Source organism: Amborella trichopoda, chromosome 12 (assembly GCF_054954075.1).
Source record: "Amborella trichopoda isolate Santa Cruz 75 chromosome 12, AtrichopodaSantaCruz75HAP2 v2.0, whole genome shotgun sequence".
Classification (NCBI taxonomy): Eukaryota; Viridiplantae; Streptophyta; class Magnoliopsida; order Amborellales; family Amborellaceae; genus Amborella; species Amborella trichopoda.
The window spans coordinates 47,678,034-47,739,695 of NC_142347.1; the positions used below are offsets into that span (position 1 = coordinate 47,678,034).

General features: G+C 35.5%; 6 protein-coding genes across 15 annotated transcripts; 2 read left to right on the forward strand and 4 right to left on the reverse strand.

Annotated features, from left to right (window-relative positions):
• Positions 1-730: 730 nt before the first annotated feature.
• LOC18435580 (uncharacterized) lies at positions 731-16,159 on the reverse strand. 4 transcript variants are annotated; one of them, XR_016045369.1, is made up of 13 exons: positions 15,837-16,159; positions 14,099-14,507; positions 12,838-13,084; positions 11,775-11,887; positions 9,677-9,756; positions 8,515-8,656; positions 7,658-7,738; positions 6,283-6,387; positions 4,659-4,841; positions 4,140-4,250; positions 1,591-1,730; positions 1,191-1,257; positions 731-1,072 (listed from the first exon to the last, which is right to left on the reverse strand). XR_016045369.1 is itself a non-coding variant. In XM_088852977.1 (13 exons), the coding sequence occupies exons 5-13, from the start codon at positions 9,711-9,713 to the stop codon at positions 956-958; spliced, it is 960 nt and encodes a 319-aa protein (XP_088709103.1). In that variant the 5' UTR covers positions 9,714-9,756; positions 11,775-11,887; positions 12,838-13,084; positions 14,099-14,507; positions 15,837-16,159; the 3' UTR covers positions 731-955. The 4 variants fall into 4 exon arrangements, 2 of the variants coding, with proteins under 2 accessions (XP_088709103.1, XP_011623847.1); XM_088852977.1 differs by having other exon boundaries at positions 4,140-4,232; positions 8,515-8,651; XM_011625545.3 differs by having other exon boundaries at positions 4,140-4,232.
• A 1,849-nt stretch (positions 16,160-18,008) lies between these two features.
• On the forward strand, positions 18,009-20,095 carry LOC18435581 (uncharacterized). Of its 2 annotated transcripts, none has more exons than XM_006845624.4 (3): positions 18,009-18,184; positions 18,276-18,455; positions 19,614-20,095. In XM_006845624.4, exons 1-3 carry the CDS (start codon positions 18,048-18,050, stop codon positions 19,849-19,851), a joined length of 555 nt encoding a protein of 184 aa, XP_006845687.1. In that variant the 5' UTR covers positions 18,009-18,047; the 3' UTR covers positions 19,852-20,095. The 2 variants fall into 2 exon arrangements, with proteins under 2 accessions (XP_006845687.1, XP_011623849.1); XM_011625547.3 differs by having other exon boundaries at positions 18,329-18,455.
• Positions 20,096-22,260: 2,165 nt separating this feature from the next.
• LOC18435582 (Tetratricopeptide repeat (TPR)-like superfamily protein) lies at positions 22,261-24,877 on the forward strand. The gene has a single exon (XM_006845625.4). It carries the CDS (start codon positions 22,261-22,263, stop codon positions 23,764-23,766), a length of 1,506 nt encoding a protein of 501 aa, XP_006845688.2. The 3' UTR covers positions 23,767-24,877.
• LOC18435583 (nifU-like protein 3, chloroplastic) lies at positions 24,025-27,490 on the reverse strand. Of its 2 annotated transcripts, none has more exons than XM_006845626.4 (4): positions 26,888-27,490; positions 26,661-26,778; positions 25,755-26,044; positions 24,025-24,476 (listed from the first exon to the last, which is right to left on the reverse strand). In XM_006845626.4, exons 1-4 carry the CDS (start codon positions 26,984-26,986, stop codon positions 24,282-24,284), a joined length of 702 nt encoding a protein of 233 aa, XP_006845689.1. In that variant the 5' UTR covers positions 26,987-27,490; the 3' UTR covers positions 24,025-24,281. The 2 variants fall into 2 exon arrangements, with proteins under 2 accessions (XP_006845689.1, XP_011623850.1); XM_011625548.3 differs by having other exon boundaries at positions 26,661-26,775; positions 26,888-27,207.
• A 2,988-nt stretch (positions 27,491-30,478) lies between these two features.
• LOC18435584 (putative protein-S-isoprenylcysteine O-methyltransferase) lies at positions 30,479-41,001 on the reverse strand. Of its 4 annotated transcripts, none has more exons than XR_016045370.1 (5): positions 40,640-41,001; positions 31,841-32,084; positions 31,471-31,582; positions 31,195-31,313; positions 30,479-30,926 (listed from the first exon to the last, which is right to left on the reverse strand). XR_016045370.1 is itself a non-coding variant. In XM_088852979.1 (5 exons), the coding sequence occupies exons 2-4, from the start codon at positions 32,050-32,052 to the stop codon at positions 31,223-31,225; spliced, it is 432 nt and encodes a 143-aa protein (XP_088709105.1). In that variant the 5' UTR covers positions 32,053-32,084; positions 40,647-41,001; the 3' UTR covers positions 30,479-30,926; positions 31,195-31,222. The 4 variants fall into 4 exon arrangements, 2 of the variants coding, with proteins under 2 accessions (XP_088709105.1, XP_006845690.2); XR_016045371.1 differs by having other exon boundaries at positions 31,471-31,613; XM_088852979.1 differs by having other exon boundaries at positions 31,471-31,599; positions 40,647-41,001.
• A 4,458-nt stretch (positions 41,002-45,459) lies between these two features.
• LOC110007362 (hypothetical protein) lies at positions 45,460-48,960 on the reverse strand. Of its 2 annotated transcripts, none has more exons than XM_020667867.2 (3): positions 48,581-48,960; positions 47,214-47,455; positions 45,460-46,187 (listed from the first exon to the last, which is right to left on the reverse strand). In XM_020667867.2, the coding sequence occupies exons 2-3, from the start codon at positions 47,451-47,453 to the stop codon at positions 45,522-45,524; spliced, it is 906 nt and encodes a 301-aa protein (XP_020523526.1). In that variant the 5' UTR covers positions 47,454-47,455; positions 48,581-48,960; the 3' UTR covers positions 45,460-45,521. The 2 variants fall into 2 exon arrangements, with proteins under 2 accessions (XP_020523526.1, XP_020523525.1); XM_020667866.2 differs by having other exon boundaries at positions 47,773-48,960.
• Positions 48,961-61,662: the final 12,702 nt, after the last annotated feature.

Here is a 61,662-nt window from a genome sequence, read left to right on the forward strand (position 1 = left end):
TTTTTTACGTGATCACTTATTTTATTTTTACGTGCAATGCACATAATCCCACTAGTAGAAGTACAATACACCTCAAAAATCCAATAAAAACGAATTTCTAAAGTTGGAAAACCTTCCAATTGATAGAGTAGAAGTACAATACACCTCAAAAATCCAATAAAAACGAATTTTTAAAGTTGGTAAACCTTCCAATTGATAGATCAATATGTATGTATATAAAAAAAAAAAAAATTCCACTCCTAATAATAAATCATGCAACAAGCTATCTTGATAGTCAATTTTCAAGATTCTCCAGTGCTCCATAGATCTACTTGATTTGCAAGGTCTTTGAATTTTAAAATTTATAATTAGGATTGAACATAGATTTTCAATACATGGTAAGATTTCCAGCACTGCAACTGTATCTTCCAACAAAATTTAGAGGTGCACCAGGTATAGGTGGGGACCCCATACAAACCACACCTATATATCAACAAAGATGGGCCTGAGTCCAACCCAGCACAATCTATCCAATTTTTGTGTTGTCCATTTGTGAAGGTCATTTTCGGGCCTGGGCCTAGCTAAAAGACTTTGAGCTGGTCTCAAGCCAAGGCTGACCCAGCTCAAACCTTGCATGTTGGCAGCCCTAGTCTCATCCTAATATGCGTATTAGAGAGAGAGAGACATTACCAGCCGATCCGTGGGCTCAAACCTCATTGCTACAATTTTGAAGATAGACAGAGAGGCATCATACCAACCAAACCGTGGCCTCACATCTCATTGCTACATATTTGAAGAACCTCCAAATAGGGATTTCACTCCAAAAGAACATAGAAGAAACAATTGTAATCAATGGAACAAAATTTTAAAAAACCTATGCCTGCCACAATAAAATTTCCTAGAGCTAAAAATTCCAACTGTTACAATATTCTTCTTCCTTTTTGCTTCTCCAATAGAGATACTTATGACACTCCATTTAAGAAAGCTTCACTTGTTCACAGACCTCAAGAGCCAAACCAGAGAAAAACCTCACATCCACATCTGGATCTTCATACAAATCAACCAAACAGGGGTGCACTCTTTGCTCCACCACCTAAATCCCATTACAAAAAAAACACCAAAAAATCCAAAAGCAAAAGCAAAAAATTAGAAAATAAAATCACAGCCAAAAAGAGAGAATTACAAGGTTCTTGATAGCGTTTATCACTCACAGATTGGTCGAGAATTGGAATGAGAGACCGCAACACCTTCGCTGCATTAAACTTAACATTGGGTACCCTGCAGAAATATATTTCTTTCTCCAAATTACTTAGCAAGCACAAAAAATAAAGGGAAAGCATACCATATGCCATCGATCTATGGTCTATGTACACCTTATGGGTGCCCAATGACCGTTCCCAAGTTTGGGCAATGGAGATTTACTGTACTCCAATGAATATAAATAATTAGGCAATACAACTGATACCAACATTATAGGCAACACAGCTGATACCAACCCTCCATTGGGGAACAGACAGTGGGATGCAACATGGTGCACCATGTATCATGCATTAAAGTTCCCACCCAAATAAAACAACAAATAAATTCTAAGAGGCAAGCCATGAAAAGCACCTGTCTTTTGTGGTATTAACAACCACTGGTAAGAGACTTTGGGATGTGATCTCTGATCCCAAGACAGGTGCTAGAAGATAAATAGTGTGAAGAATGGTAATACGCTGCAAATAATGAGTGCTGTTTATCTTCTCCAAAACCTATAAGGAAAAAATTGCAACTGTTAAAAGGGTTGAGTGAGAATCCCATATAAGAAACCGGTGCTTTAAAACTAGCCGGAGTACTTGGACTTGGGTCAGGTCCGTGTGAAAATACTTGGGAACTAGCCAAGTCACTTCCTTCCCAAGTTTCTTTGGGAAACTTTTTAAGACAGCTGAGTCAACCTGCTTGACTAGGACCCATGACCCTAGAGCATCCCGACCCGAGTCCAGAGTTTAAAACACCATAAGAAACCATCAGCCATTGCCATGTTGAATGATGGAAACTACCATTACCCAAGCATGGTCTGCTATATAGGTCTACTTTATTTATGGCGATGAAAATTTCAGTAGGATATCAAAATCCAGCATACTGTCGGAAGGTAGCAAATACTAATATTATAATAAGATATAGAGATAATCAGCAATGAACAAGTACATCTTACTCGAGTGTTTCTAAGAGAAACTTGTACAATTCTCAATAAATTTAGTTTTGAGAGTTGCACTAGCATGCTGGACGAATATTTAGGACAGAAGAACAATTACTAGTCCACAGCCTGTGCAATGCAATTTTGCCATCAATCAAATTAAAAAATAATTTTTAAAATATTATAAAATTTTGTGTACTAATCATTTTCAAAAGAATGTAAGTTCTTAATCAAAATATGAAAAAGAAAGTATGATATAGCTATTCCATGAAAACAAAAATTTGAGAAATTCAAGACAATTTTATGAATTCATTAGGACTCCATTGCATAGGATAAATTATTTATCATATCAAATATTTTTTATTGGCAAAATAATTAAACAATAAAAGTTTCTATTTCTCATTTTACAAAAAATTAATAAAAGTTCCTATTTCTCACTTTACAAAAAATTAATAAAAGTTCCTATTTCTCACTTTACAAAAAATTAATAATATATATATATATATATATATATGGGAAAAGATCTTGTTAGCCCACTTGCTAACAGCTAGTGTGTAAACCCAATGGCCTAAATTGAAGTTGCGCCGATCCGATGTTCACGATTGCATTTCATATTTGAATTTTAATATTTTTTCTACAAATCCAAATCACTTGAAATTTTAAGTGTCTATTCTTTAAAAATTGTAGAATCAAATAAAAATATCAAAAAATAAATTGATCAAAATACCCTTGAAACTTTTCAGGGGGGTATTTTGGTCAATTTATTTTTACGAATTATTTTTTAAATATTTTTATTAGGTGAGCCTTAATGAAAAGAGTGGATGCTTAAAATTTCATGTGATTTGGATTCTTAAAAAAAAAAATACTAAAATTATATTACAAAATGAGGTCGTAACAGTTAAATCGACCCAGATTGTTGGGCTAACACTCTAGCTATTAGCTAGTGGGCTAACCTCAAATTCTCCATATATATATATATATATATATATGATAGAGCAGAATGGTCGAATAGGATTTGTGTAGTCTAGCCCGAATAGTTGGGATAGGCTTAGATGATGATGATGATATATATTAAGCCTCACTAAGGATCTGCATGCCTTTCAGATCCCTTGTCTTAAATCAGTAATTATTTAATAATAAAAAATATACTTAATGAAAAGGACGAAGTTTATATAAGGGTGAGGTCCTAAACAATCAAATTAAGGCACACCTAAAAAGTTCACTAGATGAGGTTGTTACGATGCCCAAAAATCCTCAAATTGATCATCTCAACCTCAAGACATATGGACATCGGAAAAAATGGATTTCAAATCTTGGAAATAATGCATCTTGTAGACCGTTAATTTTCAAGATTTTCAAGTGTTCATAGATCTGCTTGATCTACACTATTTTCGAAGCTTTAAATTTTATAATTAAATATGAAAATAAATTTCCAGGCCATTTCAAAGATTTCCAGTACTCAAACAACATCTGTTGACACTATTAAAGGCCTTACTTTGATTGTTTAGGACCTCAACCTTGTACAAACTACACCCTAAAAAAAACCATTCCTTTTTTAAAGCAAAGCTAAAAAGTTTGATGCTTAACACTAAATCAATTGTAATGGAAGGCTATGAATCCATGATGATGATAGACATCACAAGAAATTTAATATATTACGCAGTATTGATGAAATTCAGAATATCAGGGACATAGAGAGGAAGCCTATTATAACTGTATCGATATAGATTAAAAGCCGATGAGAATCAAAATGCACTATCCCATCATAAATGTGAATACAGCGACACTAACCATCAGAAATCTTTATTTTTATCTTATTTTTTTTGTGTGCGCTAAGTCTAAACATCAGACATCACAAGCACATTTTGGACATAATATTCATAAATATCAATGAGCTCTTTCATCTCAAATGAAGTACTCGATAATTTCACAGATCGGGGGCATATAGATCAGTCTCACCAATCAGAATAAGTTCATGACGAACCTGTGGGATGATATGCTGCATGGCCCATTCAGGGCCAAATTCTTCAGCAAGACGCTTTAAGTTAGTTGCAGCAGCATCACGTATAGAGAACACCTGCTATAACTTCCTCAGCTTACATAAAAGAAAACCAAAACCATACTCAAAGAAAGCATATTATAATACTAACACTGACGTGCAAACCAGTATAATCAATGACTAGTAAGAAATGAAATAAGCAATCCTCAAAGGATGCTTAGTGGATGCTTACCATTCAGATAGACAAAAAAATAAAGAACATCATAAGAAAAACTGCATGGGCAGTCTAATCATCCGCAGAAAGGCAAAGGTTGCTCCCTTAAATTAGAAATCTCTGAGAATCCGTACGTGCACATTTTTGTTGCAATAACATGAGTTCATGCATGTATTTATGTATCTTTATGCATGGAAAAGTGATACTCATTTTACTTGTGGATAATTGATACATGTGTACATATAGAAATGTAATGTAATTCAGCAGGTGATGGAAAACATAATGAAAACCTGATCTTCCAGCCATTGCATGCAAAGAGCACCAAGCTTATCATCAAAGAACCCTACACCCAACTGACTTGCCAAAAGAGGAATATATTCAATTATTGCAAGGCGAACCCTCCAATGCCGATCCTCTGCAAGTTCAACAATGGCTGGCAAGAGCGACTGGGAAAGAAGATCAATTCCAATCACCTGAAATGAGGAGAATCATAACAAAATAGATAATCAAAATATCTCCAAATTGACAAACTTAAACGCACAGCTCTTTGAAAATATATAATTGTGCCCTTTGAGTAAATAGGGGGCTTATGAACCATGACATCAAAACAGATAATTCATCAAGGTAACCGGATATTCAGACAGCCTATTAAAGTTCATACACTCCAAGTATTTTATTATTTGCTGGGTTTCAGCAAAACCCTACTATTATTGATTTTTAGAATATAAGAAAGCCCAACTAGAATTTCCCAGTTCTACTTCAAGCTGAATATTCACCAGGCAGATATGCAATCACGAGATTATACGTTACATTTACAAAGAGGTGAAGTCCCATGTCTAAGAAGCAAGTGCCTATGATAATGATGTAGTAGGACATTTTTGTCTAGACTTTATTATGACATCAAATTAGGTTTACAAAACATGCGAGCAAATCTCATTGTGGCCCTTACTGATTATCAGTGTTTAAAAACTCATGGTGCGCCCTCAGGACTTGGGGCCCTGGTGAGTCCCGGACCAGTAACCCAGGACTCACTGAGTCTCGCCTTCCTTCTTTTGTTATTTTTTATAAACTCCGCCGATTCCTTTTGAAACTCAGCTGAATAGAACCGGCAGACTCCATCTCGGGCCCCACACATGTCGGGACCCGGATCCTAGCCTGGTCCGAGTGTTTAAACACATTGCTAATTGCAGAACTACTTGCAGAATGAAAGTTGAAATATGAATTACCCTTTTGAAGGAATTAACTTTGCCTGCCCTCATTCAGCTTCCTTCTATACGATATAATATTCTCATTAATTACTCAAAACTAAAAAAAAAATTAGCCTTTGAAACTCAACTATGCCAAGCCTAAATAACCGAGATGGAAGCAAGAAATGTCTCTTCTTTGCGGAACATGCATTTTGGAACAAGTTGGAGCCTCAAAGGAGAGAGAAGCACATTTTTAAGGGAGAAAGCCAAACCCAAGAGAAAGTTGTTGAATAATCAGATGAGGTGAGTGACTAATAATCAACCTCAATCCAATGTAAGGCATCAAAAAAGAAGATTTACATCACTAAAAGAGTCACTTCTAAAGATACAAGGTCAATGCTAAAGATTTCCTGGGGACGCCATCCCAAGGAAAAGCCTTAGGCCCAGGGCTCACCTCTGGCACCCAGATAATTTAAGCTCAGCTTCGAAGATAGTTTGAGAGGAAATTCAAATTCAGTCATTTTTTGGAGGGTTAATCAACAAACTATGGAAATAATACCTAAAGCCCCAACTTCACTATTAAACTAATTAATCAAGGAATGCACCAATATACAAGAGAGTAGTAAAAGATGAAAAGCTACTCAATATTCAAAAAACTGTATAAAAATCTCTAAGGAGAGAAGTGGTTGTGTAAAATATAAACCAAGCAAAATCATTCAAATCGAACCTGATTAACTTGATCAAGCTTGCTAATGATATTCAAGCGAACATCAGGGAATTCATCTTTTAGAAGAGAAAGAAATATTGGAAGAAGTAGCTCAATGGTTGCATCCTGTTTAAAATCAGCACAGATGAGTTAGCTGGACATAACAAGAAATTCAAATGTCACGCACAAAGTAAGCGAAAAAAAATAAGTTTTTCAGAAGAATTAGAAATTATGAATGAAGATTTATCTTTCATTATGTTTTCTTTTTTCATACCAGAACTCACTGAAGACCAAATTTTCAGAATAATTACCCATTGCAGAACAAAACAGCATAGGCAACAATACATATGATAAGACAAATATTTAATATACATATGACTAGCTTCATAGAAACTACTCTGAGAGGCATAGCAAAAGATGGAATTGTTTTGTTTAGGATGAGAGAGAACCTAGAATGTTCAATTCCTTGCAGATATGCGATGAATGAAAAGTTCAATTATGGAAAGTGCCATTGCAGATATTCCATGCTAATAAACTAGACAATCGGATTGGCATATTACTTACATTTTGTTTAAAAATTTACATCCAGTTCTATTAAAACTGGGAATTAAAGGACAAAAAGAACGTCATTTTATTTATTTTATTCTGTTTTGTTTTGAATGTTAACTTGGGAACTGGTAGGAATGGAACCCAAGACATCACATTGCAGCATCCCACCACCCTGACCACTTATTCCCTGGGCAGATCCTTGTTATAGTTAACTTTGAACATCATTTTTTATGGTTAACTTGTAATTCTTCTTCTCTCATCGTTTTATTTTGAAGCAGTTGACCTACACTTTCTCAAGATAAAAGTATAAAACATCTTTTTCTCCATTGGCCAAGCAAAGGAGAAATAGAAATAGTTATACCCTGATAACCTTTGCATGGAGGGTGGGGTAAAAGTTCAACTCCAAAAGGACCACTCTTCAGGTTGCCAATAAAGGAGCAGGTTATATACTATCTAAACTCCAAGATAAACATTAGTTGATACTCACTCATATGATATCCAATTCAAAAATGTCAAAAGTTGGAAAAAATACTAGAGACCTCCCCATTGTGCAAGTTTGCAGCCAAGGAAATAATAACAACGTGTACATGTCTTCATTAATTTTGTTGCCCACATTGAATAAAACCTGGGGAAAATGCATCACTTTGGTACCAAATGCAACCCATTTTCCAGTTCTGTGTTGTCAATCCAAGTCAAGGTTTCTTTTGATTTAAATGTCTAACAACATCTGTCAAACACTTCCAAGAAAATACACGCACACTTCCAGCATGGTAGCATAAGAATACCATCCAAAGTACATACCGGTATAAATGAAAACAAATAAACAGAATCACAAAATGAACCACACCTTTCCTAAAATAGGTGCCATTCCCATTATAACAGAAGCTAAAGCAGAACGGACATGCTGTGAGGAATCCGATGATAGTTCCTGCATGAAAAGCAACTTTGTTGGTCACAAGTAAACAAAGAACAATTTGACCAAGATAGCTAAAGAGAACTGCATTGGACCATAGATGCAAGAAATAAGTGAATGAACTAGTAAGTCTGCTAAAGGTCAAGTAGGTAACAAACTAAAGGCCAGGGAATAACCATTGTCCATCCATCACATTGATGGACAATCATGAGGCAAGAATGGGACCCACCAGAAGAGTACAGGACATGACCTAAATGGTGAGCACCGCTCCCTTTTCATCACCATCCATCATTCGATGGATGGTAACGACACAATGGACTCTGGTTTATTATGTTCCATTGGATTATATTGTATTACATTTTCCATTGTTCAACATAAAGAAAGGTTCAACAAGAAATGGTACATTAAAACAATATTGGCTGATATATTGGATGGGAATTGGGAAAATAGAAGGGGTGTTACATTTTTACGTATTGAATATAAATGTCCCATATATCGGCCTAACACATACATATTGGCCGATAAGTTTTAGAGAATATTAGATATTTGATCATATCACCACCCTATCTTGACCAAGCCGATCCCAAATAGTTGGGATGAGGCTCGGATGATGATGATCAACTTATCTTTACCAAGTACCCATAATGGCCATCCCATTATGATGGGCTAGGCCAGGACTTGATATATCCATTATGATCACAGTTTTGATCCTTGAAACTGATAAGTAACCCCACGGTTGGGGGAACAATTATGGCAAAGCATTTAGTAAATCAAATGTGAAGCAAACCAACCTTCACACAAGGAAGAATGTGCTGAATAGCGAGCTGGGGATTCAAAATCCTACAAAATTTGGTTACTTTTCCTGCAGCTGCAATGCGAACTTCTGCCTCGTTGTCTCGAAGTAACCGAACATAGGCCGGCACTAATTCTACCCTTTAACAAGCAAAAGCTAATCAAAATTGGTTTAACTCATGCATTGTAGTGTACTGGATTTAATCAAACCACTATATATTAAAGCATAGTTCTCCCAGGTAAAAACTGAACCTACATAAAAGGTTCACATAAGTTTAGACTTAGGCTCTGACTCTTTCTCTTTATAGTGATAAGCATGCTCCTTACTATTATCTTCCCACATTCTATTATCTCTGATTCCCTATTTTCTCTCCTCAAAACCTCCCATTTTTCTACTTATATTAAGCCTTTCCTAATTATCTCTTCTTTCTGCTTTCCTTAATCTCCATTTACCTTCCTATGATGTCTAATTCACTTTCTCTTTTGAGTGAAATACACACTATTGCATTCACATAGAAATTACTGCTTACAAAAATTTGTGTTTTCGTACAAAATTGGCACTGAAGTCATCTGTTTACACGTGGCAATAAACGGTAAAGGTCCTAGGGTTGAGCACCGCCCACAGTCGATGGGGTTTCAAATAGAGGGACTGTGAATCACTTGTCTTTTAAGAAGCCATTCCAATACCAAATGAGACCTCACAGCATCAACCTTCAAAATTCAGAAATTCGACTGGCCACAACAAGGAGAAACAAGAAACCTTATCAGGAAACATTTGGAAGGGAAAGAGGAAGGTAGGTCCACCAGGACCTTAAGCTGCAATCCAAAGGAATATTTGGGATCCCTTTCTCTTCCTAGATTTTACTTCATCTATATATTTAGTAAGGTTTGTAGTAGTGTATAGTGTTAACACTATATTTTAGCTCATCATTTACCCATAAAGATACTTTCTACATCATGTTTAGTGTTTATACCCATAGGTGCATGATACTAGTTAGAAGTAACTAGTAGCACACATGATTCTTCTCAGAAAGCTAGTACATCAACGATCATTAAACCCACATCATTTCATATTTTCAAGGAAAGCAACCACATTCACAGTGTGATACCAAAAGATAAGGAAACTTGCAACTTGCTTCACAAGAACACAAACACTACTACCTCGTGGACTCTGGGCCAACTGCTTCACAGAGCTCATATAATTGATTGGCAACCATGTAACGAACACGCCAAGACTTATCCTGCTCAAGGAAATCACATACATTAATCAGCAGATATTCTGTCAAACTACACTAGACCGCATGCTACGCTATTTTCTAAATCTTTGTTAGTTGTACAGTTCTACTACCTGAATATAAATTATAAATAATTCTTCATCATGAAGTGCAGTAGTAACAAACAACAAACCCAACTCTCGCCACTTTATGGCCATGAAATAGCCCTTTGCATATGATATATCTCACACCCAATGAATATAAAAGCAAAACTAGCAGAATTCGCAAACTGAGATCAGAAATTTTCCAAAGATACCCATTCAAACAACAACTCTCACTGTCATTGACACAATATTGCATATTGGACTGTTTCCAACTGATTACAAAGTGCCACATAAAAGCTTAGTATTACTCTAGTGACCTTCTCAGAAGTTATACAGAGAGCTAGAAATAAATATCACTTCACCATAGTTATCAGATGAAGCTGCATAACACATTTTGCAGCAGCACCAAAGTGTGGCAGCCATAAGCCGCTTATGTGGGCCAGCTAGATGTGCTCGCATAGGCGGCGCATCATCCACACATACAGCCCCTCATCTTGGGAGGAGATAGTGCTCATGAGCAGAGCCAAAACTGTAATCCCCCTTGGGTCCCTTAGAATCAATATTTGTCGGTTCTAAAGGGATTAAGATCTCGAACATTCGACAAACTAGATTAGATTCCTTAGGCAAAACCTTGAAATGTTTTTGCGTTATGCCTAGAAGGATTTCAAGCGAAGACCTATCGAGTAATCCTAGAATCAAAAGTTCTTGGAATTTTGGATATTCGACATCGGAACCAGAAACTAGTCATCTTTTTTTGTTTTTATGCCATGAACTTTTGGTCTTTGGATATCATGCACTTGCAAAGTACTTTTGACTCTTTGGCATTTGGCATTTTGACTCTATGCTACAGTGTGTTTAGTTCCTATATGCTAATTTTTTTTTAAGTGCTTGGTTGGTACGCTGCATATTCTTTTGTGCTTTCTTTAATTTAATTAATGGGTTGGATCAATTTATTTTAAGATCTAATTGTATTAGAGAATAGAGACAGGAAATATATAAGTTACTCTCTACCGAAGACTCAAACAGGGTATATATTAGAGAAAAATACTAAATTAAAATGCCTACTATCACATAAATCACATATCCATGTTATTATTTGCATTCTTATATTTTATATTATCTTAAAAATTCTATCAGCACTCAGCAATGACGTGGGTGTGGGTTGCAAGTCCCATAGCACATAGACCCCCTAACACATCAAGTCTGTATCCGCATTTGACAACCTTGTATATAACTAATGGTAGAAGCTAAAGGAAAACATTGAGATAACAGCAACATATTCTGCTATTCAGGCAAGTATAAAGTTCAGCTTAATTACATAGAAGAAAGTGCTAAAAATAAATTACCAAAAGACAACAACAAAATGCATGATTCAAGAAAACTAAAACACAAACCTATTAGCATTTAAAAGATAGTGTGTGAAACAATAGTTATTAATATACCAATTTTTTAACTGTCTGATTTGTAACTGTTGTTGTCCTTCAAAGGCCAGAGAAAGAAATAATATAGCAGTGGAAAGGAAAAGAAAAAGAAAAACTTAGAAGCACACATTCTCTGAAATGCATAGGCTTACTGCTGGAAATATCACCAGCATGAACATAATCAGGACAATGTACCCTAGGCACATTCAGCATGATAAAAACTCCCCCAATATATGTCCTATAAATAAGCATGCAGAGAATTTATAGAGCATTAGCAGTTTAACATATTAACACATTAAAAAATGAGATAAAAGAGTGATGCATTTTAAACCAAATACATGCAAATAAGCTGCCTGATATCTGGAAGAAACAAATAGCAGAGGAAACATCAGCGAGAAATCCATCTTTTTCTAATCCATGAAATGTTAAACAAAAGGCTTTAACAGAGAGAAGCAATAAGGATTTTGACGAAGTCCAAAGAGGTAAATAAAAGAGATATACACTCTCAAAACTATCATACTTGAGAGAAATTAACAATGACAGGGAGGATGTGTGCTATGCAGTCCAGTGGTTCCAACAGCTTTCCAAGGGCAGCACAACCTTCAACCGCTAACAATCTTACAGAATCTTGATCTGAAATGTCAGTGTTTTAAGAAGTTAGTCTATAGAAATATACTGAGGTCATAATAACTGAAAGAAGCGTGAGGAAGACACAGTGCAGTGATAAGAATAACATAATAATTAATACGACAAGAATATCAATCTAAATTTGCCCACTTGATATGAAAGATCATAAAATTAACTCAAAGGCAACCTCATAAAACGCATTTATATAAAATTGTAATGACTTAGAATGCCAGATCCAAGGTATAATTCACACATAAATCAGTAGAGGACTCTAAAATTGTTGGAATAGAAGAAGTTGACTAGAATACAGATCACATGGAACAATGTCCTTTTCTATGTCCACCATGATGACCATGGTTTATCTTAGACAACTGATGGCATTTGAAACTGACAATCAGAGGCATTTACATTTCGAACATATGCTCCAGGTAATTGAAATGTATTCAATAGAACATCCTTAGTTGTCATATTGAAAGGAAAACAGTGATTGACAATAAACAATACAATTTTAATTCTAGCACTTGGTTGCTTACATCACATGAACTGAGCCATTTTTGTGGCATAACAAAGAAAAGCAGAACTTCATGAGATACCAGTCTAGATGTACAGTTGAGAGAAAATATTCCTCCCACTCACCCAGAACAATTTCAGTAATAAAATTCTAGTCTAGATAAAGCAAGATAAAATATTACTCACCTTCATATCCAAAATAACTCATAAGCTAGTATAAGCACAGTCTCAGTGGAGAACGTTACTCTGCTCAGGATATAGAGTATAGCAAAATTCAAAAACAAGAAACCAATGTTTGTTCTTTCCGCAAAAACAGAAGGATAAAAGGGTGAGTTAAATGTCACTATAAGAATTACCAAGTAAAGCACCAAGGGAAACACATCTAAAGTATAAAACTTGAGTTCCATTATGGAAACTATCATGGGGCATACATAACGGATCCATACCATCATGTGTGAGATCTTCAAAAATTGTCATGATGTCTGTCTTCAGATAACTTGGTTCAACTGTAGGAGCAAACTTTGACAAGTTTGTAGCAGCAGCCCTTCTAACCATAGGCATATCATCTTGACATAATTGGGTATATATTGATCTTAGCTCTGCCTTCAACTGCTCTGGGGCACTTGGGTAAGCAATATGGAATAAACCACAAGCTGAAACACGCGCTGTGAACCATTCACCAGCTGCAAGTCTCTAAAGATAGGGAAGGAAAGGAGGTGAGGGCTACGAAAAATATTACCCTGAAGTGCAGATTAGGTATTATGGAAAGCACATGAAAATTATGAATTTATGTAACATATGAAGAAACAAGAAAACAAATCTAATGAGAGAAAAAATGTATCACAATAAAGAAAATAAAAAATATTACCGTGAAGTACAGATTAGGTATTATGGAAAGCACATGAAAATTATGAATTTATGTAACATATGAAGAAACAAGAAAACAAATCTAATGAGAGAAAAAATGTATCACAATAAAGAAAATAAAAAATATTACCCTGAAGTACAGATTAGGTATTATGGAAAGCACATGAAAATTATGAATTTATGTAACATATGAAGAAACAAGAAAACAAATCTAATGAGAGAAAAATGTATCAAAATAAAGAAAATCATCAAGATATCACACCTGAATCCAGCTGAAAAAACAAGAATAGCCTATGATTACAAATGCCTTTTCTGGCAGTTTTCACGCACAATCTAAAACATTAAACAATTTCCACTCCCTCTATCTATCTAAAAAGGTAGTTTCCTTTCTTTAAACCTTTTGAAATTATATGCAAGATAGCACTTTTCTTTGTTTTCTTTTTTTGACAGGCGCAAGATTTTAGCTCTTTGAGTTCAGATATTGTCTTTGAAGACACCTTCCACAATCAGGGGTCCTATTGCAGTGCAAAAATAAGAAAAATCAATTTTAAATCTTAGTTTTGGTCATGGAAATAATATCAACTCTATGCTCAAGGGATATAACAATCTAGGAAACAATTACACAGGTTTCTTATTAACTTAAGTAGATAAATTCTAAATGATATTTCATATCAATGTCATGTTTCCAACAGGGTGGATTCTAACATATCTCATGTCAAATTCTGCTTATGACCTACCCAAAAAACCTATAGTGGATCCTAAAGACCCACAAAGAATCATAGCAAAATCATTAAAATAAAATGTATATCAATATAAAGGGTATACACAAATATATCTTACCTTAACTAGAGGAATAAACCAGTCAACCTGATCGCTTTCCTTCATTTGAACCCCAATTCGACATAATGATTCAACAGATTTCTCCCTCACAAAAGTTTCCTCTACAGTGCACAGTGTTTCCAAAGGGGGAAGCAAAACATGAGCATGCTCCACCCCACCCACATAAGGAATAAACACCCCCAACTCTTCTGCCATTGCAACCAGTACCTCATCATCGTCATCATTGTTCTCACTCAAAAATGGGATCAATTCCTTTCTGGTTCTCTCCTCTCCAAGAGCCCGTGCAATTGTTGAAAGCCTACGGATGGAGTTCAACCGTAGTTGAAGATCTTCATTTTTCAGTTCATCGATCAAGATAGCAATTGGATATAGTGGCTCGTCAACCATGGCCATAAAGTTTTCCAACCTCCTGAAAGCATCAAAAAATAAAATAACTAAGCAGCAATAAGCATAAAGTCATTCCACAATTTGAGCATACAGCATATGTTTATCAATATAAATGTCAACGAATTTCATTTGTGCATCAATACCGGCATCAAGCACACTAAACAAAAATGAGTTAAAATATACACATGCTTATGCCATGAAATTCTAAATTCTTCTTGAACTGAAAATACTCACAGATGCGATGGAAATCCCAAAAAAAGTTCTCGAACTCAAAAAAACTGACTTCATAGTTCATATTACATACTCTAGATTGGGGAGACCAGAAAACAACTCTTCAACCATAACTCATATGACCCCCTTTGATCTTACCCTTAACTAGAAACTACAGGCAAATATAGTGGCGCATTGGGAGGTAACTTACAAATTCAGGACTAAACACAAGTTAGTATCACCAGTGAAATATCCAAAAAGAAAAAACAAGTTCAATTTTGCATATAAATTGCATCAAACACATTCTGAGTCCAAAATCAACTAGAGATGACTCCAATCCGCCATAAAGACACTAGATCCCAGATCCCAATTCCGCAAATAAAAAATGGTGTTCTCGGATTGATGAATAAACAAAGACAAAGACCATATGAAATTAATTCTCTGAACCATTTTAAGGTTTAATTGAATAGAAAATTTTAGGGGTTTATGACTGTCACGTTGATCAAATGTGTGCCAACGTTTTATATATTCATGCCTCAATTGACATTTCTCAAAATCTTGGCAATGGGCCAACTGAGACAAGAAAGCTTCTTATACTAACTTTTCACCTAAATTTTCTCAGAAAAAGAAGAAACACCAGAAAAACTTTGGATCAGTTCAAAATCAGGTAAAATTATGGCTTATGAAGGCAAAAATGGATACTGGCTGATTATAATTTCAAAAAGAAACAAAGAAAACCAGCAAATCTACCAAAGAAACTCATTAATCCCTGTATGAAACCAGAAATTATGCAATTCCCTCTTGAGATTGAACCGTAATGCACCAAGATCCCTTAACAATAACCCCAACCTGAAAATTGTCACGTATTAAACCAGATCTCAAACCCTAATCAACAAACCCATTCCAGTTAGGTGAAAAAACCAGATCAATAAATTACCCAAAAAGAAAAAACCAGATCAATAATGCACTCATGGTAACACACTTACAAAATGGAGCTCAATCTGGGAGTTCAGAGATTTAGAGAGAGAAAATTTTTCAGAAAAAAATAGAGAGAGAGAGCAAAAAAAAAATTTAGAGGGATAAAAGTAAATCTATTGCAAAATGGCGAGTAACATCTATTGCAAAATGGCGAGTACCATACCTTGTGATAATGTCGAAGGTGAGGTATGAGACTTGAGATCCCCAGCAATTTTAGAGAGAGAATGCCGAGACAATTTTTAGAGAGAGAGAGATTAGAAATTAAGTTGGAGCTTTTTAGAAGTGCGGCAACCAACTTTGCTCTAAGGTATTTTAGCGGGAAATTCGTGCTGTGCGGCCTCACGTATACGATGGACAGATTTTATGCAAGCCTGAGCGTTAGCAAAACTCTCTCTCTCTCTAAAATAGCGTAGCAACTCTCTGTCTCAATGGAAGTGTTTTTCTCTCTCTAAAATGAAGTGTTTGTCTCCCACTATCTCTCTCAACAAAATCTCACTAAAGTATCTATTTTGGATCCACGTACTGTGATAAACTGTTTGAAACAAAACTTGGCAACTCGCTTTCTCTCTCTAATAAAATAGTGTTTCTCTCTCTAAAAAAGTTCAAAGGGTTTGTATCTGTATTTTGAAAAAAGTTTATACAAGGTTCTAACCTTAAAATGTAGAACTGCAGCTCAAAAATAGATTGAAAAATATTTTTTTAATGTTGAAAACTCTAATTTATCATCACAACATCGAGATGTCGGAATATGAAAAACAAAGATTTTAAGCCTAAAAAATAGTTTATCTTTCCACACGGTATCTAAACTGTCTAGTTTAAAGATTTTCGTATATTTATAGAGTAATGATCTTATGAAACCTTTTCACACCCATGTGTATCGGATCCCAAAAAATCACCATTAAATTTGGTACAGATCTCTAAATAAAGTTGTGTGGAACTTGACTTTTTTAAAGATCTGTGTCAAATTTAATGATGATCATTTAAAGTCCTACACACTTAAGTGTAGGAGGGTCTCACGAGGTCATTTCCCATATTTATATATCAACTTGATTTTAATTATTTTTGAAGTTTAAAATTTTATAATTAGATATAAATATAGATTTTGAAATAATCTTAAAAAAAAATTTATAACAAAATTACATGTTATGATAAATTTTGGAGATATGCCTTAATTGGATTGTTTAAGGTTGCAACCTTTTAAAAACCACACCTCTTTATTTTTGTATGAAATAAATATAGCAATTTTGTATTTTTTATCTCATGTGCGTTCTGTCCCACTTTCCTAGGTCTCTCTCTCGGATCGAAGACCCACTCTCCAAGCACAGGCAAGGTCTAAATTTTTTGCATTCGGTTCTTAAGGAATTAGAATAACAATTAAAGGATTATATACCATACGACCATTGTTTGTGTGAATGTCCCCTTATGCACGCAATGTTTGATTGTCATCATGACTACACCGGACAAGGTAGTTTGATAGGTATGATCGACGACCGGTCGATTGAGTTGAAATTGGTCAGCTAGACCGATTAAAACTAGTCAAATATTGATGATGATCGATTTTTTACTTAAGCTGATTTTACTCTAGACAATACTGGCTAAGATATTACTAGGCAGTCCGACCAGTTGGATCGCTAGTCCAAGATGGTGTTGATAATTATGATTGAAAATAATGTCTAATTGGACTTCACATATGGATAAATTGGTTTTAATTGGTTGGATGGACTAAATAAAGTTGTTTCTCAACTACATTTTTATTGTCTTTATTTTTTAATTTACTCGATGAACAATGATTAGAGAATATCTCTCAATCAATTCGGTGTCCGGTTCAATAATATTAAGATCAATTATGTAAGGAACTTGGGGCAAGGTTGTAAATCAATGGGCATTTATTTGGCCATCTAGAGTTGTTGCATTAATGCCCAGATATCCTCTGGGATTGATTACCCAAATATGAAAAATTAATGAAATATCATTATACAGATCTCAATAAAAAATTAGCAAATTTTAAAACTGAAATTCCAAACTTATAAGTAAATTTTCACAAGCAATTAAAAAGAGAAAAATTGTAGAGAAAATTCCAATTGATTCCTTAAAATGGTAAAGGGCAAATTCTGGAAAATCTACTTTGAGCAGATTTTTATTTTGGGTCTCTAGGAGCCACAATAAAGAGCACAAAATTAATTTTGAGAAAAAAATCTCAGCTTCTTGAATTTTCTTAAAACCCACTAGATCCGTGCCACGTGGCCACTTCCCCATCTCAGGATAAGCCCTGAATCAAAATTAAAGGCCAATTTCAAGAACAATATACTTGGCAGCCCTTTTGCAATTCATTCTCGCTCTTAAAGCTTGCACCCATTTCACAAGGAGTAGAGCTATGGCTTTGCTTTCTCCACAACAAAGCTTCCTCACAAATTCTCTTAGAAAACCCATTTCCACAAACAAGAGCCTTCCATATGCATCATCTTTCTTCAGATCAAGAGCTTCATTAGACCAAGATGAAGTCCAAAAAAGGTCAGTCCTAAATGTTATACATGACTAGGCCTTTAAAATACCATAATATTAAATCAATCTAAGTACTTGCTGTGAATTTGTATACTTTTAGGGTGGAAGAGAGAGGAGAAAGATTGGTGAAATTGGCTGTTGTTACATTTGCAGCAGGTGTGCTAACACTAGGGGCAGCCCAAGATGCTATGGCTGCGAAATCCGGCGGTCGAGTTGGCGGTCAGGCCTTTCGATCTGCTCCACCTCCGAGGTCCTCGGGCCCTAGAATAAACAATTCGAGGTAAAACTCTCTCTTTCTCAACAATTTGAGGCAAGAATCTCTACATGCTTCTGAGTTTTTAGTTTTTCAATTTTTACACCCCAGTAAATCATCGATATACTATGACAGCATGGTTTGAGGTAGGAATGGCAATCGGGTCAGGTCGATTCTGGGTCCAGGTATTGGATCCGGCTGGGGCAATCTAACCCGCTATACATAATTACATAATTAATTGGAAAAAAACTGAATGATGACGATGAAATTTCTTATCTTTTTATTTCTAGACCTAAACCTGATCGGACCAGGTGGGTTAGGTCGGTGTCCAAATGACTTGGAACCGACCCAGGTCGAGGTCGAGGTCGGGGTCAGGTTCATGTCCATGCTAGGCCAAGTCGTGTCGACCTAGGTCCATTATTGCCATCCCTAGTAGCTTGAGGCAGCCTCCAAGGAGTCCAGGGAAACTTTTTGAACCTATATTTGGGACATGTGATCCTATTTCCAAATTTGGATATTCACATCTATCATCCATGTAACCCTTCAAATATCCTTCCATTACCCAAAACTTCTCCCAATATCTCATGGGGCAACCATCCTTTAAATGACATATCATTTTTCTTTTGTTTTTTCTTTTTTGAAAAATCCTTTAAATTATTTAGCAACTTATTTGTTTGGCAAGTACTCCTGTAATAATTTGGGGGTTGGACCTGATCCCTTGCTTATTTATCAACATCAACTTGTAAAAGAAAGCAGAAATATCCTTTGAAGTTTGAGAATGAAGTGGGTGCCGTAATGTGATGTCTTGAGTTATCAAATTAATATTCAAAAAGAAAATAAGAATCAATCTCGACTTAAGTTGTAGATAGCAAAGTATCTATTTAATCTTAGGCTGTGAATCATTCAACCATCCCAACACATACACCTCCTTTGTGCACTACTAGTTTCTACATGTGATAAACTTGTCAGTGTTTTAATTAGTAGTGAATATTTACACACCATGTAGTATATATCTGCAATTTGATTGTGTGAGTGCGTGTGTGAAAGAGAGATGTTTGTGTGAGAAAGGGAGAGAGGTGTGTTTGTGTGTGTGTTGTGAATGTGCACGCGTGTGTGTACACACGTGAGTGAGTGAGAGAGAGATAGAGATTTCCATGTTGGGCCTAAGCTACTACATTGTTGCAGGACAAACATTTACATCAATCCTCCTGTTGCTCCTCCACTAGTAGGTGGATATGGTTTTGGAGGCTCATACTATGGGGGCTGGGGATGGTCCCCCTTCTCCTTCTTTGTACCAGGCCCTTCTGTTGCCATTGGGGTTGGAGGTGGGTTTGATTTCTTTCTGATATTTTTGGTTCTTGGAGCCATTGCAGCCGTTGTTCGGAGATTTACAGGACCAAGATACGATGATGATGACTATTGAAGTGATCATGAGCTTATTTGTAATATAATGCACCATAAATATTGTATACTATATTCTTGATTGAGAATTAAGTTGTTAAACACTTGAGTAATGTGGGGATTGAGGATTAAGTTGTTAAACACTCGAGTAATGTGGGGATTGAGGATAAAGTTGTTAAACACTCGAGTAATATGGGGAAGGGCTCTCAATGCATGTGGATGCTTTAGCATTGTATCTAGTTTAATCCAAGAAAAAATTTGGATGAGTGCTTATAGTGTACTCTTGCGGGAGCAAATTGTGTACTTACTTTCTTTTTTTAAAAACATTAAGTTTGTTTCATTAAGAGAAAAGAAAAAAAAAAAAAAGAAAAAGAAGAGAAGAAAGTAGAAAGGAACAAAGGGGAAGAGGAGGAAGCACCAAGGGCATAGTCACCTGTTTCGCCAAACAGTCGGCATCTCAATTGAAATTTCTAAAAACGTGGGCGAAGTGTACTTCTCTCCCTAGAAGGCAGAGATAATTTCATCCGTAATAGGGCTTAAAAACCATGGCGTACAATCTGGCTGCCTACAACATTTAATTATATTAGCTGATTTTCCCTTTTTACAAGGGGAATCTAACTGTTTAATTAAACAAAGCTTTGTGATGGTCTCACAATATGATTTTCGGCCCGTGCTCGGAATGTCAAAGTGAAGAAATTCAACCAAGTGCAAGTAAATGGCAAGAGCAACTATGACTCTCTTAAGGTAGCCAAATTGTGTACTTACTCTCTCAGATATAAAAGCTGTTAAGGAGGATTTTCTTTGACCTGATATTTTGGGAGTTAGCTCTTGATATTTTGGGAGTTGCTCTAGAACCAGTGGATGAGTCTCCTCACAAGGGAAAAAAGAGAATATTTGACTTTTGAGTTTAGAAGTATGTAGATACTCTACATTGGAGAATCTCTATTCAATTCTAAGGCGTTGTATTTTTTCAGGTATATACTGAATGGACATGATTTTTATTTTTGGAATTTAAAATCCTAATAAATGCGCCTTGGCATGATTTTACCTGAGGGAGCAATTGTATTATTTGCTCTTTCTTGTAGCATATATTATTTTGAGATTTTGTGTTGGTAGCCCAAATTAACCAGAGCGAAATTCATAAAATTAGTTTTTCCCTTTCACTTGAAACATTTTTAAAAAGAGATTATAAAAAATAGCAATGGACAGTTAAAGCTTAACCAAGATCTTGGGAGAGGGGTTAACGTAACATAACCCATATCTCAATTCCACGTAATGGCTTCTATTCCCTCCTTTAAAAAGCAACTAACTAATTAAAAAATGGGTAACGTAGTGGCTTCTATTCCCTCTTTTAAAAAGCGACTAACTAATTAAAAAATGGGTAAGGAAGATATAAAAAGGCCTATCTTCCCCATTCAATTGCTCAAGTAAAGAAAAAAAAAAAAAAAAAACCAAAATCACTATTATATGTTGTGTCATCACATGTTTTTTCTCACTCTACTGTCTGAAGCAAGTCACAAGGGAAATACCATCTCTCTTTCAAAACAATAGAAAATTTGTGGAAAAAGTCTTTTTTGGTTTAAAAAATAGTCATCTTTATTTTCTATTATATGATTAAATACCAATTTTTTTCAATTTCTAGTTGTCCGGGCTTTGGACATTTCATTTTTTAAGTGAAAGACGAGTTCTAACGTCAAATTTTCAAGTTTAATTTTTGGTAACCGGACCGGTTCGGAAATCCAAAGTTCGAAACCCCCACTTTCGAAAAAACAAAAGGTGGGTTTGGAGTTTGGACATCCATTCTCTTCACCCCGATTTTTAAAGAACAACCAAATATCAGGACCATCCAAAACAAAGCAGCTTACCATGCTTCCATTGGAGCAAATTATACACTCCCTCCCTCCCTCCCTCAAACAGAAGACCTATTTAAAGGTACTAAGCGTACAACACGCTCCTGTTTATTTTTTAAGTGGACCGATTCGAATATTAGTTGTCTAACTCAGTTCATTTATAAATAAAACTTGCGACATCCAATGTCCGAATCTAATGTCCGAATCTGCCTTTCATTCATAACAAAAGGTCCTTAATTCAAACATTGGATATCTGAATTGCAGCAATTTGGGAATAAAAAATAACCCTTAAAGGGTGAAAAAAAAATGTGAGGGGAATATCAAAAAGGAGATTATTCCAAAAATTTCCAGAAGGAACACCATTACCTACCAAAAAGAGAGACTTTTTCCAAAAAAAATTCATAAAAATAAATAAATAAATAAAAGTTACAACAAAAGAAAAAGAAAAGAGAGACTTTCAAGTCCAACTATCAAGACCTGCGGGAAAGAACTCTCTCTCTCTCTTCCTAAAGCTCTCTCCTCTCTCTGTGGCCAATCTAGCGAAAGGTAACCGTTGACATTTGAAATTTAGGCGATGCAACATGCATTGCAGAACCCAAATCCCACTCCAAATGATCACCAAACAACGACCCATCTTCTCCAAAACCTTCTCTTCTCCCTCCTTAACACCATCACCATCTGCAGACATAGAAAGCATCTGCACTTTAATCAATAACCACCCTTTTCCATTGCAACCTCTCCAACCGTCTCTCCAACTCTATCTTCCTTCTCTCTCGACAAATTTTGTCGAACAGGTGCTTGGCCGCCTTTTCTTGGGCCATTGCAATGGATTGAAAGCCTTTGAGTTCTTCGATTTCGCAACAAAACAACCCAATTTCCATATTTCCTCAGACTCTTTTGAGAAAATTGTTCACATTCTCTCAAGAATGAGAGATTTCGACAAAGTTTGGGATCTACTGGAAAGGACCCATCATAATTTTCCCTCGCTACTCACCACCAAATCGCTAAGCATACTGTTATCTCGATACGCAAAGCATACATCATTCGAAGAAACCATCGAAGCTTTTGAGAAAATGGGTAAATTTTTTGGTGGGTTTAACACTGAGGCCTTCAATGTCTTGCTCAGAGCCTTTTGTACACAAGGAGAAATGAAAGAAGCAAGAGCTGTGTTCAATAAGATGTTTTCGAGGTTTTCGCCCAATACACAGACCCTAAATATATTGCTTCTTGGTTTCAAAGAGAGTGGAAATATCACAGCCATGGAGCTCTTCTACCATGAAATAATTAGAAGGGGTTGCACTCCAAATAATGTTTCTTACAATATAAGAATTGATGCTTTGTGCAAGAAAGGGCGCTCTAGAGAAGCCATAAAACTTAGAGAAGAAATGGAAGAGAAAAACTGTTCTCCCACAGTCGAGACTTTCACAACTCTTATACATGGATTGGGTATTTCTCATAACCCTAAACTTGCACAAAAAGTGTTTGATGATATGGTTTCAAGGGGTTTAAATCCTGATACAGGGGCTTACAATGCTTTGATAAATGCTTATGTGAGAGTTGGGGATACTAAGACAGGCAGAAAACTGATGGGAGAGATGGAAGAGAAGGGAGTTGGATTTGATAATACAACTTACCATACCATGTTTTGGGGCATGAAAAATTTCGGTGATATGAAGGGGATTTATGGGCTTTATAAGAGAATGGTTGAGAATAGATGGGTACCCAAGATGTGCACAGTGGTTATGTTAATGAAGTGTTTTTGTTATAGTGATTGCTATAAGATGGGTTTGAAGCTTTGGAACTATTTGGTTGAGATGGGATGTTGTCCTCATGGCCATGCATTGGATTTGTTGGTGATGGAGTTGTGTAGAAAGGGGAAGTTAGAGGAGGCATATGAGTGTTGTCGACAAGTTCTAGACAGAGGTCGGCTCCCGAAAGGGCAGGCTTTTGGGGTTTTGCAGAGGCATCTATCTCAAGAAGGGGAAAAAGAAATATTGGGGGATCTTGTTGATACTATGAAGAGGTTGGAGAGTGCTTTGCCTACATCTCAGGAATATATACTTGGAAGTAATGATAGTTCGACCTAGAATCTTGTTCAAAATTTTAACTTTATTTGGTCAAGAAGATTATATGATGTGAATCTGGAGAAAGCAGGCTTAGCATGAAGTGTTACAGTCTCTAATGTCCTTATATGACAGGTACAATTTGTAGTGTATGTGCCTTAAAGAGCAACTCATTTATCAGATGCTTAGGATGAAATCATATTCAAATTCTACAATGGGAAAATCTGTATGCTCCAGATATTTATGTTTCTGTCTTAATCAAGACCACAAGAAGCATGATAATTAGGAAAATAGACTTGTAAATTTCTGAATTCACAAACTTCATTGACATCTTGGGCTTGATCCCTGCTCGACCTGCTCGGAATTAGTAAAAGATAGAACAAGGGTCTTTGTTGTTTATTCTTCTTGTTTGTCATTATTTTGGGTAACTTTCCATTGTTCAACTGGGAAAATATTCTACGGAGGGTCACTCGAAATGACTGTACACAGACCATGGTCCTTTATCTCTTTTACATCATATAACTACAGAAGAAATGGTATCACTGATCTAATAACTGGACTGCTGCAATTGCTGGTATTTTCTCTCTCAATTTTTGTGAAAGGGCTACCCGAACTGTCATCACCCCTGCTGCAGGTCCAGTAAGCCTGACCTGGACAATGGATCCATTAATTTGAACGAGCTCAAGCTCCCCACCACCTGTGCCTGCAAGATATGGTCGTATCTCTGAAAGAACCTGCAAAGGATTATTCTCTTCAGTCATCTGGATGACCATTCTGGATTCATTTCATTTCTTCTTATAGGTAAGCAGGGAACTTAGGTGCAAATTTAAGAGCTCCATGGACCATGATGACTAGGCTATGGCATAGGAGTCTGTGATGCAGTCATTTGTTTCCAACCTTACAATTTTACAAGTATCAAACAAAGATATAGGCGTGCATGTATGTATGTATGTGTATTACACACACGCACAAACATGTTTACCTTCATGTGTGCAAGTATGTGTGTATGCACATGCACATGAATGTGTATGGTTTTGGTTGTTTATGTATTATTCCGGCCTTTGGCAGAATAAATGCCACCTGATTTTGAAATTATTATTCGATTTGTGGATATCAATGCAAGTTAAGCTATCAACAGGGATTACTTCTATAGAACACTGCAACTTTTTCTATAATTGAAGGTGAAAGATGAAGTATATATGCAGGAAATGCACTATAGTCGGTAACCTGTGTAAGACCATTTTCAGACCCAATAAAAGCATCTCTGGGTTGTTGCTGCAAACTTCTATGCATTTAAGCAATCTCACTCTCTTTTGAACTTCTTTGCACCATAAAAAGGCAGGTGATTTCAGAAAATACAACATTTAGACTAGTGAAAGCTACAACTTTGGATATTTATAGCTAGCATAAAGTTGCAAAAAGATCCCCAAAAGAATGGCCCATAATAGATGGACAAACTTGTTTATTGAATTGAACAAAGCCTCTCCAATGAAAATACACTTTCCTTGAAAGCCTAGGTTGGTTCTTGGACATGGAAAAAAGGGTTTTTGCCAAATGAAAGATAGGGCCACCAGATAACAAACTCCCCATAGATTGCTCAAAGGCAATTCATAGCATAACCAAACTTATCTCATATCCAGTAATGGATCATCCCTAAGTTGGGCAGCATGAAAACCATAGTTCCTGTTGCAGACCTTTGTAGCCTAAACAGTAATCCAACCAGTTTGAGTTCTTCCTAATCAGAACCAATTGAATCCAGACAAGTTTATTCAAAAAGAGAAGATCAAACATGGCATGATAGAGAAATGACAGAACTTCTCCGGATAAAAGAAATTTCAAATGTAATAAAACTCAGTACATTATGTAGCACAATCTTCTTTAAGGTACATATCAATTATAACACGGTGAAACAGTTTGGAAAGCAGTGAAGTTGGTTTATATAGATAACAGTCTCCTACTGCCAAAAATTCAAAGAATAACAACCAACAAAGAATGGTTATGAGGTTTCTCACCTTCTCAACATTTTCATCGTTGAGCTCAAGGCCTGTTTCAGTATCAAGAATCTGCTCGACTGCTAGAATTTCAGGTATTTTGTCCATTAAACGAGTTTCTATCCCCATCTTCAAAGTCATTGTTGAGCTTGGACAAGACCCACAAGCTCCTTGTAGCTTTAGAACCACAACAAGTCCATCTATCTCATGCAAAACCACGTTACCCCCATCTGCCATTAAGCTCGGCCTTACCTCCTTGAGAACCATCTCTACACTTTCTTCGGTTAATGGAAGAACAGACCTTGGTGTAACTGCAATTCAAAGAATAATAAAAAAACAAAATATCAATTAATTCAAATATATTGTATCATTCAGTTCCTATATGAATTGTGATTGTACCCATTTTGCATTTGATTGGCTACACCAAATCCACTGAACTGATCTCTGGCTCAATATGGTTCAAGGCGCATAATGCGCTATTGGTAACTGATCTCTCTCTCTCTCTCTCTCTCTCTCTCTCTCTCTCTCACACACACACACACACACATTCAATTTAGTCGAAGGCGCACAATAGGTTTTTGGTAATTGATCTCTCTCCCTCTCTCTCTCTCTCTCTCTCTCTTACACACACAATTTCGTTCAAGGGGCATAATGGGTTTTTTGGAATCTCTCTCTCACGCACACACACAGATTCAATTTAGTTCAAGGTGCATAATAGGTTTTTGGAATCTCTCTCTCTCTCTCAATTGTCTAAAAGGTACAGAGCAAGCAAATACAGAGAACAATCATCCAAAACCTAAACTAAATACAACTCAGTGAAGGCAAGAAGCATTCATATACAAGCACATAAGCAAATAAACAAACAAAAAATAGAGAACGCATCACCAGATACTAATACAACTCCACTTCCAAGCACCTGTGACTTACCCTCTCGCCTTCTTCTCAGCAAACGACTCCATGGTCTGAAAAATCGGAGTTTTACATCAAATTGACCTATGAGAAAAGCTGCTCTACCAGAAGAAAGCAATGCACTTTTTGAGACCTTCTGTAAAAGAAAACAGTGAATCATGCTAAATAAGAGAAGCACTGTTGGACATGAATGAAGCTACTGTGTGTGTGTGTGTGTGTGAGAGAGAGAGAGAGAGAGAGAGAACCTTAAGAGGCAGATTTGCATTTGAGATTGGGTCAGAGGAAGAACGAAATGAGGTGATCCCTGCAACTACAGATGCTCCTCTCATTTGGGTTAGCACCATTTTCCCACTTTCTTATACTAAAACTCTATCTGAGAAGGTACCCATATGCATAAACCATAAAGTATCAGAAATTGCAGTGGCATAAACCAATGGTGATTGTGTTATTGGTTCTTGAAATTAACAGCTTCCTTGCATGTCCGAGAGAGATATTTGAAGGGAGATATGTATGTTTGTTTGGTCAGAGAGAGAGAGAGTTCTCAGGCTTTCTGGATGAAAAAGCATCGTTTGAAATGAAGCAGGATGGCGCCACGTCGGATAAAAAATCCAATCCATTGGTCATGGGTTGAGGGAAAAACCGCATCTCTAATCGGGAGCGTGATCAAAATCCGTAAAACCTATTAATATTAAAAAATTTGAAAATTTACAGACCAAATAATACGTAATAAAAAACGTTATTTTTAAGATTTGACGTTTATCTCGTATCTATAGATCATCCTAATGGTCGATCAGCTGTAGTATATAAAATCTTCTAGGGTCAAAACAATTATTTTCTAGTGGGTTTTCGAGCTTGGCGTTCCCTTTCTGGTATAAATGTTGATGACTCAAATGATTTTTTTCTTTTCAAAAATTCATTTTGGATACAGATTTAATACTAAGTTACTTTAGGTGCATTTCTGCTTTACGGCCATAATTTTGCCACTCAAAAGATAATGTCTAAAATTTAAATGAACAATGATGACCCAACTAAAGACAGAGCTAAAAAAAATTGACTTCTATGTTCAAACTAATTTTCTTGCACATGATTGAGTTTTCAAATTTAACGGATCCTGAATTTTTTTTTTAAAATACTAAATGCTTCTTTTATAGGCAAAAATTATAAAGAAACCAATCAACCCAACTTCTTTTTTTTTTTTTCAAAATCACCCCTCGGTCTAAGGATGGAATCTTCGGTTTGAAGTTTATTTTTTAATTTTTCTGTTAGTTGGGCAATGCTCTCGCTCTCAAACTGAGGGCATTGCACTACTAAAAAAAAAAAATCAGTCCCGAGTATTTTCTTGGGCCAAGGGGTAATCTTAAAAAGAATAAAAAAAAAACCTGTTGACTGTTTTTTTTTGTAATTTCTACATATAAAAGGAGCATTTTATATTTTAAAAAAAATAATTTAGGGTCCATATATAAATCGCTCTCAAATTTATCTAATTATGAAACTTTAGATCCACGAAAAACAAGAGAATAGAGGGAGTGCATAGTGAAACACTTCCTCAGCAAGTCTCAGCTTAAAACATGATCTTTTAAAAAGAATGGCCAATTTTTCAAAAATGTTAAAAATTCTAAGATTTTCAAAAAATATTAAAAATCATTATTATTTTTTGTATACAATCAACAACTTCTTAAAAAAAAAAAAAAAAAAAAAAGCTTTTTTGAAAAAATTCTTTCTATTGTCATTTCCTTCATCTTTCAAACTTCATTGAAACTTTCAAAATGAAAATTTGAATTTTGGTTTTGATATGAGCTTATTAAAAATACATTTAAATGAAGAGTTTTAATTTAACTAAAACATAGAAGTTCTATCCTCCCCCTACCATCCAGCCGTCTATTTTTTATCAAGAGAGCTACTAACTGTTTGATCTTAGATCCGATGTCTTAAAATTTTTATTTTTAGTTTTCTTTAATACAATTTTTTTGAATATGAAATTTGGTACATGCCATCTTCTCATTGGGGTGCACCTATAAAAAAATATTAACAATAATTTTTCGATAAAAAAAAGACCAAAATACCCATTGAAATTTATAGGGGTATTTTAGTCATTTTATTTTATTGAAAATATTTTTTTTATATTTTTCGTTAGTGCGAGTTTAATAGAGGAATGAACATCCAAAATTCGGTGTCAAAATAGTTAATAAAAAAATAATTAAAAATAAAATAGTATGGAGATGTGGTATTATGATTGGGGCAATCGTAGCCCTCCATTAAAAAATGGATGGTTGGACAAGAGGAGGATAGAACTTCTATATTGTAGGGAGAACATAAAAAGCTTTTCCATAGTATTTAACTAAAAATATCATCTAAACTTTACTTACATATTCACATATATACATATTCCCCCCAAAATACTATAATGCAGAAAAAGTTTACCAGAATAATCAAAAGAATTATTCCATAAAAAATTAGGGAATGTATACAGTGAGATCATTTACCTTTGTTATACGGATGTCACAATTACTTCTAGCTATCAGGTGTCAAATTGGATGGCTTGAAATATACCACAAAGTTCGAGAAATTCCATTCTAAACTTAGACTCTAATCAATGACATACACACACAATCATGTGATTTGAAATCTGACAGACAAGAATCATTGTGATCTCTTTGTACTAAAAACAAACGGTCTCTTTGCATACTTTTCTTAGAAACTATACCCCCTCAAAAATAGTAGAGGTAGAGGAAAAGACTCCTAATTAATTTTTATCTACACCAAGAGCACTATTGTAGATAAGAGAGAGTTAGTTAGTAATTGCTAAAGATTTAAGCTGTTAAGCATTATGGGAGGTTTTTAAATATTGATATTGTATATTATGAGATCATTTATTTTTAGTACAAAGAGTTCATAATTATTTTTAGCCATTGGACGTAAAATCCAATCGATAAAAATGTGTCACAACATTCAAAAATTTTTGTTTTGGACTCTGTGTCTAAACAATAACATATTCTCAGCCATTTTAACTTTAGTAAACAATGATTGTGACCTTCTTATATAAAAAATAAACGGTCTCATTGTACTCGTCTTTCATTGTACTTGTCTTTGCTGACATATTGCTCAAGTCATATGTTACTTTCTCTTTGTATACACAAGTTTAATGAATTTGACTTATTTCAGTTCTCTGTCATTCATTTGTGCACTACAATTTGGATGGATCTCTGTTTTTTATTTTTAAGTATCTATTTACCATACTAATATTTTTTTAATCAAAATCCAATAACTACGTCCATTGTTCTTATTATTTGTTAATGTGATTGTCGTGTTTAATATTGCTACTGTTGTATGCTCCTAGTAAAATAATTGAATATTTGGCGCCATTATTTGTGAGGAAACTTACCATGCATTCGTTTTAAATGAAAATTTATCCAAAAAATTATAAGTATGACCATATATGCTACCAAGCCCATGGCATAAAATTATTTTATTAACTTCATTAAATCCTCATGATAACTGCAAATTGTAACTTTTTACTTGATATCTATGCATAGCTAAAATTTTCAATCCAATATTTTACTCCAATTTTGAAGCAAATTTGAAATATATATAATTTTTTTCTCACCTACTCTTTTATGAGCTATATTTGCCACTACGTTTTAGAATGAAACCTATTTTAGTATCCATTTTTTACTTATCAATATTATATTATTATTTATTGATTTGCTTACTATCTCAAAACCACCCCTAAAAGCACAATTTAAACTTATGTTGTATGATTATTGGGAAATTTATCAATGAGATTCAAAGTATTCAACTTTTTAGCATCTCTCATCAATCAAAACACATCAAAAACATCTCTTAATATGTAGCTCATGAATCGAAGTCATGAATATGTAGCCTGAGATGGGCTTTTTGAAATTACATAAAAGAATAGGTGATGTGTCAAACTTGTTCTTTATGTGCTTTGATAAATTTGCCTTAAACAAGCACCAAATGCCCAAGTATGTTTCTCATTTAAACCAGCTCACACAGGCTCATTCTCTCCCTCTCATCCTCAGTTATTGCAACATTTAGAGTGTGTGACATAGGGTCCAATAGCATATTTCCTCATCACTTGGGCCTGCCTGCCCACTTTCTCATCATTGAAAGGCTACCAGCTTCGTTGCCAATAAATCTCTCACCAACAAGTCACCATGACCTTAAAATGCTTAGTTGCAATAGGCATGAACTTCAACAAAATTGGGAAAAAATAACCTGACCCAATAAAGACTTGAACATGCCACATTGGACCATGGTAGGCGCCTATACACAAAAAGAAGAGAAGAATAAATCACGAGTTAGAAGTGGCCTTTTGCAAGAAAAATTAAACAAGGGGAATTTATCAAAATACACCCAACTTATTTACTATTTAACATTTTACCCATTTTCAACTATGGCAACTCATTATAATATGTATTTTGATAGAATTTTTAAAATGACATCAAAACATTGGTAAAATATTAAATAGTTCATCTCTTGAGGTGTACTTGATAAATACCCTTTAAAACAAAGATGAGGTAGTCGTACTCACAAGCTTTATGAGAAGGATTTTAATAAGCTCACTTGATGAATGGCAAACCGGAACAAACCCTTTGTGCATATTCCTCATAATGATGGCCGAAGAATTCCCTTAAAAAGAACTCTTCATATCTATGCGCTCCCAAGATCAGGAAATTCAAAATAAAACATGAATAGAGTTTACCTTGTCCCTCAAAAAACAAAGAAAAAAAAGACATGAATAGTAGGTCAGATCTCTTGCGAGCAAGAGAGAGAGTTTTCAAATTGTAATCGACGATAAGTAGGATACGGGATTCGCTTTGCGAAGAAGTTCCAAGTAACAACTGTATAAGCCACCATACAAATGGGATTGCATAGCATTATCTGCGTACCCATGGCCCAGATGAAAAAGCCGGAGTATCCTGGGTGTCGGATGACACTGCAGTTTAATAACTACATAAAATTAAATAACTTAACATTTCTTAATTATCAAGAAATTGTATTTTATAAAAAGAGAACCATAGATTGCGATATAAACCACAGATCCAAACTCCAATTATTAGTAAAGAGGACAGGACAAGAAAATGTTGAATTGTGGATCATATTTCCAACAGTTTATCATAACAAGTGACCTCATGGCCACAAATGAAGAGAAGCATTAAAAAAAAGGCCAAAATTACCTGTAGATCCCATGAGATACCAACTCATGCTGATCTTCATGGTAAACTCTGATATTGTGGGTGAAGGCCTGACGAGCTGTAAGAATCCCACATTTACGTATGATCTCTCCTACAACAATCATTGCAAGGCCAATGTTGCTAATCCACCATTGTTCCTTTAATCCTGGAACTAGAATGAGTTCCACCACATATTCCAGTAATGCGCATGCCATTGCTATAAGATATTGCTTGCTAATAAGCAGAGCTGCAAAATATAAATAGAAACATTTTCATAAGCACAAAAAAATTGATGGACAATGGTGTTATTAATTCCAAGTAGCAGTAGATTGATGACCCATTAGCAGAAGTTAGAACTTTGGCATCATGTTCTAATTACTTCCATAAAAAATTTCTGACAAAGGAATAAATATCATGCATATCAACAATCATATCAACTCCGGCAAAGGAAGAGTTCAAGAAACCATTTGATGGACCTATATTTTGGGCATGAACATAGCACTCCATAGAAATAGAGCGTGGTAGGTAAATACGTTGTTTTGTACCTCTCTACACCAGTACATTTGATACCGACCTGAAATACTTAATATAGTTATTTATCATGCAATGCAGAATATTTTCTCATGAAGGACACACATAGACAGCAGTAAATATTAACAAAATATTGCCCTTAAAACAGTGTCAATATGGAATGGAGAAACCAAACGACTTTCTCAAAAAAAAAATGGAGAAACCAAACGACAAATTTCTTTTTTTTCTAATATGTCAGCTTTGCTGATCTACTCCACCTTCTAACCCAACATCATTTTTGATTGATGAGGACATCTTGAAAGAGTTTGATACCTTATATTCATCAAGGCCCCATAAGTAAAAGGAAAACCTCTACATGTGGCACCACCCTCAAATAAAACACATGCGATTACTATTTTCAGTTATCTAATCTAAATGGTCACCTAGGATAGCTTCAATCACAATGTCATGCTTAACACTGTTTTATTTTAAATATTTTATACAGATTATCTTGATGTAAAATTTGGGGTGTGCCCACTCCTTACAGGACCACACCTAACAAATATTTCTGATAAAATAAAATGGACCACAATACTCTTGATTGTTGAAGGGGCATTTTGGTCAATTTTTTTATTTAAAGCATTTTTTTCTTATTTTTATTCGGTGCACCCCTATGAGAAGTGAGCACATCCCAAATTTCATGTCAAATTAATAAATAAAATACTCTGTGCTGTTTGATCAAGATCAAGTGTTCAGAGGCTAACTTTTCATGAAATTTCTGTTGATGGGAGGATGTGTGAGCTTCCCAAGAAGAAGGTGGAAGTTCGATGTCAGGACTCTGCACTAGTGTCTCAAACAATCTCTGGTCAAAGCTAGAAGGATGGAGATGCTGCAAGTTCCAACTATGGTACCAGGATAAAGGAGATGCACATCTCTCGCCACAGATCTCGAGGGCAATTCAATCTTGACCGTCCATCCTTTCAAAAGGGAGATATTAAAGGAAAACGAATCATTCAGAAATGGGTGGTACGTTATGATGGCAATAAATCTAAAGCTTCAAATTCAAATTATCCCACCTCAAGATCTGTACCACTGCATCTCCATAATTCTTTTCAGCCCCTTGAAAATTAAAGTTGCTGACTCTTACACATGTGTGGGCGAACCATCACATTGCAACTCCCTCATGATGGGCAAGGCAGTGGCAGTTCACCTCCCCACGACCTCCATTCGCGATCAAGGGGAAATCAGGCCCTCTTCCACCTCTTCACCACCTCCATTCACAGAGCCGTCTATTGCCTATGAGCAACCTCAATCAATGCCGGAAAGGATGATTCTCACAATGAGGGCTGTCCAAAAAAAGACACAGCCCAATATCCCGCCCCGGATGGTATATGACCTCAATGAAGAGGAGGAAGTCGTTGATAATCAGCCATTCATCAGTACTCATAGTGAAAAACTTTGTTTAAAAAATGACCCAGCTATCCCCCTGGACCAAGACAATATGGCTGGTGCTCACTTACACGAACCCATCATTGTTGCACCACTCGCAATGAGATTTCCAGTGGCTGAGGAGGAGGATGTTTTTGAAGAGGATTTGGTAGATGATGATAATCTTTGTGATGGGGATGATTTGCCACTAGTTCTCCACCCCATGGCAGTTGGGAATGTGTTGGAAGCTATGAGCGTCACTTATGTTGAGTCTTTGGACATCATTACTGAAACTCTGAGGTCGGTCCATGAGAAAGATATGGTTGAACATAATGGAGGTAGCAAGGTGAAGAAATCAAAGCGGAAAAGAAGGGTTCAGAAAAAGCTTGATAACCTGGCATGCAGTATTAACTATGATAAGGATGAGGTACGTGGCTCTTCTCGTGCGCACTCTGAGCCGGTGCCCACTGTGTCTGCTGGTTCCTTTGGGATCACCAAGCACAGGATAGGTTATGTTTTGGAATGAAAATTTTCTGTTGGAACGTTTGGGGCCTCAACAGTTCTCTGCACAAAAAAAGATGTTCGGTCCTTCTCTCGTCAAGAAAGGCTAGACATTTTGGTTATCAAGAGACAAAAATGGGGGGCCCGAAAACAGCTTTAGAAGTTTGGGGGAGGAGGTCCTTGGATTTTGTAGGCTTTGATGCCGTTGGACTTTCTGGAGGTATATGGATTTTATGGGACCCCTCTTTTCTACAGGCTATTGATTTTGTCATCTCTTTTAGACATACATCTGTTTTGTTTAAAGGACCTTTGGATGATTTTATATGGTATTTGACTGCTGTTTACGGTCCTAATAGACCATATGAAATAACTTTATTTTTTGATGTGTTATTTAGTGTCTATCCCAAATTCAATGTGCCCTGGTATATTGCTGGTGATTTTAACATTATTTGATGCCCTTCTGAATCCTCTTCTATTCCACGAATGTCTTTTTGCATGTAAGTATTTGATGGTTTCATCCCAAGGTATGAACTGGTGGATATTCCATCTATTCAGGCAAAATTCACTTCGTCTAATCACAATTTTGATGAGCCTATTTTAACCAGATTGGATAGGTTTTAGGTTACCCAAAATTTTGTAAATCGTTTCCCCAATTTAAATGTCAAAGAATTACCAAAAGTCACTTCGGACCATGTCCCTCTGTTACTCAACACATATGGTTTTACTATACATATGCCCTTCAGATTTGAAATTTCCTGGTTGACTGACAGATCTTTAATTGAATAGTTGAGAATTTATGAAAAATACACAGGTTGATGGGCGGAAAGGCTTAGCCTTGAAGGAAACTTAAACTTTTGAAAGAGGAAATTCTTTGTTGAAAAGAGGCTCTTGGGGTAACCACTTGCATTGCCTCACTCCGAGATCTCCTTAGACTAGAAGAGATCCATTGGAGACTGAGATCAAGGGTCTGATGGCTTAAGGAGGTAGACAAGAACACTAAGTTCTTTCCGGCTATTGCAAATGCAAGGAGAAGAGGTAATTCTATTCAAAGTGGGTTGATTGTGAAAACTCTTTAGAAGTGGAAGTAGTGCTTACTCGTCACTTCAAGCAGTCCTTTACCTTTGAAAAGGCCTTGAATTGGTCCCTTGCTAATGTACCTTTTGTTAGACTCCCTTTAGAAAAGGCTGTTTGGTAGGAAAGAAATTGTGAATTGGAGGGAGATCAAGGAGGCAGTTTTTGGGTTACGTAGAGATAAAGCCCCGGGTTCAGATGGGCTCCCATTAGCCTTTTTCCAAACCTTTTGGGACCTCTTAAAGAGGATCTGTTTAGTTTGATGGAGGAGTTCTATTGGGGAGGAAGGACTAATATAGCCATGAACTCTACTTTCATTGCGCTAATTCCTAAAAAGTCAGTTATTCAAGAGGTGAAAGATATATGGCCAATTGGCTTGCTGGGCAGTTTGCATAAAATTATAGCCAAGGTTTTGGCTAATAGGCTTCGCCAGGTCTTACACTTGGTTGTTCAAGGGCCACAATCAGCCTTTTTGAAAGAGAGACAGATTATGGATAGTATTTTGGAGGATCAAGAATGTATTCACTCAAGGATCAAGGATAGAAAGCCAGGGTTGATTTGTAAGTTGGACTTTGAAAGAGCATATGATAAGGTGGATTGGGAGGTGTTTTAGAGCATAATGGGTGGTATGGGCTTTAGGTCTCGTTGGAGGTTGTGGACAGAAGGTTGCTTGAGTTCTGCTCATTTTTCGTTGTTGATAAATGGAAAGGCTACTGGTTTCTTTAAAGCTTCTCGAGGCCACAAGGGGACCCTCTCTCACCATTCCTATATACTTTGATGGTTGAATGTTTTAATGTCATGTTCAAGGGAGTTACTTCCAAGGGATATATTTCTGATGTAAAAATTGGAAATAGAGGTCTTATGGTATCCCATTTGCAATATGCAGATGATATCATTATATTTTGCGATCCGTGTGATAGAGAAGTTACTAATCTTTGGATTTTTCTTAAATGTGTAGAAATGGCAACAGAATTGAAACTCAATCTAAGCAAGTCTAAGCTTATTGGGATAGGATGTCAAGACAGTCTGGTGGGTAGTTGGCGAAGCTCTTGGTTGTGGTACAGAAAAGTTTCCTTGAAGGTATTTGGGCATTCCTTTAGTGGATACTAAACCTTCTAAAGCAATTTGGAACCCAATTATTGAAAGATGTCAGAACTAGTTGGACCTATGGAAGGCTAAGACCCTTTCTTTGGGAGGAAGATACACTTTAATCAAGCCCACCTTATCCAATCTTCCAGTATACTTTATGCTCCTATTTTGTATGCCTATGCAAATTGTCAAACTTTCTATGGGGGATGTGAACAAAGATAAGAAACTTCATCTAGTGAAATGGGGAACAATTTGCAATCCGGTTAGGGAAGGAGGTTTGCGTATCAGAAGATTGAATTTCATGAATTCCAATTTATTGACAAAGTGGTGGTGGAGGATACATTCTCAGCAAAAAGCCTATTGGGTGGGAAGTTTTAAGAGATAAATATGGAGAAGATACCCTCACAGGAATTATTAAGAGTCCAAGAAATAAATCTAATTTTTCCTTCTTATGGAGATGCATTGATCACTGTAGAGACACTTATTTGAACCACATCAGGAAGGCGGTTGGTGATGGAGATCAAACCCTCTTCTGGTTTTGATAAATGGTTGGGGGATGAGCCTTTGAGACTCCAATATCCAGAGGTCTTTACCAAAGTTTTGAACCCCTTGGCTATTGTAAAAGTGGCAAGTGGGAGTGTTTTTACTAACATTGTTTGGTTTTTACCTTGCAAGTACAGGGGGGTCTCTGAGGCTTTCATTGAGGCCTATCAAAACTTCTTGAATAGGCAGAAGGATGTATACATTCCACCCAATGAAGTAGACTCGATTGTTTGGGAATGCACGAAGTCTGAGATTTCACAATGAAATCAACCTACTATTTGTTGTTTCAAAATCATCACAGTGCATCAGATCCCTGGCTGCGAATGACTAGAAAGATCAATGTCCCCACAAAATTTCAGATGTTCTTATGGATCCTTTGTCAAGAACGTCTGGCAACAGTTGACAATCTAAGGAGAAAGAGCTTCAATATTGTCAATGGCTGTATTTTATGCAAAGCTGACAACGAAAGTGTTCCTCATCTTTTCTTGGAGTGCTCCTTTGCTTTGAACCTGTGGAGCCGGACCCATCAGTTGTTCAACCTTCAAGTACCCATACCAAGAAATACTAGATCTCTTCTTGAACAGTGGATAACACCAGGGATCTCTAAGATAGGTACTGCTCTATGGAGGTCAGTTTGGGTGAGCTGTGTTTAAGGGAATTTGGAAAGAGCGAAATACAAGAGTCTTCCAGGGACTTGTGTTAGAAGAATCTATCCTTAAAACAAATATCTTAGCATTGGCTACAGATTGGTTTCTACTAATAAGGATTGTGCAGGTATTCCCGAAAGCTTTATAATAATGCATCCTTTTGAAGTAGCTAATCTTCATAGCTATTAAGCAATCCGGCGTGTAGTATGGATCCCGCCTCCTTCAAACACCTATAAATCCACTTTGATGGCAGTTCCTTTAGAATCCAGGAACAAAGGGTTTTGGAGGGCTTATCAGAGATCATCTTGGGAAGATCCTATTGTCTTACTCTGGTCCTTGTGGTAATACAACAGTCAATGAGGCAGCACCTAGAGGTCTATGGGAGGGAATTGAATTGCTTTTAAAATTTGATGGAGGAAAGGTTATTGAAGGGGACTCAGCGAATATTATAGCATGGTGTAAAAGAAAAGCGCGAGTTCCTTGGAGACTTCTCCATTTTTCATGAAATTTGTGACATTCTTCAGTCACTTGACGTTGAAATACTCCATTATTATCGTGAAGCAAATATTGAAGTTCATTCTTTGGCCAAGGGACGTGACTTTCAATCCTCATTGGTGATTACCAATTTTGTGTGATGTACCTTTATGTATTTTGTTCCCCTTATAACTTCACTGGTTTATAGTTAATAAAATCGTCTGTTAATGTTAAAAAAAAAAAATGTTTTAGAGGGTAACTTGTGACATTACTACTATGCTTATTCCAGCCGTCCATTCATATCGGACGGCTGGAAATGGTAGTAATATTTGTTTTATATGTAGTGGTGCTATGTGCAAAGGTTTCCCTAAGTGGAAAGGGTAGAAAGAAACACATCAAGTATGGAGGTCGAAGCTACCTCTTACAAGGACAGACCAGACAGAAAGAGACATCCCAATTCCCAAAAGGCATGTAATAGCTACGAATTACGCATAGGAAAGGGCTGGAATGGAAAAACATAAGGCCTAAAAGCACAAGACAGCAAAATAAAAAAAACGATGTCATGAATCTAATCTCATGATTGTTTCCCCTTGAATTAAAGAGCTCTAAAAGAATAAAGAGACCAAAATCTGACTAAATATGCCACCAGTGGTAGATAATGAACAACAGGAAAATGCACAATTTAAGCGACATTGATAATCTAAGGTGGCACATCCATCTAATTTCAAATAGGTAAGTGAACACTTTATAAAGGTGAACGAGTAATTTGGAGACCAAGAAGTACTTCTACAATTTAGGCATTCTCGAATATTCCTGTAAGCTGGCACAACCTATTGAAAACACCATTGTTGAGTACATCGACGAGGCAAAAGACTGAAACTAGATTGAATTGCAGAGATGTCCATAGTCTACTTTTATAGCAGAATTAAATTATTGAACAGTAGGCTCTTTATATCAGGTATCTTACAAACCCATCAAGAGAATGCATTCTATGTACTTAGTGGAAGATCCCCAATAAGCAAACAATCTCTACAATATTCTTTGTAACATAAATGGTTCAGGTGACCCAACTGACAACTTCTCAGATTAAGAAACTCCCCTTCGAATATCAGGTAGCCAAGAACGATGCTACAATATCCAAATTTGATGTAAATTGTAGCCACCATCACCTAAGAGTCGACTATTCCAACTGAACCGGCATAAGCCTTCTTCACTCATAGTAAACCCAATCCTTATGCAAGCCCCAAAAATATAAGACCATGTCACTGAGAGAGCTGCAACCAAAAAAGTGAGTTTTGAGTACTCGAAGAAGGTGCATGACTGTTCATTTGCTCCCCAATGTTGAACTAATGTCTAAATTCACACTTTGGAGCTCCGGTTTCTTACAATTGTTATTTTTAACAACTCTGTTCTATTAGTACCCAGGAGGAAGTGCTCATTCTTATGCATTCATCCCCGTTTATATAGTTTATTATCAATCACCCTACGAACCATACAACCTCACTCCAAAAATGGGACCACTACCCAAAAAAAAAAAGGAAAAGAAAAAGGGACCACTGCAAAATCGAAAAGTAGGCCCACAAGAGTTTCAATTAACACCCAAACCCAAAGAGTCTGGCTGAGCTCCTCTAGCAACCTTGCAGCCAAATCCATCTATCGTGATTTTCTAGCACTTTTAGTAAGATTTTGAACTGATCAAGAAACACTTCTCTAAACCATATATGGATTATTTTTAGTAATCAGAATTCGAAGTGATGCATTTCTTCCATTTGTCCTTCATCTCCTTTTCTTTTGCAAGCCTTCCATTTCCCTTTAACTTTTTAAATTTGTTCTATTCATAACCAATAACAAAACCAGTGTTTAGAACCTCTCCTCAGCCAAGGGACTTAGCCCTTGACTGAGGCTAGTTACTTGACCGAGTTGGACTCAGTTGAGTCAAACTTGGGTCCAACTCGATTGAGTCCTGTACAAGGCCAAAAGCCCTTGATAAATTAAGAAATAAGAAAAATTTTAAAAAATAAATGAGATGTAGTAAAAGTAAAATAAAACCAAAAGCATAAAAAGTCCAAATAAGCTTAAAAAATATAGAAAAATGGCCTTAAAGAAAATTCATTTACAGTTGGGGACATTTTAAAATCCAAACCAGTATCTGCATCAAGCAATTCATAACCCAAACCAGTATCCAAGTTAACATTGTAACAAAAATAACTCTACACATTAATACATCTATCATTCTCCAAATTGTAATACGAAATCCAAATTCAAACACCAAAAAAGAAATATCCCCATTTTTACTTTAAACAACGATGATAGCACAACGAAAGAGAGAGAAAAAAAAAAAAACTATTTTTAATTCAATCAATAAGATAGCAGGGTATTCCATGGCATAAACAAATATGACATTGGACATCAACCAGATAAATCAGATAATAATCAGATAAAATCCCAGAATCACACAACAAGAGAAAGTTGGGTTTTCGCTAAGATATCAAACGAGAAAGAACCATCTCAAATTTGAGAGAGAGAGAGAGAGAATTACAGCTTACTGATACATTATGAAATCCATGAATGAAGATGGCCAACAAGAATTCAGAACTGTGGAAGAAGCAGACAGCTACAAGCATCTGAATCAATTGCTTGGTTCCAACATAACCTAAAAACTCCCCCATTGCTCCAATGGAAAGAACCCAAGATCCAGTTTTAGCAATAAATGAGATTCTATGGTTTTCTCTAACGTTAGCAGAGAACACACCCTCAAGATCATAGAGAAAGAACATTTGTAGACCGAGGTTCCTTTCTTCCAATTCTTTATATAGCTGTATTGAGAATTAGGGTTTTTGCCGAACCTCAGTGGAAAAGGGAAAGGCACAACACTGCGTATGCTTTCCGCACCTCTGCGACGGAGAGAGAGAGTTACAAAGGGAAAAAAACTTTCCTAGAGACGGGATATGCGGAAGCGTGAGTTTTTATGCTACAGGTAGCATTGTAGCGCCATTTGTTTATTTTACGCTGTTCAAATTTCCACATACAAAAAAATAATAGTAATAATAATAAGAAGATCGACTTTCTATAAAGCCTAGGTTTTGCCCTTAAATCTTCGTCCCACAAAGAACTTTCAGCAACATAAATGTTTATGATGCCTTTAAAATCAATTTCTAACATCAACAATAAAATTTAAAACTTAAAAACGGGTAGTGGATCTTTGTACACTTATTTTTAAAGTGAATTAGATTGATTAAATAATTTGTTACAATATATACTATTTTTAAAGTTTAAAATCTTAATTTTTTTCACAACCATAATATTCAAGCCGAGGTGATTAGTGTAAAAGTTTTTCAATACTTGAATTACAATTTTTTCAATGCTTAAATTATTTTGATAGAGTTGCAAAGTTATAAAACCATTTTCCCAAAAACAAAAAATCCAGAAAAAAAAAAAAAAAACAGTATTCGAATCTTAAACGGCCTGAAGGAACCATATGGTACCGGGTCAAGTCTCTACCGGAATCGGTCGAGTCATCCAGTACACTTACAAAGTTTGCCCCTAAAAAAAAAAAACGAAAAAGAAATTTTCTTAGCCTCATTATAGAACTTTTTGGCTTGATCATGAATCAGATATTATAATCATCCCAATTTCGATTGATTGTAGCACCAATTGACCTTTATTAGCCCGTATTGACTATGGCTTTTGAAGATAGATTTTTAAAAAAATATATATATTTTGAAACAAGAACCCCAATCCGCCATGAGACAAAGTTCTCTTTTGTTCAAAACCAAATGCTTTTTGAAATATATATCCATTTGATTGTATTTGAGCTCTCTATCAAACCCTATAGTGATTTATTGCATAAAGTTGCAAAGTAAAAAGAATTAAGAGACCAAAATCAGCAATTATTTGAATCCAAAATAAAAAATCTTCAAACTCTCTCCCCATTTTTTATCAAATTCAGTAAAAATTTGTCCCAAATTTTCCGAACACATCAGTCTAGGAAATCCCTAATAAAGTTTATTGAATTAAATACCGATTTTTTTATATTTTTCAGCTATTTTTTCTCCCATTTCTATTTCCAAATGTTATTTTGATTTAGATTTTCTGGCTTTAACTTTGATTTATACATCCTATGTGAAATCATCTTTCTTGTTTTGAATACTTGAATTTATGTCTTTTAATCCTTCAAAATTATCTTTTGAATAATATATTCTTGGTTATCTTATGTAGGGTTTAATAAATTTTGATAAAATGTACTGTATTTATTGTTTTGTTTTGATTTAGGTCAGAACTAAAAAATTTAAAGGAAATCAAAATTTCTCACAGATATCATTATTATTATTATTGGTTATATGTTGTCTTGTTGAACGGTTTAAATAATGGACGGGGGTTTCTATGAGTCGGCCTATTCATATGTAGATATGTGGCCCCCCACTAAAATTCATTTTAGATTACTTTTTTCTAATATTGTTTTTGTAGACTCATCATCTAGGCTAATACAATCATAAATATGAAAATAAAAATAAATTTTTAAAATTAAAAATATAAATTTTTAGTTTTTTATATGCACCATCTGTATTTTATTTATGGACAATATACTTTAGATAACGTCCATCTTTAGGATGGTCGTTTATAAGTCGGCATGCTCTTGCACCCACCCACTCATGAAACACTTTTCTTTAAAATAATATATGCATTCATTTAATTTCCTGAAAGTTAAAAAAAAAAAAAAGAATTAAAAAGTTGGTTTTTTTTATGTTGCAGGTTGATGGTGGATGGGCTTTTATCTAGTTTTTTATTAATATTTGTATCTATTAAAAATGTTTCCTCGACTTAGGGTTTCATTAAAGGTGTTTGTATCTCTTAGGGAGGGTATTGTTAAATATTTAAATAATATCCATATATTATATTCCCATGGCAGTAATATTATACAATTACTACAAGGGGCATAAGACTTACTATGGAGAAATTTTTTAATTTAAAATTTTGGGAACTATCTAAGAATTATCATATGATTATTATCATACAATTTTTATTTTTATTTTTATTTTATTTCTTGAAGACCTAGATCTTACCTTTCAAAAAATGGATAAAGGTTAAATTTTATAGGCACATAAAAGTGTTCTATATAAGAACAAAAATTTCCTTTGAAGTTCGTTATGATGATATAGAGGTTATATCCCCAAATTTTGTATGAAAAAAAACAAAAAAAACATGAGTTTTACCCTAACGGAGCAAATTCACGTAATGCTTTGCGGGAAAAGCAAATCTTTTAAAATTTAATAATTATCTCAATTTGTTTGGGCTCTATCTTAGGTTTTCCTAAATAATTTTAAGAAAAAAAATACGATAATTGTCATGTTAAGTTTAATGTTCAAAATTTAATGTAATTGTATTTTTTTTAGGTAGGGTTTAGATTTTATTGTTTTTGCTTTTTTGTTCTTGTGTCAATCCCAAGCCTAAATAAAAGAGGAAGATTATGTTAGGTTGGCAGTCAGTGAAATTTTATTTGTAACATGTTGGGCATACTTATAGTTTAACTAAATGTATGGCCCTTGACGTAGCTGAATCGCAGAATAAGATTTATATAGGGACCCCAACTAATTAGAATAAGACTATAATGGGTCTTTTTCCAGATGTGTTGCATTTGAGACTTTAAAATAAAATTTAGTACCCATCATCATTATTAGAATCATCGAAACCTTTTTTCATCCCTTTAAGTCGGTTACACGAGTCTTGGTTCGACATGTTCCTCTATCAAGGGCCATATCCTAAATAAAATCATAAGTCCCCATATTTTTCTTACCGCTTTCAACTATGTCATTTTTGGTCTACACTTTGCCCTTTTTTAGCCTTCCACTATAAAGAACTCGTGCATCTTCATAGGTGTTACACTAGATTTGTATTGCATATGGCAAGCCAGTCTACTTTTCATAAGCTGGCACTGTGTGGCTGGGCTAGCTAGCACAACAGGGGCACTCACATTACCCCACCCAGTTTTTGGCATGAATTGGCCCCTTAGACCACAACTAGGGCTCATGCTCTAATATTCTATGACTTGACTGACTCACTATTGCCAACCATGTTAGACACTAGGGGTGGTAAGTGTGTCAAATCGAGTTCGGTTTGATCGTAACCCGACACATGGATCCTGACCCAACCCAGATCCAGGATGTGCCCAAGCCATATGGACATGGACTTGACCAATTGTCAACCCATTTTTATACCAACAACCCCAATGGAGTGGTGAATCCATAAAATACTTTTCCTTAAGGAAAAAGTTCATATAAGATTGCAACTTTAAAATGTAGAATTAAAGATGCATCTCTAAAATCCATCGGAAAATGTTGTTTTAATATTGTAAAACCCTATTGATCATGTTGACATGGATATGTATGAATACGAAGAAAAAAAAGATTTAGAGTCTCATAAATAATGCATCTTGCAACACATTATCTAGACTTCATAATTTTATAATTAAATATAAAAATAGATTATCAGATAATCAAAATAATTTTTTACATTAAAATTACATATTATCATAAAAAATTGGAGGTGCACCTTAATTGGATGGTTTAAGGTTGCAACGTTATAAAAACCTCACCCTTTCTTTACATAAGAATCTTTTGGCAAGGAAGAAGGAGAAATGTTTCGAAAATCGACAGCTTTGTTAAAATTTCAGTGAATTTCGTTGTCAATGGAATTGGGACTGAAGCCAAATAACGGTGTGAATGTCTGGTGTCACGAATCAAATAATAAGACACGTTTCTCTCTCATATCAGATGCGATTTCCCTCAGAAAAAGAGAGGGGAGAGAGAGGGAAGGAGATGTAGAGATAGAAAGAGAGAGACGTGAAGAGAGAGAGAGAGAGAGAGAGAGTCCAAAGAATGCCAGCTTTTAAGAGGAAGAGATCCTCGGTCTAAAGACTGTAAACTAATCCCTTCAATATATTCCACACTCCAATGGGCCCTCCATGTCATCCGCCTGATTCATGTGCTCTCAGTTGCAGAAAATCCAAACCATACCCGCCCAGAAACTAGAGAGAGAAAGAGAGCATAAAATCCAAATCACAGACAAATAAAATCTAGAGAGAGAGAGAGTTTGGTTACATGGATCAAAAAACATAGACTGAAACAGAGAGAGAGCTGGGTTTTATCAAGAAAAATTCAGAGAGACTGATTTTCCTGATATTGGATTTTGTGGGTGGAGAGAGAGGAGAGAGAAGAGAGGTTTTGGGGCCACTAGAGAGAGAAGAGACAAACTGAAAATTGCTTTTTTGGGTTATGAGAGAGAGGGAGAGAAAGGTTTTTATGGCTTGCTACAGAGAGAGAGAGGGAGATCTCACAATGCATCTTGTTTTGTATCTTCAAATTGGAAGAAAAAAATTGTTTGAATTCTTGGAGAGAGAAAACAAATCTTACACAGAGAGAAGTTCATGTCCTGTTCAAGTTCAAAACTTGAAAAGGCCATGGTGGCTTCTTCAAGTTCTCGCTACATTCATCCCCTGATTCAACCATTCTTGAATCCTGGTTTCCTTTCATGGATCTCTCTGAACAGCTAGATTTATACGAATCCGAAGCCGAAGGCCGCCCGGCTTTGTGAGAGTACCCCAATTCCAATTTGGGTCCTAACCATTCTTTCTCATTTTTCTGATGATCTCGGTTATGATACCCTGTACACAATGTCAATTGCAAATCTCTCTCTGGTTCAAAAAACGTGCTTTCGTTCTTGAATTTCGACTTCTCGATTTTTCCAAGCAACGGATTTTGCTCGTTAGTGGCCAAAGCTTCAGCCGGGTCATAATCTTCGGCTGGTCGTTCCAAATCAATGCCTTTATCCCTCGAACAACTTCTAATTTCATGAAAATTCTTATAGTTTCGCTCTCTAGAACCCTGATAGTTGTAATCTACACTTGGTTCAGTGAGAGAAAGTCGGTTCAAAAACTCCGAATTTGATGATCTTGGGCTGATTCCAGAGCCCCAAAGCCTTGTCAACGGTGTTGAAGAGGAAGAGGGAGAGTGAATTTGATGAAATTCTTTCTTTTTGAGCTCAGACATCAGTGATTTCTGAACTCTGTAGAGTCGATGGAGTTCGCGAACCTGCATTCATAACCGCCAATTACCGAATTTTCAGTTATTTTTATGCAAAGATGTAATTTTTTAATTATTTCGGAGGATATTTGATGAAGCATATGATTTCTTACACTAAATATCCATAAAAAGAAAAAAAATCAAATTATAGTGTTGACGTTTTAAGTTTGGTACAGTGTTAATATCATAAATCTCATAAAAATTCCAGGAATGTTAAAAGAAGATATTTTCTGAGAAATCAGTGTAAATATATCTGCATTAATCGCATTAATTTTTTTAAAATACATGTGAAATTTTCTTTTTTCTCACAAAACTAATTTACTCTTTCATAAAAATTTCCCTCGTTATTATACCAATTATCAACTTGGTTCAGCATTTTATCCCAAATAATTATTTTAGCTAATATAAGTATTATTGTAGGTTAAAAAAATGTTAGAACTTTTCATCAAAGGAAATTCACATAAAAATTCCATTTTATTTTTAGAACTTAAAAATAATCCCCTATACTTCATATTTACACTCAAGTCCCAAAATTTTAAAATGTATCATGCATTTTGATTATGCTTTTTTTTTTTTTGTAAATTAGAGTAAGCTCAAATTTGTTACAGTTGAATGCCGAATGTCATGCTTCTCATCATCTCACACTCGTAAAAAAATATAAAACAATAATTTAATGATAGTAATGACTAAAATAACTATACAAATTCTAGGGTTATATTTGTTAAATTTATTTTAAAATATTATTATTTTACTCGTGGGTGACTGTAAGAAGTATAACACCCCCAATTTGAGATGAATCCGATGTATAGAAAAAAAAAAAAAAAAAAAAATTAAATTGTATTTTCTGATCTAAAAAAGTGGGACTCAGGCGTACAATGTGAAATAGATGGATTATATTTGAATTCCAAGAACCAAAATAGGAATTTTGGATAATTTTCCAAAAAAATTCCAGGACTAATGTTAGGAAAAGGGAAATCAATAAAATTTCTATGATCATTAAAACTTAAAGGAGTACATTTAATATTAAAAAAATACCTGCTCTTTGAATATCTCTTCATGCTTGAGCATAGTGTTCTTGACTGATTCTCTACTGTGCTGATCTTGAAACCTCTCCATTACTTGCTGAAGCTGAGGAAAACCAGTGTTTAGGAGGCCCTTATCTGCAAAAAGAGCCCAAGTGTGTCTTCCTCTAACCCTTGTTTCTCTCTCTTCATCAGTGTTGCCCTCACAAAGATTTGTGCCCAGATTCACCACATGCTGTACTTTAGTTCCCATGCCTGAGAGAACCACATGGAATTATCAGAGAAAGAGAGAGAGAGAAAGACCGAGAGAGTTTGCCTTTGCTTAATCTTAGTTGAGAGACTTGTATTAAATGGGCTTATGTTTCAGAGAACGGGAGGGAGGGAGATAAAGAGATGAAGCCAATTTGCAATTGGCCTGTGGGGAAAGAGAGAGAGGACAACATTACTAAAAAGCACAGGGAGGGGGGGTGAATTGAGAGACTTGTATTGGTGGGGTAATTTTTCATGGAGAGAGAGAGAGAGAGAGATAGAGAGAGAGAGAGATAGATAGAGAGAGAGTTGCATTTGCCTACACTGAATTGAGAGACTCGTACTGATTGGGTAGTTTTTCATGGAGAGAGACAGTTGCCTTTGCCCACACTGAATTGAGAGACTTGTACTGATGGGGTAATTTTTCATGGAGAGAGAGAGAGAGAGAGAGTTGCCTTTGCCCTCACTGAATTGAGAGACTTGTACTGATGGGGTAATTTTTCATTCATAGAGAGAGAGTGAGCCAATTTGCATGTCATATAGAGAGAGAGGGAGGGAGCCAATTTGCATGCCCTATAGAAAAAAAGAGAGCCAATTTTCATGTCCTATAGAGAGAGAGATTGCGTTTGTCTGGGAGAGAGAGAGAGAGAGAGAACGAAACTTTTTAGTGGGAGAAGCAGATCTATAAGCCATTTTCCTTTGAATGTGAATTTCATGTGAATTAAAGCGCTGTACATCAAGATGTGGATTCCTTTACCATAACTATGAAAGTTTGGTGAAGGAGTTTGATCCACCGGACATTTTAGACCAACGAAAAGGAGACTGCACCTCTCAAACCTTAGACTGATATTAATATGGAAACTCAGACTCTATGAATGATCAAGCTATAGCACATAGAGAGAGAGAGAGAGAACAAAATGGTTTGAATTTAATTATGCAAGAGAGACGCAAAACCAACCCACTCAATTTTCGATGTATTTTTTCATTTACAGAGAGAGAGAGAGAGAGAGAGGTACTGGTAATACCACTTGTTCAGCTATGAGGATCCAAACCAGTGAGAAGGGAGAACACCACCAAGACTAAACCTTATGATGATTATGTGGAAAAGAGAGAGAAAATCACTTCTCTCACCTGTGAAATGCGAACACGGCAGTCACTTTGGTGTTACTCATGGAGCTCAATTCCACCCCAACACCAATGTGCAAAGGCAAGCATCAACACATTCACAAATCTCCTTCTCTCACTAACCCAATATCACCGAACTCATCTTTCTCTCTCTAACCCATAAATTACCCACAGCGCCATGACCACTTCCTCGAGCCCATGGCATGGCTAAGCGGAGAAAACCAAGCAAAGTTTGATAGAATCAGAGCTTCTCCTCCTTTAACAACAAGTTTCCTCTAGAGAGAGAAAATCCTAAAAAAAGAGGCTCTAGAGAGAGAAAAAAAAATGTTGGGTTTGGTTTGACAGGCTGTGAATTGGCTGAGATGAGAAGAAACCTCTCGTTAATCAGCTGTACATTAATCATGTGTGTGTTTTTGTATTCATTCATGCATGCATGTAACATGGATGCATGCATGTATGATAGATACATGTAAGGGGACGCAAATCTTACTAATCCTACGTAAGCACATGTAAGCTTGTGATCGAGATATTCCAGACAGCTCCTCCACAAAATAAGATAGAAGACAAAAAAACACAGATAAGAGAGAGAGAGCCCCTAGAGAGAGAAAGTGAGAGGATGCTTGAGCTTGGAGAGAGAGAGAGGATGATTGAGCTTATAGAGAGAGATGCTTGATCTTAGAGAGAGAATGCTTGAGCTTAGAGAGAGAGGGAGGATGCTGGAGCTTATAGAGAGAGAGGGAGGATGCTTGAACTTAGAGAGAGAGAGAGGATGCTTGAGCTTATAGAGAGAGAGGGAGGATGCTTGAACTTAGAGAGAGAGAGAGAGGATGCTTGAGCTTATAGAGAGAGTGGGAGGATGCTTGAACTTAGAGAGAGAGAGAGGATGCTTGAGCTTATAGAGAAAGAGGGATGATGCTTGAACTTAGAGAGAGAGAGGGAGGATGCTTGAACTTAGAGAGAGAGAGAGGATGCTTGAGCTTAGAGAGAGAGAGGGAGGATGCTTGAACTTAGAGAGAGAGAGGATGCTTGAGCTTAGAGAGAGAGAGGGAGGATGCTTGAACTTAGAGAGAGAGAGGTGGCTTGAGCTTATAGAGAGAGGGAGAGGATGCTTGAGCTTATAGAGAGAGAGAAGATACTTCAAATTGGAGAGAGGGGAAGAGAGATGATGCTTTAGCTTAGAGAGAGACGATGCTTTAGCTTAGAGAGAGAGAGAGAGGATGATTGAGCTTGTAGAGAGAGAGTGAGGATGATTGAGCTTGTAGAGAGAGAGAGAGGGGGAGAATGATTGAGCTTATAGAGAGAGATGATGTGGATGCATTGTCGTTTAGAGAGAGAAAGAGTGCATTGGCTTTGACATGTCAGCTAGAAAAGATTAGACAAAGAGAACCCATAAACGTGACAGCATTAATACTCCCAAAAATTATTCTGTTTCTCTCTCTAAAGAGGTCAGGCCGGGCCATATCGGATATGGATGAAGCGAAGGGGGATGAATCTTGAAACACATGGCGGTACCCAGAGAGAAAATCACAGATTCTGGTAGGGGAAAAAGACTTTTTTGGTATTATTATATGTTGGGTTTCTCTCTCTATATATGATTTATGGCGATGCAGGGATAATCATCTGGGGATTAATTATTTTTAATTTATGTGGGGGTTAATTATTTTTAATTTATGTGGGGATTATTTAATTACTTATGTTTAGCTTTAAAAGGTGTTTGATCACATGCATCTAGGGTTTGTTTAATTTGAGCATGCTTGCTTTGTCTTATTCTTCTATATCCTCATCATGATGTTGGGGGGTAACATGGGTTGATCAGGCTGAGTAAATGCTTTGGATCAAAGAAAAAATGTCTTCCTTTTTTTTTGGTTTTTTAGTTATTTTTTTTTAATTTATATATTTTTTTAATTATTTATTTATTTTTAGGCTTCGATTCTTCCTTTACTCTGGGAGCCTATGTCAATTCCAATGCAAGTTTATAGACAGTTGTTTTGTTCCAATTATTTCTTTATTTTACAGACAGAAAAAGAGAGAGGAGAGAGAGTGGAATGATTCTGAGAGAGATGTAGATAAGAGAGAGAAGAGGACAGAGATGTAGAGAGAGAAGAAGGTGTAGAGAGAGAATCCAGACTTTTTCTGCGTGTCATTTCTTTGTGTACTTGCAAGCCACCTGCACATGTCCTAGATTCCCCATCAAACTCACACATGGACAACTACCTACTACCCTTATTTTTATGTTAAATAGCTAGAATACCCAAATTTGGAATAAGGGATGATTCTGTTGGAGCAATACGAAATTAGTGAACGTCTATGTATTGTTGCATTGTCTCTGGCTTTCATCTCCTACTCAGACTCGTCCGAGTTAGAAGAGATTTGAAGTTGGAAATTCGTGGACAATAGAACTCGAAATCATCCAAAACTCTAGCTTTTCAATCTTTAATATTTTTTTGTATTTTTTGTTTAAATATAAATCCGTCTGACTTGATGCACCTGAATCGAACTAAGGGACTTGACTTCATACCCCCGTTGAGCCACCACCCAATTTCTATATTTTAAGGGAGAAAAAGTTTTTGGATTTAAAATATTTTGCCCCAAAGGTATCTAACAAAGTCTCATTAACTTCATAAAAGAAAAATCACTTACAAATTATCATAACTCTTCTAAATCAAGGGGTCAGCATTTTTTGCCATAGAAATTGGGCAAATAAATGCACATCAGCCCTTTGAATGTTTTCCTTAATACTTAGATAAACAATGCCACTTGCTTTTTATGGAAAGATTCGAAAATCTTTTCTAATTTCTTGTAACATGGGGACGTTAAAGATGTTCTTCCATTATATTATTCATCTTTCATCTAAAGTAAGGTCTCCATTTTAATTTAGGGGCTTTTGGTGTGAGTTGGCGCTATAAACATAAGGAATAATACGAAAACAAAAAATGTGCAAAAAACAAAAATAATTAAAGAAATAAGATTAAATATCCATATTATTCCTCATAGATTTTTGTTGCAGAAAGTATTTTGCAAAATCTTGCCAAAACGGCCTCTCTATTGATTTGGATACCAGGCGAACAACATAGATGTGAAAATAAAATTTGATTTCGAGCCCTAAAAGCGGTCCGCTTTGCAATGTTTTTCCTAGACTATCTGTCTCAAATCCCAATTATTCCAGATCTGCACCATTTTTTAGAGCTCCAAATTTTATAACTAGTGAAAAAAATAGATTTGCAAACTATCATACTATTTCTTCACAACAAACATGAATCAAATCTAGTCTTGAGGCGCCATTGTATACATCTATGACCTTACATAAACCTCACCTTCTTCCCCTTTAGAGCTAGCAATGAGCCGCAATCAGTAGTACTAGCAATAACCCAACTCTAATCCCTGTAGACCGGTCTTATCCCAGCTCAGCCCTAACCGAGCCAAATTCGCCAAGGCAAGGCTTAATACACTAAAAGAAAAAATCGGCCTAAACAGAGCCCTCGCCCTGGCCTGGCCATCGGGGGCCACATTTTGTGGCCCAAACCCTAGTTTTTTAAACGAAACCGAAGCACATGGCCTATACCAACCCCGGCAGCTGGCTCTCGCAATTGGATCTAAAAAACTTAAGCTTGGGCCACAAAATGCAGCCCTAGAGCTAAGCTAGGGCTACGCCACCATTGCCTAAGGGTCAAACCATGCCTGACCTCAGAGCCATAGTCCCTTCATTGCCCAGCCCAAATCCGGACGGGAGGCTCGACCCATTGGCAGCCTTATTTCCCTTACCTTAAATGTTTTTGCACGGGTGGATAAGATAGGACCCATAGCAACTAAGGGTAATTTGGGAAAATAATTTTTTTTAAAAAAAATATAAATTAAAAAAAACAAAAAAAATAAAAAAATAGATGGCGACAATATCCAATAGTTGGAATGAATGGGAAATAAACGAGCACGCGTTGTTGCCCCACTAAGGCACAAACCCTAGGATAGTGGAGCCCCCCAAGAAATTAATAAACTAATAAATAATAAAATAAATGCTGATAAGCAATTATAAAATAATAAATAAATAAATACAATCACGTCATGATTATCATGTTCTTCTTCCTCGTAATCGGTATGGAAGATCAAGCCGAGGCGTGACTTTCTTAATAATCATTAACCTAACTAATTTCTCCAATTAATCCGACCCTAAGTTCTCATTAAAAAACACACTAATTAAAGCTCTTTTTAAAATTGTTGAAATTTGGGCACAATTTTCATCTCGCCAATTTTGTTTTTAAATTAGATATGTTTTACGCCGAGCTCTTGCAAGAGCAAACTGCACACTTATTCTCTAGTGTGAAAACACTTTGGAGTAATTTTTTTTCAATCGAAAATACTAGTATCTACTTTAGAATCACAATATTTTAGAAAAGAAATTAACTTTGAGCTATATCAATATTTTAGAGTTCACTATATAAATATTTTAGAAAATAAATTGACCATGAAACAATAAACAGTCAGTCTTATAGTATACAATCCCATTTTTTAAATGCACCTAACTTACCAACTATTTAACATTTTAGTCATTTTCAACTCGTGGTCACGTGTATTTTAATGAAAATTTTGAAATTAAATAAAAGTAAAAGTCCATCAAAATGCACCTAAAAGATGAACTATATAAATTTTTACCCATTTATTTTAATCTAATTTTATGAATCCCATAAAAAACACATGATTATAAGTTAAAATGGTTGAAAATTGGAAAAATATTAAATTGTTGATAAGTTAAATTTATTTTGGTAAATTCCCTAAATAAAAATATACAGGTAATAGTTCATCGCTTAACCCCGAACATAGAACCGCGGTAGCATGAGATCTTTGAAAGCATAATTTCAAAATCCTAATCCACTAATAGATTTATGGTCGAAGTATCATAACCCTCCAAATAATGGTTGAAGGTTAATGGAGATGAGTGGAGGGGGAGTACATGGCAGAATTTCCAAACTTCCTCTCCTTATCACCATCTACTATCGAATGGACTGTGACACTGTTACCGCAATTTTTATAGTCTTGTTCAAAGCATAATCTACTTTTCCACCCATATCAATTTTAATTGATGGTAATTTAAAATCTGGTAATTTCCGATCCCGAATCACCGATTTTGATGCCGCGAATTGACTGGGTCCGAACTGCTTCTAGGGTGGCATGGGTGCCACCCCAATTCACCCTCAAACCCCCTTTTACATAATTTAGTTTTCCTTTTTAGCTTTTTCTAAAATTTTATGTCCTTTTTAAATCCCCACGCCACAATCCTTTGTTTTAATTTTAATTTTTGTTTTTTAATATTATTTTGGATCACTGATTTGGACCGATTCAAATCAGATCTAAATCGTTAATCTAGCAATCCAACACAAATACGTGGGTAAACGATCTGAACCACTGTTCCGAGTTTTGAAACGCGGTTAATTAATAACATTGGACCCTAATTTTGCTATAGTCATGTAGATCATAAGATACAATTTCCTAGTAATATTTGTATATTATATTGAGATTCATGGGTCTGCAAATTTTAAAAAATGCATAAAAATCTACGCCCTTATTAAAGAAAAGAGAGGGGAAGGCTCTAAGGCCATTCTACCTTGTTGACACCACACGACATGCTTCACCATTGCCTCAATAAGCACCCCATGCGCATGCCCACCACCCCTACATGCCCTAAAAAGTTAGGGTTTTCCCAGTTTCATCATAAAAAGTTAGGGTTTCCCATTGCTCCAACCCCTCACCTATGGGCCCCCCATGGCCATTATGCACCAATTATCTGGATGGGTTTTCCCCATTTCCTCTTCCCCCTTTTTCTCTTTCTCACTCTCAGCTTAGGTTGACCCATCATATTCTCTTTTGGGGGTCTTTTCTTAAACTTTATCTTGCTTGTTGGGGGCTTAGTTTTTGGAAAAAGTTTATGTAAGGGCCAGACCTAATCAATTATATTAAGGCACGCATCATAAATCCACTAGAAAAGTTATTTCGATGCCCATAAATCTTCAAATCGATTATCTTGACCTCGACAAACATGGACATAAGAAAAAATAAGTTTCAAATCTTGAAAACAGTTCATCTTGTATTGTATTTTTGAATTGTCAATTTTCAATATTTTTCAAGTGTTCATAGATCTGCTCGATCTACACCATTTTTTAAACTTTAAATTTAATAATCAGATATAAAATAAACTTTCAAGCCATCACAAAGATTTTTGGTATTAAAAAACATATTCCGACACTATTTAAAGTTGCGCCTTATTTTGATCGTTTGGGGCCGCAGCCCTATACAAAGTTACAAACCACTCCCTTAGTTTTTTCTGCCTATTTTCTCTAACACTTTCTTGCTTTCCTTTTGGGTGTTAATTTGCTTGGGTTTTAAGCCTTTTTGGGCTTTGCAATCCACAGGCTTTATTTATTATTATTATTTATTTATTTTGCTTTCTTGAATGGTTTTAGTTCTTGTCTTCTTGGTTTTGGGGTTTTTCCAAAACATGAAAACGTCATATGCTTTGTCACTTACAGTTTTTGCCGGATTTTGCACCTTGGTTATCATTACCATCTTCTTCTTGGTTTTTTTTTAAAAGATTTTTATCTATTTATTTTTTATTTGTTTTTTGTTTTTGAAAATTATACATATGTAAGCTGAACTATTCAACGTTTCATCTTAAGTGCAAGTCGATAAATTTCAAAACATAATTTGATGCGTCATTTGACAGGCTTTTGAAAATTGATCACAATAATGATGGGCTATTTGAAACTATACGTAAAAATATGGATAAGATGTTACACAATTTAAATGTTAGGTGTGGTTTATACAAGGTTGAGGCCCTAAACAATTAAAATAAGGAACACTTTCAAATAGTATCGAAAGATCTTGTTTCAGTATGAAATCTTTGTGATGGTCTAAACACTTATTTTCATTTATAATCATATAACTTAAAGCTTCAAAAATAATGTAGATCAAGCAGATCTATTAACACTTTAAAATCTTGAAAATTGACGGTCCAAAAAATGCATTACAAGATGTACTATTTTCAAGACTGAAAATCTATTTTTTCTCATGTCCATACATCTTGAGGTTGAGATGATCGATTTGAGGATTTTTGATCATCAAAACAATATTTTCTAGTGAATTTTTAAGGTGCACCTTAATTTGATTGTTTAGGTCCTCACCCTCATATAAACTTTATCTTAAAATCTTAGATGTACTTTGTAAAATTTGCCTTATTTTTCTATTGTTAACCCTTGTGGTTGGTACTCGGTATTTAGACTTTTGGGCTAGTGGATGTCCGACACTATATAGAGCCCTAGACATTGGAACTGGGAAACATTGCTAAATGCAAGAGTGACTCATAATATTCATATTATTTCCCACTAAAAAAAAATTATGTCGGGGAACACCTTAAAAAACCACCATAAAATGTTGTTTGTCGTCGATAATCATTATGATGAATTGAAAATCTATTTATGCCCCTAATTACTAAATCTAAAGTTTTTAAACTAGTACAAATTTGAACACTTTGATAAGAGATAGTCGAGACAAATGCGTTACAAGATGCACCATTGTTTGGGCTTAGAAATTCTTTGCATGAGATTCATAATTGTCGATGTTGAAATTATCAATTTGAGAGTTTCCAACAAAATATATCTTTTCTGGCTGAGTTTGGATGCGTGACCTACTTTTCTTTGTAGGGCAGCGGCTTAAAATAATGTTTTTCTTTTATAAATATCTATTAATGTCCATGACCATTTCCATACGTAACTAGAAAACCAAAATACCAAACTATCAACAAAAAATAATGGAGCTTTCTCTACTTTGGATAATGCACATTTCTTAACTAGATCCTCGGGACTACCAAAATCACAAGAAACGTTTTCATGGATATTTTATGTTAAAGTATATTACACACAATGCAGGAATGGGGAAACATACGCTACCGGCATGTCAGCTATCCATTAGTTTTGGTCGAGATGCGAACGAAATGGTGCATGCTTTTTGATATGCGGGTTAGCATATGTGACTTTACCCTTTTTGTTCAAAAAAAACAAAAGAAATAAAATTTTGAGAAAGTATATAGAATATAAAATATAGTTTGCTCTTTTTTATAAAAACAATAATAACCACTTGAAAAAAATATATAAAGTGATCATTTATCTTTTATGCAAGGACGTCACTATTACTCTTTTTCTTTATATTTCAAAATGAGTGGTAATAAAAGTTGTAATGAATAGACACAAAGTTTACAAAAAAACTCACACTTCATGACTCATTAAAAGCCATCCAATTTCACATATAGTTAGTAAAAATAGTTGTAATATCCCAATTTGACATCTAATGAGTGAAAACAGTTGTAATCTCCTTGTAATAAAGATAAATAGTCTCTTTGAAAACAACCTCTCATCACTTAGCTAATAAATGCGAAATTGAGCAGCACGAATAATGACATCCTTCAAAATCCCACAAAAAAATTTCTTTGATTTTGTGCAATACTTTCTTAGAAAAACTTTTTCAGCCTTCATGCAAAAGATGACAAATGTATATGATTTTACATCTGATGACTTAAGATGCTTTGTGACCTGTGTATGTATAAAAGATGGTCTCATTACGGAGAGAGAGAGAGAGAGAGATGTAGATGAAAGGTGGCAATCTCCTTGTAAACAATTTTTGATATTCACATGCAAGCCTTCCAATAGAAAGAGAGGGTGGGTGGGGGAGGGGATTATCACTACTATGGAGTACTAGTATGGAGTGTTAGTCGTACACAACCACACACATACATATATATGAAAAACTTTATATAAAGTGTTTACTTTATACTATTAAGCGTAAGACACCTAAAAAATCACCTAGAAGAGAGTGTTCAAATGTTGGAAAACCCTCCAAGTTGATCATCTTGACATTCAGACGTATAGATAAAAGAAAAAGAAATTCAAGTTCTATAAGTAGTACATCTTGTAGTAAATCATTTGGATTTTCTATTTTTATGATTTTGAAAGTACTTTAGATCTATTTGATTTATGCCATTTTTTAAATTTTAAATTTCAAAACTAGCTATTAAAAATAGATTTTCAAGCTATCATATGCTTTCCATCACTGGAATTACACCTCTAGAGAAAATATACTGGTACACCTTACTTCTGCATTACAAGGAGGTTGCCTACATAGAGAGAGAAAGAGAGTGAGTGATCACTAGAAAGATTTTAGAGAGAGAGAGAGTGAGTGATCACTAGAAAGATTTTTTTTTCCTTGAAAAAGATTTTTTTTTCCTTGAAAAAGATCTTGAGTCCAATCTAAATGTCACATTTCACTCCACATGCTTTGTGTTTGTCCAGATTGTGAATCTACCTCTCATTTCTCAAACATGGGGCAGGCCTATTTTAACTATTCTTAGTGGTGTCCCCATCTTTTGATTCGTCAAACCTATCCTAATGTGTTACTTACATTGTCCTTGATGGGACCCACCAACAAATTGGTGATTAAAGGTCCCTCATTGGTCTAGTTTTGCCCACCATTAGGTCATTGGTTATCATCCATCTATACATGGACCCACCTCTGTTGTGGGACCCACATCTTCTTTATAGCTTAAAAAAAAAACGAGAAAAAAGAAAAAAAAAAAAATGGAGGTGGGTCCCACAATAGAAGTGGGTCCCACCTCCCCCATTAATCGATATCCCTACTTGGAAGAGTCCCATTGGGCAGGTTAGGGTTGACCTTTTGATAAATGAATTATTTTGGCTGGTTTGAGGCCTTATATATGAATCTTAGTGATATGTTTCACATTTAAGGAGGAAGACATAAATAGAAATAAAAATGTGCCAAAGGTTGGTGCACCATGCTTTTTCATATGTAAAAGGTGGATTTTCCCTTCATTGGATCCAACCTTGTTAAAAAAGGTATATTTGATTATATTGATGAGTATACCAATAAAGATTCTTCCTTTTGGATGTACCCAATCTCCAATTGTTTTCCCATGTTAGGCACATTCATTGCACTTAATGTGATAGACTTTGGCATTGAAAATATCCAAAAATCCCAACATATTAAAATATATATATTTTTTATATTATTAAAAAAAAAAGAGCCAAAACTTCAAAGGAGAATCTCTTGTCACTATTGTGAGAGTGGCTCCTAGGATATTTTTTGAGTTATAATGGGGGTGATTTGGCATCCCTTTCATGTTTTAGACTAAAGAAAAACATGGATGTGCATTTTGAGTTTTGCTTTCTTCTATGAGAGACACGTGGGTTTCAACTAGGAAGATTCCACCAAGAAATATATATGTGAAAAGAAAGAATTCATGCTCCCAAGGGGAGCATAATTTCCATTTGCTCCCTTAGGCAAACTCAAGCTCCTTGTATTATGTGGATCTCAAATTTTGGGATACGGATAGAACTAGGGAGAAGAGGCATGGTGACTTATAGTCTGAATAAGAGTATATCTCTTGATAAAGTAAAACGGCATAACATGATTCGTCAAACTAATCCCAAATAACCGAGATAAAGTTTAGATAATAAGGACAAACCTAACTCGAACTCTCTAGATGCCCAAAAATAATGACATCTCAAGCTTTAGCAAGAACCATCTAATTTACAAAGGAAAATCAAGGTATTCAAGAAACCACCTTTTATAGTGAAAACAATCCTCTAATGATACTTAAACGGATCCCAAAATTTCAGATCAAAAAAATCTTCCAAAGTAGCTATTTTGCACCAGGGAGTTGTTGTACAATATGCTCCCTCATACCATGCCATACGCTCTCCTCTCCTCCATATTTATTTGAGAAAGATGGCATGCCTACTTTCTAAAAGCTTATGTTCCTGTCCATCCCTTTTTTAAACCCCGTTTTAGGAGACCGTCCTTTGAGGATCTTCAATGCTAACCTTACACATTCTACCACTTTTCTTTCCTCTTCTTCTCCCTCTATCTTTCTCTCTCTTTCTCTACGTGTCGATTTCAGGTTTTTTTTTGGTTAGTTGGTGGAGGAAAAAGCCCCTACTCGTTTTTTATTAAATAAAGATGAAAAAATACATATCATATTTTAACAACCTTACCTTACTATATGGTAATGAGAAGTAAAATCCAGCAATCTAGAATGCCAAAATGTAGCATAAGAAAGAGATATTCCCTTCTTCACAAGTGTATCTAGTACCATGTAAGCTTCGTGTTAACTGTGGTAAATGATCCGCCTACGATATGAAATTTGAGACGACCTTATTTCATATTAGAAGATCCCCTCTCTTTCTCCCTCTCTTAGTGTGGGCTGAGATTTGAGACAACCTTATTTCATATTCCAAGATTCTTTCTCCCCCCCTCCCTTCTCTCTCTCTCTTAGTGTGGGCTGAGATTTGAGACGAACCTTATTTCATATGCCAAGATTCTCTCCCTACCTCTCTCTCTCTCTCTCTCTAAGATTTGAGACAAGCCTTTCATATTCTAAAACTCTCTCTCTCTCTCTCTAAAAAGTGGGGTAAGATTTAAGACAACCCTCTTTCATATTCTAAGGTTCAAGGGATTAGTACGACACAGGTAGTGTTGTAATTGGTGGGTTTCTTAAGATCATGTTTGGTAGGTCCATGTCGCCCTCATATAACCATCCACTCTGTCTTCACCTCTTTTTCTATCTTTGTTTGTGACATCAGGGCCTACTTTAATTACACGTAAGAGGCTGAGATGCCCAAACTACAATTGAATATGATTGTAGATTAAAAAATAGATTGTCCCCTCACATCTTGTCCTACTTGTAAACAATTAAATCAAAAGCTAGTTGAAGTCGATTTTTATATTTTTTCAAAGGGATAGGAGCCCCCCAGAGATTTGTTGTCAAAAAAAAAAAAATATCATCTGCTCCTACTGGTGCACATCGCACATTCATTCCATATATCAATATATAAATGTAAATATAAATAGAAATAGAAATAGAATTCCATATGGGTCTGAAGGAAAGAGCATTTTAAGATTGAAAAAAGACTATTTAATTTTTTAACTGTTTTTTTTTGGGTAATTATTTTTTTTAACTGTTAGATCTAAGTGTTTAAGACTTCAAATCAAATTTTGTTTTTTGATAATACTCATATAAAATATTTTAGTTAACCCATTCAAAAAAATAAATAAATACTCATCTAAATTTTGTTGTTAGGTCACCATATACTAATGAAACTAAAGAGAAATATCTTTAGGACAATTGTAAGATAAGCCATGCTTTATGAACATAATGTTGGGAAGTCGATAAAAATAACATGTTCATGGAATAAGTGCAGTTGAAATGAGGAAGTCTAGATGGACGAGTGGTATGAAAAGAAAAGATAGAATTCATAATGATTACATCCAAGAGAATTTAGGAATAACTCCAATAGACGATAAGAGAAAAAAAATTGGATTTAGGTGCACTGGTTATGTGCGACCAGAACAACATATGTTAGGACATTTGATTTTGGTCAAAGTGATAGGCTCTAAAATGGTAAAGAGAAGGCTCTAGAACACATAGCCAGCTCCAAATAGTTAAGATAAGGCTCGAATGTTGATGATGATACCCATCTCATGATTCTCAAGTAATCCTAATAAAAAAAATCTCATAAATAGCTCTTTTACCTTAAAAAACAAATATAGATCATGCTCCTGCGGGAGTACGCTACTGGCGCCAAAATTGTTTGCTGAAAATTGATGCAACGGTAGTGGTGGTTTCTCTACACGATATGTGTCAAATTTGGAAGATGAGAGGGAAGCCTCTCATGTAAATAATTCAAATGACCAAAAGGAAAGTGGTTTATCTTTTCCCAAAAGAAGAAAAAATTCAAGCTCTAATGATATTTTCACTTCTTTTTTTGGAATTCCCTTTGAGGTAACACTTTTTAGAGTTTTTCAAGAGTACCACATAGAAATATTTAGAGAAAAGGGGAAAAATATAAGAAACCAGTGTTTAAAAAAACGTCGAGTCAAACCAGACTCGCCCAGTTCGACTCGAGAATCGCCATGGACAGATCGAATCGGCCAAAAAAATGGAAATCGTCCGGTTCTAGAGAGAATCGGACGATTCTGTACAGGGACTCGCCGATTCACTATACGGAATCGGCGAGTCCGTACAGTGAATCGGC

Excerpts from the sequence above, each read along its gene's own strand:
- LOC18435580 (XM_011625545.3), bottom strand. The coding sequence starts at position 14,491 with ATGGCCATGGTTGACGAGCCACTATATCCAATTGCTATCTTGATCGAT. Across the intron at positions 4,842-6,282 it reads AGCTTGATCAAGTTAATCAG|GTGATTGGAATTGATCTTCT; the intron begins GTTCGATTTGAA and ends TCCTCATTTCAG. Across the intron at positions 4,233-4,658 it reads TGCAATGGCTGGAAGATCAG|GTGTTCTCTATACGTGATGC; the intron begins GTTTTCATTATG and ends AAGTTATAGCAG.
- LOC18435583 (XM_006845626.4), bottom strand. The coding sequence starts at position 26,986 with ATGGTGCTAACCCAAATGAGAGGAGCATCTGTAGTTGCAGGGATCACC. Across the intron at positions 26,045-26,660 it reads GCTGAGAAGAAGGCGAGAGG|TTACACCAAGGTCTGTTCTT; the intron begins GTAAGTCACAGG and ends TTTGAATTGCAG. Across the intron at positions 24,477-25,754 it reads ACGATGAAAATGTTGAGAAG|GTTCTTTCAGAGATACGACC; the intron begins GTGAGAAACCTC and ends AATCCTTTGCAG.
- LOC110007362 (XM_020667866.2), bottom strand. The coding sequence starts at position 47,878 with ATGAAAAATTACCCCATCAGTACAAGTCTCTCAATTCAGTGTGGGCAA. Across the intron at positions 47,456-47,772 it reads TACGAGTCTCTCAATTCAGT|GCATGGGAACTAAAGTACAG; the intron begins GTAGGCAAATGC and ends TGGTTCTCTCAG. Across the intron at positions 46,188-47,213 it reads AAGAGATATTCAAAGAGCAG|GTTCGCGAACTCCATCGACT; the intron begins GTATTTTTTTAA and ends TTATGAATGCAG.
- LOC18435582 (XM_006845625.4), top strand. The coding sequence starts at position 22,261 with ATGCATTGCAGAACCCAAATCCCACTCCAAATGATCACCAAACAACGA.
- LOC18435581 (XM_006845624.4), top strand. The coding sequence starts at position 18,048 with ATGGCTTTGCTTTCTCCACAACAAAGCTTCCTCACAAATTCTCTTAGA. Across the intron at positions 18,185-18,275 it reads CAAGATGAAGTCCAAAAAAG|GGTGGAAGAGAGAGGAGAAA; the intron begins GTCAGTCCTAAA and ends GTATACTTTTAG. Across the intron at positions 18,456-19,613 it reads CCTAGAATAAACAATTCGAG|GACAAACATTTACATCAATC; the intron begins GTAAAACTCTCT and ends ACATTGTTGCAG.
- LOC18435584 (XM_006845627.4), bottom strand. The coding sequence starts at position 40,877 with ATGTTCTTTCTCTATGATCTTGAGGGTGTGTTCTCTGCTAACGTTAGA. Across the intron at positions 31,600-31,840 it reads GTATCTCATGGGATCTACAG|TGTCATCCGACACCCAGGAT; the intron begins GTAATTTTGGCC and ends ATTAAACTGCAG. Across the intron at positions 31,314-31,470 it reads TTCTTCGCAAAGCGAATCCC|ATATGAAGAGTTCTTTTTAA; the intron begins GTATCCTACTTA and ends GGGAGCGCATAG.